This window comes from Bidens hawaiensis, unplaced genomic scaffold (assembly GCF_021521415.1).
Source record: "Bidens hawaiensis isolate Kalapana, Puna unplaced genomic scaffold, B.hawaiensis_p1.1 tig00001960_1, whole genome shotgun sequence".
Lineage (NCBI taxonomy): Eukaryota > Viridiplantae > Streptophyta > Magnoliopsida > Asterales > Asteraceae > Bidens > Bidens hawaiensis.
Genome location: NW_027491108.1, coordinates 2,383,920 through 2,456,008, shown reverse-complemented (window position 1 = coordinate 2,456,008; position 72,089 = coordinate 2,383,920). Strand labels below are relative to the sequence as shown.

Genomic DNA, 72,089 nt, shown 5'->3' with positions numbered 1-72,089 from the left:
ACGGCAAATCGGTACCCACTCCGTATAGTCTTATGTTTGTTTAAAGTTGTATTAGTATAGAACTATTTATTTATTTAGAGATTTCTTTCATAATATCATAGAGGAGTTGTTGCGAATGTTCTAAAGATCAGATTCATTTGAATTTTGTACAAAACTAATCTCGAGTAATTCAAGAACAGATCTAATTTATATAAAAATGAACTATTTATCATTAAAGTGCATGAAAGATGATTTTTATTTCTTGTTTATAAATTTTATTTAATATTATGATTATGACCGTGTATGAGATCTAAAACCAAATGACATCAAAATGACAAAGTATCAACATAAGATCTACTACATCTTAAATGTTTTAAAAACCTAAATGACCAGACCATAAGACAAAAACTTTAATCAAGCACATGGCTTCAAACTTCTAGTCTAGATAACCCAAATCAATGCTCAATAGGTCAAAAGAAAACATTATAGCATGCTATAATATAATATTTTATATTTTATTCTTAACCAAGTCAACCCTTGTTCTTGATAAAAACAAAAAACCAAAAAAAAAAACAAAAAAAAAAAAAAACAAGCGCCACCTAAATTACAAAAAAAGTTCACCAAAATTTTCTTGGGTACGTAAATCACTAGTTTTTTTTAGGGTGTAGGGGTACATCGAACACTACCCGTAGGCCCACAATCACCGGCCACAACCTCAGCCGCTGTTGTTGAACCCTTCAAAACTCGAACCCATCAACGCCACATTATCCGCCCAACCCTCTCTCTCTCCCCTACACGCACATACATTCTTCTCTCTCCTCTCCTTTCTCTAGGTTGTATCACCCGCACAAGTTATCCGGAAAGAAGAATGGAGGGAGTGGTGACGATATTGCAGACTACCTACACCACCCGCAAGCCACATCCCGCTCCCTCCCTCTCCATCCTTAACACTTCAAACTATCAACATTCATAACAAGAAAAATTAGAAATGTATCAATTTATCTAGTATAATTATGCCATTATTTTATATTGAATATTTACTGACCTCAAAAGCCATATAAGACAGTGAAAAACGTTTCAAATACTTTATTTTCACTATTTGTGATATCCTTCTCGAAATTACAACTATGACAAGGTTTTTTTTTTCACGTCTATCTATCTATATAAATGTCTACCAAAAAATCATATGTGTCGCTTTCTGTCCCCCCCCCCCCCTTCTCCTATTTCGTTTCACTAGATTGCTTGATTAGTGATTTAAGGTTTCTTATGCGTTCGACCTCAAATTTGCAGGTATGGGTCTCACCAAACCCGAATAATTCTTAAATGGGTTACAACGTCTCATTTATTTGTGAAACTCTTTCATTATTAAACAATAATTTTGGCGGGTCATTGGTCTCACCAGACCCATATAGCCCTAAAACTGGTTACAACATCTCATTTATTTGTGAAATAACACTTTAATCATCAAACAATAATTTTCACGGGTCATGGGTATCACCAAACTAGGATAGTCTTTAAACGGGTTATAACTTATCATTTATTTGTGAAACTCTTTCATTATCAAACCTTAATTTAGAGTAAAGTGCCAAAATCGTCCCTGAGGTTTGTTGATTCATGCGACTTTTGTCCAAATAGTTTATTTTTTGCATGTAAGCCATTGAGGTTTCCCATTTCTTGCCAACGTCGTCCAATTGCTAACTTCGCTTATTTTTAAACATTAAGTTAGGGGTAGAAAAGTATTTATAGTTTTATTTACTATTTTATTCATCGTATTTTTTTTTCCTTTTATCATCTTCATCTCCAACGAACAAGTTTGCCAGATCATACATTCTTCTTCCCCAAAATCCCTAAATCTGTCACATAATCCCTTACATGCTCCATCAAAGTCACACACCTTCCTCCTAATTCTCTTATTCAACTCTTGAATTTCATTAGTAGACATCACAATCTTCGTCCACAAAGGTTGTGCGAATCAAAAATGCCACAACGCCATTATCGAAAATGTTGTATAATTTGCGTACCTGGATAATAAGTTCGATCAATGATGCAAACCTGTAATTTTCATTTCAATCTTGGTTTTTCGAACAATTGCCTGGATCAATCTCTGAATCATGAATCACTTTCAGATAAACCTATTTGCAGGTTACACGCAATGATTTATCGGATAAGACAAAATTTTATAGTAGATGGAATTGGATTTTGATGATTCTATACGATGATGAAGAACCAGAGAGAAGTAACCGTCTTGTTTACAAAAAAATAAGTATTGTGCTATTACGATTAATATTTTATATATACTAAGGTCTCAAATATTTATATAATAGAGCCTTCTAAAATTTTTAATATCATATACGTTCGTCTCTAAGAAAATGTTACAGTTTTCTTATTACATAAACGAATAAGAAAACATTGTTGTGCTGCATCATTTTAGCATATAATTTTCTTTTAGTTTATTTAGTGAAAAAGGTTGTTAATAAGTAACTTATTTTCTTTGCAAAGAGTTATGTAAATATGTGCGTACTTTAGTGTTTTCAAAGGATAAATAGGTATATATAAAACTAGTTTTATCCCTCATGTTATTGGGTTGTTTTACATTATTTGTTTCTAATACTTTTATATATTTTTTTGGTTTTAATTTTATTTATTATAAAGAAAAATAATATACTTAGGGTTTGATGATGAAAGAGTTTCACAAATAAATGAGATGTGGTTATCTGGGTTTGGTGAAACTCGAACCGCTTATTTTTTTATATTATAAAATTGAATCTTAACTATAAATAATATATATTTTTTTTAAATTCGAATATTAATTTTTAGTATATCCCTATTTTATAGGATTTTCGTATCAAATATTTGATGAGATTAATTTTTAATTTAATGAGATGTTATAACCTATTTAAGAACTATCTGGGTTTGATGAGACTCATACCCGTGAATTCATGTCAAATGCAGGAGAAGCCTCTATTTACAATGGTATGTTCTCATCATAAACCCATGGAAACAAACATGATGGTAAAACAGGCGGGTAAGATTTGTTGGGTAACGGTTTGATAAACTTTTGGGTCATGTTAAAACAGGTTTGGTTAGGTTGATCCACCAACAGTTTTTACCTTAACTTATAAATAAATTAGATGGTTGTTTTGTTTTTATAAATTATAAATAATGATGTTTTTATTATTGAATAAAGGTATTTAGGAGTTTGGAAATACTTTGTATGTGTCCTAGTTGTCTTTAAAATTGTTTATAATTTCACTCCTTAATTTGCCTATAGTATATTAGCATATAATCCAATTGACCTGTTTATAAAAAATTTTAAATCCACTCATTCTACAAGCAAGTAGCATGAGGGTTTGAGTTTAACTATCAACCAATCAAATGTTGACCTCGTTTGGAACCATGCAGTCAACTTTTGTAAAATTATAGAAGCAATACTGGCAAGATCTTGGGAAACATGAAATTGATTAGTTTAATGGTTTGACATAATGCTTTGTTTTTGTTGCACATTCTTGAAATGCATGAAAAGAGGGTAGCGACGTAACTTATTACCCGTTTGCCTTCTGTTTTGATGTAATAAAAAACTTTTAATTTATTAGGTTATATAAAAAAGCTAAAGTTGACTTTAGGTTTTGTACTTGTTTTGGAGGGTAATATTCCTCAAAAACAAAATCAACCCATAAAGTCAAACCATATTTAAAATATGGTGGTGGAAATCCAAGTGAGGAAATGAAGGCCGGTAAACAAACGAATCTTGAGATGCATGTGAACAACAAACATAACATGTTTTAGGCTATACATTGATTCTTGTTCTCAAATAATTAAAGATTTCAATTTAGAGGGTATAACTCAATTTAGAGGGTACAACCCCTGAATCAGTCAGAGTTAGAGTGTGTTTGGTTCACTAAAAAAGACGCCTCTTAATGGGTAAAGTTCAAAAACATGTTGAATGATTCAGAAGCAGCCTCTTAATCACTTGGGTTTCTTAATGATTTAGCACAAGATTGCTAAACGACACCTAAATGTTTTTTTGGCTATATATTCATGAATATAAGTTTTAGGTATCATTTCCTAAAGTCTAATTAATCAACATATGGTTTTCTGTTATAATTGAAGGACTTATTAAACAAGAGATTATCTTAATATTAATCCGTTTCTGCTATAAGTTTTTTTTTTCACTGTATATTTAATTCCTAAATCTAGTGGATTAAATAAAATCTCAAGGCCTACTAAGAGAACAAGTATACAACGTTCCAGCCCACAACATTGACAGCCTACTATGTTTTGGGTTATTCAATGGGCCAATGGAGTCTGTCCATAAACGCCACTAGCGCGATGTTCACTAAAATAAGTAGGTTTGACTAGAGGTGTAAAATAACCTGGTTTGGGACCGGTTTTACGCAAACCGAACCGAACAAGTTTGATAGTAAAACCGGTTTCACCCAAACTGGTTTTCAAACCGACCCAAACCGCTGGTTATGGGATCGGTTCCTCTTCTAATCTACCAAACCAGTTTTAAAACCGAACCAGTTTGGTTAATTAAAACCGATTTTAAACCGGTTCTAAACCGAATTGGACCAGGTTGACATCTCTTGCTCCTAAACCGAAACGATTTGGGTCAAACCAGTTTTGACCAGGCTTTAACCAAACCGATTCAGTTTATAAACCGGTTTGGTTTAAGAAAAAACCGATTGTGTACACCTCTAGGTTTGACGAATATAGCCAAAACAAAGTGTAGTTATAAAAATCTAAAACTAAATTCAGCTTGAACAAAGAACAATTTGCAGATAAAAATACATGTCACAAAAGCATTTACATTATCATCCTATTTTTATCAAATCTCAAAAAATATTAAAATTTATAAAAATCTTATATTTTTACTCTACATTAGCTTCCCTATCTCTATTCTCCATCTCTAAAACCCTATATCTGAGGTTCACTATTCCTCTAATAATTATCTATTATGTTCTTTTATTAGTAGTTAGTGGAAGAAATAAAAAAAAAGTAATAAAAGTAGAATAAATACGTATTAATTAATTGAATAATAGAAAAGGATACGGGGAATGAGATATAAGAGGCTTTTTTTTTTAAATGTTCAAATTGTAAGAATGCAATAGATATGTTATTTAGTTAAACTATAGGGAAGAGATGAGAAGCTAATGTGAATTTTTTATACCTATGTGATATGTTTTTTTATGTGTGATCACTTTTTATAAAAGCTTCGATTTTAATGAAAATTTATGGTTTTTTTGTTCTAACTAGTACGGTAATTTACCAGCGTTATGGTGGGGATGCGACAGAAACCGGTTGATATTGGTTTGGATTCTAGATACAAAATAAAAGGAAGTTTAGGGTTGTTTCAAACTTTATAAAAATTGATGGGTTATTTGAGCAACCTTTGAGTAAGGGGTTGTTTGTGTAAACCTTATGAAGCTTTATAAAGGGTACCATATGAAAACCTTATAAAACTTTTGGGGGTACCATACGAAAACCAACAGTGGGCCACCCCCACCGACACTGGCTTATAACTAGACTATGTATGCATATACAAAATAAGGAAGAAACCTATGGCAAACTTGATTAGATACAACTAATAGGTTAATTAAAAGAGATGAAAGAGTGATTTAGTTTCTTGTAATATTCCATTAAAGCTGTTGAATCCAATCACAAATCCGGCGTACGTACCTACGTGGCTTGTTTCATTATAAATTAAGAGGAGCATGCAGTTCAAAAGTGAATTCACATTTCTAATTTTCTAATTAAGTTACTGAAAAAAATCGTGTCATGTGAGTATTATACGTTCAAGCAGAAGACGCCAAAATAAGACATTGCAAGTATTATGTATATATCATGTATGCATACTTTCTCACCACAAAACACATGCATGATGCATGTGTTGCAAACCCAAACTATACACGTACGTAGAATCTAAAAGTATTAAAATCCACATATTCATATATAGTTCAACTTCATTAACACATACACGTACACATCCATAATTCAAAAATATTTTACATGCATGATCGATCGATACTTGCTGGGCAGCATAAACCCCAGCTACAGCACGTACAGTCGCCACATATATATAGATATTATGTATATTATCTATCTTTAAAACTTATAAGTGCAACCATAATTATATATACTCCCTAGGGATATATCGCTAGTTTCTTTGCTAATTTCTTCAATAACACCACGAGCTGATCGATCCAGCTCTAAATCTAGTTCGGTATGAGTTTAAACGGAGGCTTGACAAACGTTGGTGCAGGATCCGGTCGTGCATAATCTTTTGTATTAGCCCTTAAAAGCCTCTCGTGAATTATATCATCCCTCTCTAAAACTTGATCATCTTCTAGATGTAAAGACTCCTATGTATACATACATATACACGCACAAACTTATATGATAAACAACCATGAAATATAATATATTATGTACAAAAATTGAACTTATAATTAATTACCTGATTTTGATCAGTTGCACCAAGTTTCACCATTGGAATGGACGAACCGCAGCGTGCTGTTTCATATGAACATGGTCAAGAATGATTCATAGACAACTCAAAAAGATGTGTTCAAAAAGATTAGTGTAAAGAAGAAAAGATAAGAAACTGTTGAATATATTATGAACCTGCGAATGATGATGATGCAAGTGAGGCTACAATGAGAAGAGTTAGGAGATAATTCTTGTAACTCATGTTTGTTTTCTTTAGCTTGATTGCTTCTCTCTCTTGAGATCTTCTTTTTGGATTAAAGGATTCAAGAAATGATGCAAACTTTGTATCTTCTATACAATAGATAAAGTTAATTAATTAATAATTAACAACAGTAGTGGTGTTGGGGATAAGACCAAATTAAGAATGATAGTTTAATGTAAATAATCCTGACATAATGCAATGCTTTATCCTATGCTTAACTTTTAGATTAAATTTAAAACCTAAAAGGTGAGAAGAAACCACTTTGCTGTTGTTGGGGCACTAAGTCCAAAGGATTAGTGGAAATTTAAATCTATAAAAGATTAATTTAATGTCTTAATGGGTAATGGACCCCTAATACAAAGTGTGAGCCAATAATATTATGTCCTTTATTATCTTTTGATTGGGTAAAGAGGTGAGACTTGAACCTAAAATTGCGTGGACTTGAAGTCTAAAGTAGCCAAATATGTTGTTGGCAAGAATTTCTTTTCATGATTTATTTATTTTGTTTGATTGATCGCACTCCATGGATCTCTAAACACCAGTAATCAATTAAGGTGTTTGTACTTTTTTCATTATTTATACAAAAACTATAGTTGCATATAGATGAGTAAAGCATATTTGCATTCGTTTTGATAATCTTAGAGAATAGAAGGTATTTATTTCAACTAATGTATGAAACAACGCTTAATTAAAAATTCGCTTTCATCTTGACCATTTTGCAATGATCGAGGGCTCAAGATAAACAATTTCGAAGCGCTCGAGATGAGTGTGCATATTTAACACGTACGTACATTTGTGTCGAATAATGAAGTTTGTAGGGTAGATATTTCGTAACAAGACGAGTCCTATTAGATGACAAGGATCCTTTTTGGTATTCAATTGTTTCGTGTGAAGCATAACACACAACATTAACAAAGTAACTGGTATGAAGTGTAGCTTTTTTTCATAGGGTGCTACTTGCTAGGGAATGTCTAGGATTTAATTGAAATCCATGTCATGTAAAAAAGTTATGATATTTGGTAATAGATAATATTGTTTATAGTATAGATTGGTATAATTGATTTGTTAATATCTCCATCCATAATACTAGGAGATGTTTATGGTATAGATTAGTATGATTGATTTGATGATATCTCCATCTATGATAGGAGATTTGTTTTGTATCTATATATTCAATGGAATGAGAATAAGGAGGCAAGCATTCATTTACCAAATAACTTACATGGTATCAACCTATTCCCGATCCTCCTAACCCTACCCCTTCCGCCGCCTCCCCTACATCATCTCCACCCTTCTCCTCTCTCGTTCCTCGGCGCTGTCCCATGGCCGATCAGAAACTGCACCCGGCTGCCACAGTTTCCAACATCCGAACATCTGTCCCCATTACCCTGGACAACGATGCTTCCGACTACAACATCTGGTCGGAGCTATTTCGGAACCATTGCACGGCTTTCCTGGTGGCCGACCACCTGGCACCACGCCCGCAACCCACCAACCCAACCTCCTCAACTTCAACAGACACGCAAGCACCACCCCCTCCCCCTGCAGCCGACTCATGGGAACGCCTCGACGCCATTGTCCTACAATGGATTTATGGCACAATTTCTCCCGGTCTCTTGAAAACCATCATCAAAAAGCGCACCTCTGCGTTTGAAGCCTGGACGGCCATCGAGAATATTTTTCAAGACAACAAAGCCACTCGGGCTCTCTTCCTCAAACAAATATAGATACAAAACAAATCTCCTATCATAGATGGAGATATCATCAAATCAATCATACTAATCTATACCATAAACATCTCCTAGTATTATGGATGGAGATATTAACAAATCAATTATACCAATCTATACTATAAACAATATTATCTATTATTTGGTTGAACGAGAATGATTAGATGAGACATAGATACTCGTGTTGTGTTTACTTGGGTTAATGATCAATATAGGAATGTGACACATTAGGATCGGGTCATATGGATGTGAGCTATATTTGGAAGTGCCCAACCGATAGTGGAATTTTTTTATGGACAAGTGTCTGTCATGTCTTCAAGTTCTAGCTCTTTGAGTATCTCTCATTATCGGACAATTGTATCCTTACCCTTATCCTCTCTCGGACATATATATAGAAGCATGATGTAGGGTACTTTAATTTTTTTTTTGTTTCATGAAACCATAGATATCTCCTTGAATCGCGTGCATAGCACGCCATATTTAAGTATATCAGTGGTTTAAGGCTTTAAGACGATAACTCAAACTCAAGCTCAAACAAGAACGGGAATGCTGTTTAGGTTTGAAAGTAAGTTGCATAAAGGTTTATATGCAAAATAGACTGAAGTTTTTCCTTATAATATAGGTAGCAACCATTAAAACATTTTGTTGAAACGCTACAACTCTTCGTGAGAGAGCATGTTAGTCGGAGGTTAGAAACATAGATGGCTCTTCGGTTATGAAAGCGATCACTCTATTAACAACTACATCCCCAACAGTAACGTAATTACTACTGATGATATATTGGCATGCTAGAAATAGCCGAGTTATTGATGATTGTCTATGTTGTTGTTAATGAACACTTACTAATGCAAACTTATGCAAGTAGTAGTTGCTACAACTTGTAGTTGTTACTAATTAAGAATATTCATAACCCGTTCCTTATATTTTGTGAAGTGGTTTTGCAAATTATATAATATGGTTGGAAGTGATTGTGAATAGAGGATAGAGAACTGTTATGTGGAAAATTTAAATTTAAGAATACACTATTTAATTCCACGGTATAATTTTTAAATATTTTATGAAAGTTGTGAGTGAATAAGAAAGAAAAAAATAATATAATAATATAAAAGTTATTATTTAATTAAAAAGATAAAAAATATGATAATTTTTAATATAATTATATAAATGTGTACAGGGAATGGGCAGGAGAGTTTTTGTATTTATTTATTTTTTTTTATCACAATTACAACTAATGAGATCGAGATAACTAGCTACTAGTAAATAACTGAAAATACAAAGCAACTACATCTGCAAATACATATATGGCCTCGAATCCTCCACTCCTTGGTCACTATGGGGATGTGCCGTCTTAAACCACCAGGTTTGTAGTGCCAGAAATCATAATAGTCACAAGCATATGGGCATTTCACATATCGTAAGTTATATTGATGTTTATTATAGTTCTATTTTTGTCATAAGTTTATAACGTTGCACTAAAATCAGAATGCTAAAACTAAAATCACAAGCTCAATATACATCATTCAAGCAAAAAGCAAAGGCATTTTCATGGTTTGCTAGATAAGTTGATAAGTTAAATTTTTTTTTTCGTGTTAATTAGAATGCAGCTAACCAACATGTTTATCAACTGTTTGATTACGATAAACCAGATTATGTTTTGTAGTTTTTTTTTTTTCTGCAACACGCCTGTGTGACATGAGTGTGATAGGGGTACTTTATTTTGATTTATTTTACCCGTACACACATTTATCTCTTTTTCTAATGTGGATTATATTTATTTTTATCGCAATTCTTTTAAATGTACCAATGTTCAAATTTAAAATGTTCATGGATTTTTAATGAGTACGTAGAAAATTATTGAATGACTTTTGTCAGTTAAAGCGAAAAATATGTATTTTTAATATATTTACTCGAAAATCAGATACATATTTGATAAAAACTAGATACTTAATAAAACCAAAAGATAATAAAAAAAAGTCTTTTGTGCATAAAACTTTCTTTGCTAAACCAAGCTTAAAAAATTTACGTGCATCATCAAAAGATAAGTAAAGAATTAGCATTATCAATTTGGTTCCAAACGAAGTTTAACTTAACCAACACAACCTAGCTTTATGAAAGATAAACAAGTAAACCATTTTTTAACAACGGTTGAAACTAGCTACGCTCGATACCCAAGGAAGCTTTTCTGAGACGGGATGTCAACCGTCCATACTGATTTTGATATTCCACGTCCGAGTCATCGATGAACACTATCAATGAGAAAGTCGATCCATCGTGGGAAAATTCCCCCCCTCCCCCCCCCCCCCCCCTGAGTCTGGTTTTGAACCTAAGACAATAAGATCCCAAGTCTTAACCATCACCCTCATGCTATTGGACCGGAAGATCAATCACACATAAAATCATTAAACCATCTTGATGAAAGATATATAGGTAAAGAATTAGCTGTTAGGTTGAATTCTTGGGATGGGTTAATTAATAAAGGTTGATATGTTCTATAATGGATGGTAGTGCAGTATTACCTTACCTGAAATATCTCAAAAGGCAACTAGTGGCCACTTTAGAAACATTAGGGTTTATGTTTTGTCTTTTAATTTATGAGCTAGGGTTCCTCACAGATTTAAAAATAATGAGTGGGATTTTCAAAGGGTTTAAAATTTGGATGGTTAGTCATTAGTGCTTTCAATTATACATATGGACAAAGACTTGGCACCAAATACCACTGAGATGACACTGATGGAGAATAAAGATGCCACCCTCTTCATTATTATTATTTTTTTCAGTCTTTTCTTTTCTATTAAAGCAGTTTTGGACAGCTCCACACCTCCCAAAAAAGAAAAGGACCGAATAAAATTTGATTTGATATAAATATAAACGAATTTGCTATCATTGGTTTTGATATTTTTAAAGTTTATGTTTCTTACATACACGTGTATCTTACGTATCTATATAAAGAAAAACATCAAACTAATATATATGTTAATATAAGTTTTAATTTTGTATTTTTCACCCGATACATGATGAGTAGATTATCTCATCGACATAATATAACGCACCGTTCTTGATGTTACAACTAAGACAATGTACACATGTGAAGGGTATATAAAGTAGTGATCTTTCAATTCATCTTTCTACTTTATATTTTAATCTCTTTCAGTATTATCATGTGATCTGATCCAATAAAAAATGGTTAAAAATATTGCAGTAAAAAACTAAAGTGAAGTGACAAAATGATCCAGAAAATGATTCACAGGCCTAATCACAAGATTTATAGTTACAAGTTACAACTTCCAAATTATAATCTTTAATCCAAAAGGATGTTTTCTTTCTTTGGGCTTTTAAAAAGGCCCGCAATTCTGTTTGTGTGAAAATCAAAGATGTTTTCTTTCTTTTTGGGTCACATGGGCTTAACTCTTAAGTATGAGCCTTCATTTTCATCACTTTGTTTTGCACCACCATGTTTACCCTTTTGCCTACCAAAACAAAGTCAAGCCGTGAAGTCAACTCTCATCCCAAAAAAAATACAATTTCATCCAACTCAAGAATCAGAGCCAATAACAACACAAATTTCGTGTATGTGTTCTTCTGTTAAGCTTTTATGTGAATGAACCAGACCGGACTGGACGAGACCTTGTTGGTGTTCGTACGTTAAGCTTTTTTCGGATAGACGGATAGTTCACGAACAATTTACTCGTATTCGTGTTCGTTTGTTAAGGAATTGAGCTTATTCATGTTTGTATGTGTTCGTTCATTAATAATTTAGGCCTTTCAGAAAAAAATGTGTCTGTTTGTTATTTTAATCGAACACTAATGGAAACGGGCGTTACGATACACTAAAGGACACGATATTAATTTGAGATTAATAATACCTGAATCAACACAAAATCATCCAAAAATAGGGAAGTACACCACATTATATCGAAAAAAGCTTAACATGATGATCATTAACATAATTATAAATTTATATCAAAATAGTATTAGTAAAATATAAATAAATATATAAATAAAAATTGCGATAGTAAAATTCTAGATTCTTATGAACGAACATATATATGTAAATGAACGTAACCGGGCGGACGTAAACGAACGTAAAGCGATGAACATAAGCAAACATTAATGAACAAACCTAAACAAACAAATACACTGGTTCGCGAACAGGTGTGATGGTTCAATAAAACCACTTTGATTCACATGTGAAACTTGCAAATAGGTGCATTGTTTCAGGAATCGTCATGATGGTTCATGAAAGGCTTCATGCTGACTATAACTAGGACCCCCTCCATTTCATATTTCTTCATCTTGTTTTCAACATAACTACACAAAAAGTTCGTTTGATAATTCATTCCATTTTAGAGAAGAGTTACAAACAATCTTGTTATAGACACAAGGTTTTAGTAAACCTAATACCTTGATTCCCATCTCGTTGTGCAAAAGTTGGTTACTTAATCCTTGGAGGTAATTTGCTATATAAGAACTGAAGTAAACAAGTCAAAAAGACTGTGGGTGGCGAAATTGCTTTAAAGACAGAGATAACCCGCCTTAACATAAGAAGTAGTAGAATCACACAAATCAAAAGCCTGAAAAAAATGCAACAGTAAGGTAAAAATTAGAGGTGGCAATTCCTATAATGTTATGTTTTCCTTATTAGTACTTTACAATATTAAACCATACATACAATTTTTCAAAGGCAAAAAGTTGTCTCCGATATATCTGTCTTCTTGATACTTGTAGGAACATTGTGTCTACTATGAATCTTGATTGCATGCTAGACCTAAAGGTGATTGCATTGAAAGCTCGTAATGTATAAAACAATCCAACTATACAAATTTTGTAATAGTATACAATTAACCCATCCTTTATAAACCTGAAATTATGTTTCTCAATTATGGAAAGTCTTCCTTTGTTATTTATATATATATATCTATTATTGTTCATGTAATTCAACGTTTCGCTACTGTAATCATGAGGATAAGAAAACCTAAAACAACAGTCTTAATTTTCACTTATCCGCATGACTACAACAGCGATCGTTGAATAACAACAAAATACTTGCTATAAATACATTAAACATCATCAACAAAAACATGATTACCACTTTATACAGGAAGAGTTTTTTTCTAGCTTGCAATCAAGATTCAAAGTCGGCAAGTGATATGAACACACACACATAATAGTTAAAAGTGCAAAACTAGTACTTATCTGATGAAGGTAATCAATCATGAATATAGAACACAGGAAATTTTGAAGTGATGCAAAAGGCCACATAAATCCACAAAAGTAACATAAAAATATAAAAGATCTAGGGGAAGCAAATCAAACAAATTCATCAAACGCCTGAACGTAGATCATCAACAGGAAACAAATCAAACACTACGATTCAATATCTAGTTCTTGAAAACAAAGACTATAGATCACTTGGGTTGACATAAAGATGATTCAAAATTAGAAAACAAAACCCAAATATGAAATCCCACTTAATTAGCCTACTATTCCGTGATATGAACATCGAGAAAAGGGGTTTAAATATGAATTTATTATAGGATAACAAGCAAATTTAAAAAAAACATATAAATAACATCGCGCGTAGCTCTCAACTGTATTTTAACGAACTTTCAAATTGAGTTGACAACATTGGCACACTTACCCCTTCTACTTTTAAAAGTTACATAACAAATCTCATACTTTCGAAAGCATATCAATACCCTTCCCTTAAACAAATCCTTGACCACAAGGATGTAAGCAAATAATTACAACTGGAAATCAGGAAAACGTAATAAGAAATCATGACAATTTTCCCATGTGCAACACCTTTGCGGCCCACTCTAACCATCCGATGATCTTACACTTTAGCCGGTTGTAGAGAGAAACTAGGAGTATTAAGAATAGGGATATTATAGTCGTTGGAGGACCTTGAGCTTGCTTCAAGAGTGACATGAAATATTGGACGAAGTTGGGACTTAGGAGGTAAATTCCGTTAGCTTCCCCAATTTTTGAATCACCAAATAACGTCCATAGTACTTAGAAGAAAAATTGTTATACCAATGCATACCATATATATGTAACGTATAGATTCTTTTTCACCAGAATTAGGTATAACTAAACTAGTTATGACATATTGCCCAACCTAACTTGCCCAATTACTATGTAAGGTTCAGTCTCATGGTGAACAAAAGTGTATATTTCGAAGTAGGATTGAAGAATGTGCAATAGCCATTCAAAACAAGAGTTTAAGAAAACTTATGAACAAGAAATATAATTAAATAAGATAACTGTAAGATAATGTCCACTCTCTAGTTTAATAAGCCCTTTAACCTAATACTGGGAAATGATATGTAGCTTAGAGTTAGACTATAGGAAAATGAAAATCAACACATTAATTTAGCTTTTTGTTGAACAAAATGAAAATCATCTTGCGTTACTACAGCAGCGATCGTTGAATAAAACAATAAAAAATGTCGGATGGGTTCTTAGAGAGATCAACTTGATCTGCCATTATATTAATCCCTTTACTGTTTTACACGAATTCAACGTTAAAATAAACGTAGGGTTCTTGATAAACAACAACAATTGATCACTTTGAATTACGTAAAACTTGGATTTATAACCCATAGAACAGATATAATTTACCTTTAATAATACCAACAGATGGTATTTATAGACGAATTTATGGGCGAAGAAGTTTATCTGGGCCTTGGGTTTTTTGAACTTGGGCTAATGATTCAGTTGGATGTATTTGTGCCGTTACATGCTCCACAAATAAAATTTACTTATTTATAAGTTTTTCATATTGAAAAGTAATACACTCACTAATAATACATAGAAACTTGGTAACTCTTTCGACTCTATTCTAAATTGCAAGTTTCGGTTACAACGACAAGATTTGAACTTACACTTTTTTGAAAAGGCAAAGTTTTATCCAACTATTTGATATTGCTATGCTACACGTCGTTTGGTGAATTTAACATATTATATGTCATATCAAAATACAACGAGCAAATAAACAGTTCTTTTTAAAGCAAATCCAAATTTGTTGTGATCATGTTAGATTTTATTAAATTATAATTTGCTACGATATCGTTAGGTTTACTGTTAAAGCACATACACAAATGTTTAAAAAAAATCATGATTTTTGTTTAATGAAGTTGATCATTTTGTTAGCATTCGCATTAGACTATCAAACTATGTGTATAGGAATCGCGTATAATGTCAAGTCACCCAAAATTAGGCACTAAATATCACCCCAATGGTGGCTTATGGGGTGTTAGCTCGTAGAGACTTGAGTGTAGCAACGGGCATTAGTATGACATGTGTTTATACGTGTGTGGAATTAATGCAGTAACCAATCCAAAATTTCCATGTGACAAGTAGTCACAGAGTCTGTCACATGCTCAATCCTTAAATTTTAAAGAATAATACATAGTTTAAAGCCTACCTAAATCATTCCTACATCTAAATTTTAAAATTGAGTAAAGAGTTGCATAGTGTATCCAAATTTAAAGACTCACTATTCAATATCCATACGTATCTCTAAAAGTGTTTGGACTAAGCCTTACCATTATTCCCATTCAATATTACCCCTCAAGACTTTTTTCACATTCGAAAAATAGTGATGTGGCATTCTTCCTTTATATCTTCCATTGATTTTTTAATTCAACGGTCTAAAATTCTTCTTCCACTTCGTATAATAAGAAGCCTTTATATTGGATAAGATACATATCCATGCTTCATGAATGATGAAGAAGTGATGGTTCTAGGTGTTGGTCCGTATAACAAGCGATTCGGGTGGTTCAATTGTGAACCATCACCATGAATTGACTTGCGGTTGGGGCGAACTAGCACGAACATATACGATGGCTCATGAGGTTTGAACAACTCTAGAAGCAAACAAACACATTGGTCCGCGAAATTGGTTCTACAAGCTAGTGGTCGCAATGTTTCACGAGCAGGTGTGATGATTCACCAAAATCGCTTTGATTAACCCCCCCCCCCCCTTTTTCATTTTTCTTCATCTTGTTTTAAACATAAGCACACAAAAACTCTACCAATAATTCCTTTCATTTTATAGAATAATTACTAACAATCTTGTTAGACACAAGTTTTTTGGTAAACATAATACCTTGATTCCCAACTCATTGTGCAAGAGTTGGTTAACAAATATAGCATCTAGATGCATTTTTCATTGTAGCTTAGGAGGAAATTTGCTAATAATCAAAGCACATAACTAAAAAAGAACAAGGGTGGCAAAATTAGTTTAAAGATAGAGATCACTCGCCATAACAGGTAGTAGAATCACACAAATCATAAACCCGGAAAAAAATATGCAACAATAAGGTAAAAATTAGAGGTGGCAAAAGGACAAGATATTTCTGGTCGAGTTCATATTTTGTTCCGTTTTCCCTAATAGTACTTATGCAACATTAAACCATACTTACAATTATAAGAGTCAAAAAATTAAGGTTGTTGTCTTCGGTATATTATTTTTCTTGAGGCTTGTAGGAACATTGTGTCTACTATTGCATGCTTGACCTAAAGGTCGCAACACATAATATAATCCAACTATACAAATTTTGTAATAGTATATAAACTAGGATAATAACCCGTGATACACACAGGTGGAAAACATATCAACAAACAATATAAAATTTAAACTACGCATTCAGTCAACACAAATATTTGACATAAGTTTTTTACCCTCAGATGTTACAAAAGATGTTAAACTATATTTATAACATAAAAAGAAAATACTTTATAAATAAACAATGCAATAAATAAGAAATAATATAACATAAATGAACCATTAGACTTGAAAAAATAAAAAACACATATTAGTAAAAGATTTTGTAATATTAATTGAAAACTAAGTTTACAAATACATACCAGCTTTAAAATGCATCAAATTAAGTTTCCGAAAATCTCTTTGTTAACAGCCTTATTTAATTTTTAAGTGTTCCTAATTGTTCTAAAGAACTTTTTTTTCTTTTTTCTTTTAGAGTGTTTTCTATAAATAATTTTCAGAGATATCTATATTTTTATAGCATTTTTCATGTCATTTCTTAATAAATAAATAAATAAAACTTAAAAAACATTCGGTTTGATCACCATTCATCGGCTCTTCTTCTTTCCTCAAGAGTAAATTAAATCATTGACAAGATGATTATTAATTGGAATAAATAGACTTAATCATGGAGTTAATTGCATTAATTTGAATAAATAGATTTAATTGTAGAATTAATTGAATTAAATTGTAATGCTTATTTTAATTTAGTGGATTAAAAATAATTGTGAATATGTGAAAATTATTGATATGGAAATGTGATTACTCGGAATCCTATGTGGATAGGATAGAATAAAAACATGTAGAGAGAATCATCTTGCTTTTAATATATTAGTAAGATAACCCTTCCTTTATAAACTAGAAATTATGTTTCTCAATCTTGGAAAGTCCTCATTTGTTATTTATGTCTATTATCATTGTTTTTCAACGGCTCACCTATAATAATGAGGATAAGAGAACATAAAATAACAGCCTTAATTTCACATATCCGCATTACTACAGCTGCTATCGTTGAATAACAACAAAATACTTAGTATAAATACATTATCAACAAACCATGATTACTCAGTCTATATAGGAAGAGTTTTTTCTAGCTTGCAATCAAGATTCAAAGCCAACAAGTGAAATGAAAATATACATATTATATATTAATATTTAAAAAGTGCAACCTGGTGGTTAACTGATTTAGGTAATCAATATTGAACACAAGAAATTTTGAATACTCTATTCAGCATCTGGTTCTTGGAAAACAAAGACTGCATCGCTTGGGTTGACACAAAGATGATTAATAAGAAAACAAAACTAGGGGTGGGTGGGGTCGGGTTTAGATAATCCCAAATCCATGCCTGATTACAAAGTCTTGCCCCAAACCCATTGGGTTCTTATCGAGTAATAATTGCCTATCAGGTAAACCCATGGGTTTCGGGTATGTCCGTTAGTTTATAAACAATATACCCGACGGATGTACCTAACCCAAACTCGTCGGGTATCTACTATCTACCTTGTCTTTTGTTATAAATAGGCTTCCTATGCATTCAAGATTACTAAGTTCAAATTTATAACCGAAGTTCTCATATAGACTGATAAATTATAACGAACCAACCACATTGAAAAACTAATCAACGTTCAAATAGTTATAGGAAGTAGGAACGAATCAACGATTAAACAGTCATTACTCATTACTCAAAATATACCACGTTTTAACATTTAATACAATGCATTGGAGCCTATTTATAGATTTTTTTGGGAAAATTTTCAAAATAGCCTTATTTTGGAAATAGATTCCAGTTTTGTCCCCCAAGTTTAAGAATTCCAAAAATGATCCTGTCTAACTCATCTTTGACCATATGTTTGGAAATCTAACACGTCTTTGACGACATGTTAGCATAACACGTCGTCAAAGACGCGTTAGATTTCCTAAGACATGGTTAAAGACGCTAACATGTCGTCAAAGACGCGTTACATTTCCTAACACATGGTTAAAGAAGAGTTAGTCCTCCAAACACGTAGTCAAAGATATGTTAGCATCAAACGCATAGTCAAAGATACGTTAGCTTTTTGTTTGTTTTTTTTAATATTATATTTTTATAACTAGTTTTACTTATATTTGTTTTTCTTTTATAACTTTTAACATATAAAAGTTTTATATTATTTCGAATATACCGACGAGAAATATTTGTTTTTATCTACTGACCAACATAAATTTTATTTAAAACCGAGCGCGGTCAAATTTTATTGAACATTTCGATATTGATTAGCACGACTCGAGTTTGAGTAAGTTTATGCCGGTCAGTAGGTAAAAGTAAGCATGTCTCGTCGGTATATTCGAAATAATATAAAACTTATATATTAAAAGTTATAAAAGAAAAACAAATATAAGTAAAACTAGTTATAAAAATATAATATTAAAAAAAACAAACAAAAAGCTAACGTATCTTTGACTATGCGTTTGATACTAACATATCTTTGACTACGTGTTTGGAGGACTAACTTATCTTTAACCATGTGTTAGGAAATCTAACGCGTCTTTGACGACATGTTAGCGTCGTTAACCATGTGTTAGGAAATCTAACGCGTCTTTGACGACGTGTTATGCTAGCATGTCGTCAAAGATGTGTTAGATTTCCTAACACATGGTCAAAGATGAGTTAGAGAGGGCCATTTTTGGAATTCTTAAGTTTGGGGGACAAAACTGGAATCTATTTCCAAAATAAGACTATTTTGGGAATTTTCCCTTTTTGGAAGAATTTTCCTAACTCGTCTAGCTTTTATCTACCTACTTCCGAATTGGTACCGATTGGGTACCGTCGGTACCGAATCGGTACAAAGGTTTTGAGTTTTCGGGACCTGTACGGTACCGGTACAGTGCGGTACCGGTATTTCCCGAATTTTATCTTAAATACCGGTACCGAACCGAATTTTTCGGTACCGGTACCAAAAATTTGCGATTTTCGAAATCGGGATTTTCGGTACCGATACGGTACTGAGTTCATCCACGGCTGGAAGTGGTGGCCTATGGCCTTGGCCACTGGTATGGATGGGTTTGGAATGAAGATGAAATTAGGCTTGTGGGTCCCACTTGATTTTAATAAACATGATTTATATTAATATTAGATTTTTTTTAATGTTAATTTGTTCATAATGAAAAGAAGACTAAACTACATTTACTTTTAACTGAAGAAATCAAAGGTGTTAATGAGGCAGGGTTAATTGCAACCAAAATGAAAGAATGGAGACTACAAAAAAGAACAAATTTTAAACTACTTGACTGAAGTATAAAATTTGACAAATCACATTGGACAAAAACCACAATTTACTCTAAAAAAAATAAGTTTAAGAAACTTATGAACATAAATAATAAATAATTAAATAAGAAAACTAGATAACAACAAGATAATCTCTTGTTTATTAGGTCCTTCAAAGTTCAAACTAAGAATGGGAAACGATATGTAACTTATACTTTAGGCAAATGATACTTTAAGATCCACACATTCAACTTTTTGTTTAACAAAATGAAAATCAACTTCAGTCTGTTTTGTTCTAGCATGGAAATGTACTTAACACCCAAATTATTAAACTTGAATGACATAAGATGTGTTATTTGATCATCGTCATCAAGAATCACTTCATAGCCAAAAAGATTAATTGGTATAACCTCTAAACTGTTTTCTTTAATTTTTTGAACAAGAATCAATGTAGTGTCAACTGCCAAGAAGATGCTATACACTTTTGTGCAGCATAAATGGTTTCTGTATATGCGGAAAAAAAATGGGATACACTAGCCTTGAATATCCACCGCCATATTTACCTTTGCCCACCGAAATGACTTTCAGCCTCAGAAATCACCATTTTATACATCTCAAGAATCTGCACCAAAAACAACACATTGTGTCACATAATGTGATGCATGGGCTATTCATCTCATGTTTCATAATGTTTTTCTGAATCATTGCTTCTATAATATTACACATATTGGTCCAAAATAAAGTCAAATTACAGAAAATGGGTTGATATGATGAGGACATACCATTGTGGGTTCTTTCAAAATTCAGTAAGGACAGGATATATGTTCTCAAATGCAGTATAAATTTCATCTCTGACCTGAAAAGGGTCAATATACAATTACTAAATAAAACACTTATTGATAACAAAAGCTTAACGGTGGTCAAAAAGTCAACAGACCCTCGCTCCCGTGAGAACAATTTTCCCTGAAACAAAAATCAGGAGAACGATCTTTGGTTGTTTCATTCGATATACAAGACCAGGGAATAATTCGGGTTCATACTGTATGAAGAAACAGAAATAGCATATCAGAAAATAATAATAATATTTCAGAGGTGGCCTTGTCAGCCTATTTATAATATTGGCTGAAAGTCAAACAAGAATGTGAACTCACGGTTGAAAAGGTGCCATGAGAACAAGCAAGGCCTTCGAGTCTAATGGGAAATTGCACGTCGCATGAGCCAACAATATTCTGAATCTTGAAATCCTACAACAAACAATAGATTGGCATAAAATGTATAAAAAAGAGAAAATATTTCAGTATGAGAGATTAGAATATATGAATAAGGTTACCTTAAACTTGGCTGGAAATCCAAGTTTTTGAATAATCCGAGCAAACTGTAGAACCAACAAACGCACAAGACAATAAGAATAACTTCCATTCTTAAATGTCATATGAAAGTAGCAAAGTTTTGAATTATGCAAAATTTGCAGCTGGAATGACCTATTTGGCTATATGCCCATTTTCATTTGTACAAAAGAAATAATGTTGACTTTGGTCAACTAGGGATTTTAAGGCACTTGACTAGGACTATGTGATATGGTGATTGGAAAGTGATAGTGGTGATGAAAATGTTGCCACGTAGGCCACCTAGACAGGAGTCTCACTATCACTAAACATATGTTGTTGTGGTAAGTAATAGTGACTGGTCTTTTAAAGTAATTTTTTAATCCATCTCATTATTTATTTTAAGCAGCTACCATTATTTAATTTCATTATTAAACAATTAAATGTTTTTAACAATGTATACTAATTATTTCTAAACAATTACTTATCATCCGAAAAGTCGATTATGAGACCAAAAATATTATTTTTTAAAACAACTAAAAGTTCAGAAATGCTTTTTAGCAAACTGCATATTTCGTTTGTCTAAAAAAACTAACCCATACAAGTTATGGGCTTGAAATAACCTTGCGTGCGGCCAGTTTGGACTGCTGTTCACTCTTGGCTCCTGTGCATACCTACAGCAATAAGGTAAAAATGGTCAAGACATATTTGTTCCGTTTTCCTTAAAGATGCTCGTACAACATTAAAACAGGCTTACCATTTTCCCAGAAGCAAAAACAAGAGCTGTTGTCTTCGGCTCTTTAATTCTCATTATAACTGCAGTGAATCGCTGAATAACAATAATAGTACAAAGAAAGAGTTTCTATGATTAGAAAACACAATATCCAGTTTAAAAAGAAAAGGCTTTCTTTATATACCTTGGGATTGTATTCGGCATTGCGAGCCTGTAACGCAATTGCCTTTGGGTCTAATTTACATTCGAGATTCACCGTAGACACGACATTCCTGCAAGTATCAAGAATACAAAATTTACAAGTGCAAAAGTATAATTAGAATACAGAAACAGAAATTATAGACTTTTGATAAATTCACTTGTTTAAATTTATGTCTTTAATATTACCACTGATAGATTAACTTACAACTACTCTGATGCATATTATGAAAATTTAAAAGTGGAAAACTAGTATTGCCACACAGAATCAAGAATTCAAAGAAAGTGATTACAACATATATAATAATAATCATTTTCTGTCTCAAAGCTAAAACACAATTTGAAGCCACAATTGAAGACTGAAAAGTAGTTGTTAACTGTAAATGCATGAAATTGTGATTGATTCAACGCTACATATTATATTATGAAAATGATTTGGAGGTACTGACTGAAGTGTAGGAACGATAATTCCAGATGGGTTACTGCTCACTGAAAGATATTCTGCCATTAATCCCCTCTTTATTAATCAAATTATTAACCAAGAACTTTAGTTAGGGTTCTTGAAAATTATAAACCACTAAAAAACTCTTTAAGAAATAATTAAAATTTAAAACTCAAATGTCTCACCTATAATTCGGCTTCAGACTTTGCAAAAACACAATCGACGATGGAAATGGAAGAATAAAGGCGGTAAAATTTTAAATTCGCTTACTTAATATGATGACCTTAGTTGCAGAAAGGCGAGACAAGAGAATTTGTGAGCGAGTGGATGATGGATGCATTTGATTTTGGTTTCTGCATATTTATAGCCTTCCAAAGATACTACGGGCTACTTTTAAATATTTTATTTCATAAATTACACGTGTCATCCTTTATATTTGGATGGTGACTTGTTTAAAAACAAAAAAATGTTTTCTGTTTGTAACGCCGTGTGTAGTAGATGAAGTCCTGTGGGGGGCGTTTTGCGTTATATGACGCAATGCCATCATAGAGATTTTTTTGACAAAAAGGGTATAGTGGACAGAGCTCGTGCCAATAGTTACATGATTATTATTAAAAACAATACAACTAAAATCAACCCATCAATAAATAATCCCCCCCCCCTTAATTCAGTGCTTTGTGGGAAGCGCTCCTCACCCCAAAACAACCCATAGCACCCTAAGGGCGGTGTACCTGACGCTATGAGGGCTTTTTGGGTGGGTATAGCGCCCCACTACACACGATCTAATAGTTATTGAGATGTTACTTTCTATACGGATGGACCAAGAGCCACGTCCAGGGCAGATAAACCAGAGACCTAATTCTATGAGGATGAGTCGTTAGATATTGGCGAGTCAAAGGGATTTTTTTTAACATTGGTGAGATGATGAGTTTTTGGAAAGTTTCCAGACAAAAAAAACGTTCGTCGTCAAAGTTAAAACACGTCGTCGAACTTGATTTCCATAACTGTTACTATGTATATTATATTAATATAATCAATTTTACTTATATTTTGTTTTTCGCTTATAACTTTTAACGTAAATACTTTTAGCGTAAATAGGTTCATAATATTTTGAATGCACCATTACAACGTGGTTGTTTTATTCTATGCGTCGCCATAAATTTTATGCAAAAGTGATCCAAGTCAAATCTATATTGAACGCTGTAGAATGCAAACTAAGGGCATCTCCTTGAGACCATCATAAGTTAGTCACCATCAAAAGCATTTTTGCAGTCGCTGTTTAGAAAGAATGGATCTACACTAATTGGATGTTAGAGCATAACCACTAGGGGATATTATTGGGGTGTTTTTAAGAAATGAGAATGTGATGTGGATGAGAGAGGGTATGATGTGGAGGAGAGACGGTGTGGTGAGATTCTTGGTGAAAAATATACTAAGGGCGTGTTCATTTCACAGAATGCGTGGGAATTCAAAGGAATTGGAATTAAAATCCCATGACATGGCATATTCGTTTCGTTGGAATTGGAATCTTAATTTCCTTTTGGTGCGTTCGGTTGTCAAGGAATTGGAATTCAATTACTTCAAATTTCTTTAAATGAAGGGATTCTAAATCCTTCCAAAATGTGGAGAATTTCAAGTGAATTCGTTGAAATCTTTTCTTGAAGTTTTTTTTTAAACGAGAACAATGAATAAAATATTTTGTTTTTTTTTACTTTTTTTGTTTTCGATTTATACTTTAAGTTATGATTTTTTTATTATTATTTTTAAATATTTTTTGAGGGCTTTTTGATCTTAATAGAAAACCTCTAAAAAAATCATAACACAAAATATAAATAAAAAAACAAAAAATCTAAAAAAACTAAAATGTTTCCGCCGTTATTCTCGTTTAAAAAAAAAGAACTCGATTCCAATTCATTTGTCAAACGAACACACCAAGAATGGAATTGGATTTCAATTCCTTCAAATTCCAATTCATATTGGAATGCTCAGATTCCAAATGTTACGCAAATTCCAATTCCAATTCTATTCCATTACGTGAAACGAACACGCCCTAAGAATGTATTTGTGAGATTAGTAGAAGGAGAGAGAATTAGAGAAGAGATGGGGTATTATTGTGGGGTCAAATGCCAAATGGCATATGAAAACATTTTCAAAAACACTTCTATTGAAGATGGTCTTAACAATGCTTTTTTGCATGGGGAATTGGGCGAAAACGTGTACAATAAGATACCCCATGGCTTCTATAAGAAAAAGAAGAAATAAGGGTGTGCAAATTAAAGAAGTTATTATTAAACTTCACGAAATTGGTACCAAAAATTCATGACTACCTAAATTGAAATTGGTTTTAAAAAGACAAAGATGGACCACTCACTTTTCATCTATGAGAATGGTGTTGTTTATGTCACGACCTTAATCTATGTTGACGATGTCATCGTAGCAAGAAATAATATGACAAAATCAACGAAGTCCTGCCTTGATGTTATGAATATTATGGGCCCAACACAATAGCCCAGTTCAAGAAGCCCAACAAAGGAATTGCACAGTTAGTGTTTAAACTTTAAACCATGGATTATCAGGACATAAGCCAGAAAGAAAAGAAACGGAGGCATAATGAATATGATGTGTGAGTGATTATATTTTCACATCTCCTTTCTTTGTTGTTCTTGATTTCTTCACTTGTAATCGTTTAACTACTTAAATATATTCGAGTTTGATTTATGAATTCGATCATAACTGGTTGTGATAAGATCTAATCACTTGATAAGAAATTTAGCATTGAGGACCTTGGAATTTCTCAAGTATTTTCTTGGCATCGTATTTGCCCGAACACGAGAAGGACTTGTATTAAGCCAAAGAAAATACATCCTTGACATCTTGGAAGATGTGGCCATCAAGGATGTCAACCAAGCACCTTTCCCGGTGGAGAATTGTAAAACGAATCGTTCACTTCCAAGCCACCAAACCTAATGTCGCCTGCTTCGTAAACATGCTAATCCAGTTTGAGGTAGATCAACGTCAGACTCATATGGACATTGCCACATGAATCTTTGCTATAAAGAAAGGGAAATCAAATATGGAGGTTGATTTCGTTTTGATACTTTTTTCCTCTAAACCAACCCATTTTAATCAGGGTTCGTTTTGACCTTAATTAAATTGATGATTTTAAAACGATTTACTTTAGCCCGGATTCCTTTTTACCAGACCTAAACCAGTCTTGACATACTATCCAGCGTGGCTCCTCAATTAATGTAATTGAGGGTTCTAGTCTTATGGCGGACAAAAATGTAGATTAAATAATATTAGAGGTGTGCTGATTGTTATAAAGAAAATAAGTTTTAAGAAACTTATGAACAGAAAAAACAATTAAATAAGAAAAATAGATAACAAATAGATAATACTCTTGTTTATTAACAAACTAAGAATGAGAAACTATATGTAGCTTGAGTGGAAATAACAAAATTTTAAGATCTACACATCCAACTTTTTGTTGAAAAAAAATGAAAATCGTCTGCAGTGTGTTTTGTTCTAGCATGGAATATACACAGCGCCCAAATTATCAAACATAAAGGACAGAAGATGTGGATCTCGTTAACAAATATCAATGCATAGCCAAAAAGATTAATTGTTATAACCTCTAAACTATAATCTTCAAAACTATTTGACCAAGAATCAATATCTATCAATGTATAGCCAAAAATATGTTTTGCATTAACCTTCGTTTCTCACGTCGATTTCCACCATCATTTCATGCACCTCAAGAATCTGCACATAAAACAACAAATTGTCACATACTTTGAGGCACGGACTAGTCATCTCATGTTTCCATGATACTTTTCTGCATCATGCTTCTCTAATTTTACACATATTGGTCAAAAATAAAGTCAGATAACAAAATATATGTTGATATGATGAGGACATGCCATTGTAATTTCTTTCTAAATCCAGTAAGGACAGGATATATGTTCTCGAATGCAGCATAAGTTTCATCTCTGGCCTGAAAATGGTCAATATAGAGTTAAAATCAGAAGAAAAAAATAGAGTATTTAATAATAAAAGCTTAAAGGAAGTCAAAAGATCAACACACCTTGGCTCCCGTGAGAACAATTTTCCCCGAAACAAATATCAGGAGAACGATTTTTGGTTGTTTCATTCGATATACAAGACCAGGGAATAATTCGGGTTCATACTGTATGAAGAAACAGAAATAACAAATCATAAAATAATAATAATAATAACAACAATATAGAGGTGGCTTTTTCAGCCTATTTATAGTCATGGGTTGTGTTTTAACGGGTCAGGCTGAAAGTCAAACGAAAGCCTATTTTTATGCAGCATTCTAAAGTCTTTTATTCTAAAATTTTAATTGTTGAACTTTTTTCCTATTTGTTTACTGAGAAATGCACAAGCATGACTGAATAATGACTGATATTGGTCATAACTAGCACAATAAGTCAATAATTATTATTTGTTATTAAAAACAGGCAAAAAGTGCTAACGAGTCAACTCAACCTTGTCTGACTCGTTTCAACACAGACCCATTTTGACGGTGTTGCTAACTCTAGTAGAAGATTGTTAACTCACAGTTGAAAAGGCACCGTGAGAATTAGCCAGTCCTTCAAGTCAATGGGAAACTTTACGTCACCTGAACCAACAATATTCTGAATTTTGAAATCCTACAAAACACAACAGATCGGGTTAAATGAATATATTATAAAGCATACATCAATAAGAATAATGACGGAATTAATGAGAGAAAAGTTACCTTAAACTTGGCTGGGAATCCAAGTTTCTGGTTTAGCATTTTGACCTTAAACTTGGCTCCTGTACATACCTGCAGCAGTAAGGTCAAAATGGTCAAGACATGTTTGTGGTTATTTCCTTAGTGATATACTCATACAATGCTAAACCAGACTTACCATTTTCCCAGTACGAAAACCTTGACCTTACTAAGAACCTTGACCTTACTGCTGCAAGTCTTGAACATTTTCACTCTTGGCTCCTGTACATACCTGCAGCAGTAAGGTCAAAATGGTCAAGACATGTTTGTTCCTATTTCCTTAGTGATATACTCATACAATGCTAAACCAGACTTACCATTTTCCCAGTACGAAAAATTAGAGCTGTTGTCTTGGGTTCTCGAATTCTCATTATTATTGCAGCAAATCGCTGAATAATAGCAATAATAAATCCATGATTTCCAGTTAATTTATAAAGGAAGCGTTTTTTATACACTATTACAGAATACCTTTGGATTGTATTCCGCATTGCGAGCATGCAATGCAATTTCCTTTAGATTAAGGGTACAATCCAGATTAACAGTAGACACAATGTTCCTACGAGTATCAAGAAAACAATCAAAATTACAAGTGCAAAACTAATATTACAGTATTGAAGAATGCAGATCAATAGATTTATATTTTTATTATAATTTTTCTTTAACTTTCTAAGCCTATTATATATATGAGTGTGTTTGTGTGTGTATTTATATTACACTTTAGTGTCTTTTTTTGTGCATGATAAAATCTCTTTTAGATCTAGCTTGCAATCAAGATTCAAAGTTGCAAGCTTTTCGTTTGTACAAAATACACCGAAATTTTACAGTGGATACTCATTAAAGCCCAAAGTAAGTTATTGCAACATATATATTTTGTTTTTTAACGATAAATTACTTTCCTCCCGAACGTCCACTAACCTTGGCCTGGGACTAATAAGGCCGCATAAATCCCCAAAAAGAACATAATAGTATAACAGATTGTTTGGTAGCCTCTTAACAGTCATTAAGATGCTGCCATTAACTCATAACCTCTTAATGGTTAAGAGGTAGCCTCTTAAGCATTCAGACTTAAGCTTGCCTCTTAGCCATTAAAAGACTATGAGTCATTAAGAGGTAGCCTCTTAATGACGGCTAAGAGGCTACCAAACAACCCCTGAGAGGAAACAAATCAAACACTCACTAAACATTGCTAAATTATTGTGAAAACATTAATGAAACAATTTGAAAAACTAGGTGTTGTATAATGTTATAGGGAATTAATATACAAGAAAACTACTTACTGAAGCGTAGGAACAATTCCGGACGGGTGCTTAGAGAGATCAACTTGATCAGCCATTAATAATACCTTTACTGTTTTACATTACACAAATTTCATTGATTTTATTCAAGAGTTGGATTTTAGCAATTTATGGTTCTTTAAAAACAAATACCAAAATCAAATTGACCTTTAATGGAGTATATTAGATGATTGAATGAAGACTAAATCGAAGAAAAGGAGTCGAATGAGAGGCGGTGAAATTACGAATATGGGGACCTTTAATACCAAGTTACCAACTGATGGTATTTATAGGGTTTTGTGGCGGTGTTTGTGTATCCCAAAATACCCTTTTTGAGATTTGCTGGTACTTGTTAAATAGTGGGTATGATTGTAAATTCGATGTTGCTTGTATGATTTATGATTTTGGGTTGCAAAACTTGGGCTGACGATCCAGTTAGATGTATTTGGCCCGTTGCATCATGCTCCGCAAAAGTAAGTTTAGCCGTTTAGGGGTTAGAATTTAGGGGGGGAAAAAAGAAAGGAAAAAAAGAAAGAAAGAAAGAAATTAACGGCCAATGATATCTTCAAATGGGCTACTGGAAAAATTCAACGCATCGGAATACGCTGGCCTCCTAACCAGGGAAAACCCTGACCTAGGGCCGACGCCCAGCGAACACTCGCACAAAGGCACGACAGTGCAGTGAGATAAAGCACATGATCGAACTAGCGATCACCGCCTACTCGCCTAGTCTCCCATTATTACCAGGTTCAATGAAACTAAATGATGGGGGCAGGAACCAAACTTGGGTCACATAAAACATCAGGTCTCTCCTTACCACTCTACCATCAACTCATTGGCAATCATAATTTAGAAATTAAACATACTAATCATATTCAGATATACTCATATAAGTATTTAGAAAATTTACAAATTTAAAATTTAAATAAAGAAAATTATATAGTTGTGAATAATATATATGTACTAGACGGGTTCTCGTGCGACGGCGCTGGTGTTTGAATGCATACCCTAGTAATCACGTAACAATTATGGGTTCATGGTTCGTTTGAAACTTTAAAATTGTTTAAACTGTTCATCGATTGGGTTTCACAGCTGATTTTTATCTTTAACTTTCGGATTCAATTTTAACATTTCAGTTTCGATTTTCGACAACAAAAATTCACTACTAACGGTTTTGCTCATAAGTTTAACTTAAAAACCATCAAAACCGAGTTGTGAGCACCCATATGAAACATGCTATTTTTTTAATTGAAAAGGCTACATCAATGTCATACTCAAACTAAAAAGAATAAAACGCTCATTTTAATAGTGCAATTTAAAAAAAAAATTAGCATATGAAAACGTTATGGCCATTTAAAAATCATAAGTTGGTTTAAATTAAAATAAAAAAAAATGTGTGTGGTGAAAAATGATGGAGCAAACTTGTAAATATTTTTTAATTTAACAAGGGCCGACTAAAGTTGACGATGAAATATTGTAAATATTACAAAAAAATTGGAAAATCACGTGGGATTTTATGTTTGGAAAACTATTTTGCCCCACTTCAATATTCTTTTTATGTTGTACCATGTGTAATAATGTTTTTATACCTCTTAAAGCCAAAGCGTCTTCATTTATCATCCTCTCATGTATTACATATAGTATAGACTAAACGTGTGTCCGCGCGATACGACGAGTATTTGAACACAGATCCAGGTAATCACGTAACAGTTATGGATGGGTGTTCATGGTTCAATTTAAACCCTTAAAACCGGTCATTGGTTTGGTTTCACTGTTTGGTTTTCAATGTCAAAATGATGTTACTAAGGGTTGGGCTCACAAGTTTAACATAAGACCGTAAACCGGCTGTGACCACCCTACGTAAAATATTAATTTTTTTCATTTATAAAAACATTGTAATACTATACTCAAATTAAAGTGAATAAAATTCTCGTTTTTACGTTGCAACTTTTTTGGGAAAGTATTAACATACGAAAAAGTTACGGCCCTTTAAAAATCCATGGCGGGGTGAAATTGAAATTTAAGTTAATATATAGTTAAAGATGATGGGGTAAATTTGCAATTATTTTTTAATTTGACAAAAGTTGACTAAAGTTGAGGGAGCAAAAATATAAATATTCTAAAAAATTGAAAATGAGTTGTATGAATTGTTTTTAAAAGATAAGTTTGTCCTTTTTTATACATGTGCCTTGTGCATAATTGTTTGTAAAACTCTTAAAACCAAGGGTCTTTATTTGTCTTTGTCTCCTACATTATATATATTATAGATATGTATAATGACGGCAACTCGAACGTTGTCAAACCTTACCCCCCCCCCCCCCGGTTTTGAAACGACAAAACATTATTCAACTGCTTGATACCGCTAGACAGAGGCGGATTCAGGCCTTGGCTAGGGTGGGTCTATGCCCGGGGTCAGCCAGAGGGTCGTGTTTGCGAGATGCATTAGTATATGTTGAGTCAGCATTCAGTCAGTGCCCCCCCCCCCCGCGCGCCCCTTGACATTCGGTCGGCCAAGTGTCACACTGAACCGAGATCAAGCTGTGGCATGAACAAAAACATAAAGCTTCTTTCCAAGCTGACACGATGGCGGTTGCAACATTCTCGGTGGGTGTTTAAAGTTTGGAAGAAAAATATGAAAGAGAAACGTGATCGTGTTAATGCACTGCTCCTTTAGGCCCTGGCCAATGCTTTCCAGTGCAAAGAACTAGTACATGGAACTCTTGCAAAACTAGAAAATCATCTCGTCACTTCGAAACTTAATCTCGCTTGCCAAATTAAAAGTGAGATCGATATGAGGGTTAATGTACATTTCTAAATTATTATGCAAGAGCAGCTAAGGGTTATTTTCCCCACTTGTTTTGCTATTGAAAACGATAAAGTTTGCCTAGTTCGATATTATATGATAGAATTGATGATATTGTAGTTTGGAAGTGTAGATGGAAAAATGCAGGTGTGTCCCAACAAGCTCCAAAGCTCTTTCTAATCGCCTCTCCTTGTTACAACAAGCTCCTTTTTCTTTTTCTCCGCAGTGGCGAAGCTTGGTCTTCGTCACGGCAGTGACCGAAGTCACGGACTCAAAAATTTTTGGGTCGACAATTCGGTTCGTGTCGGTGGTTCGGGTCGTGTCTGTGGTTCGGTTCGGGTCGGTGGTTCGGGTCGTGTCGGTGGTTCGTTCGGGTTGGTGGTTCGATTCGGGTCGGATCAAGCAATATGACATCTGTATATCTAATTTTTTACATTCATTTAAAAACGATTGTTTTTCAATTTAAAAAACTAGACCTAAAATATTCATAATAATACGAGAGTCGAGAGGTGGGGTGAGTACCTTAGAATAAGAATTACAAAGCAGCTCGGCAACCTTTAAAATTAACCGGCTCACTAGTTGAAGCTCTGTGACGTTTACTCGTTTGTTCATCATTCTTTTTTTAAAAAAATGAAAAAAATGTATCTTGCTTTTTCATGATTAACCTGATTAAGAAGATTCAATAGGCAAAGTTTGAGTAAAATTTCACCATACAATACCAATTACAAGCTTAATTGACTAATTTCCTCAAATCCTTAATTCACAATTACAAACCTTAATTTTATAATCCTTGAACTATGTTTAACAACACAAAGGTAAAGCAAATAAACCATTACCTTGCGGTGGACCGGGATTGTGGAAGAGCCACGAGCGGCGGAGGTGGATGAGTGGCGGACGGCGGTGGGCCGGTGGCGAACTCAGAAGGCAGGCAGAAGGGAAGCAGCCAAGCAGCAGGGCGATTGTTTTTTAAAAATTCCCATTTCATTTTTTTAAAGTTATGTTACGTAACAATTTACAACAAGCTCCTCCAAATTTGAATTCTATTAAAAACTAAGTTTTTTACAATTTTTATAACTTTTGTTTATAAAAACCGTGAGGTTTTATAAAAAAAAATCAAACGATTGGGTATTATATTTATAAAAAAAAAAATTGGTGGTGACTGGCAGCTTTTTGGAAAAATAAATTGGCAGTGACCGCGCTTAAAACCTAAAAAAAAATTCGGGAAAAACCGTGAAATTTACCCTATTAACGGAGAAAACGGCAGTGACCGAGGCCACCCAGGTCCCTTCATAGCTTCGCCCTTGTTTCTCCGGATGAGTGGGGCTTGGTCTTGCAATTCGTTCGATAATGTCTCAGTGTTTTCTAGGAAACGGCTCTTGTTCGACTCCTCAAATGTAACTGTTCCATTTGTTATGAGGCAGATTAATTGGATTCCTAAGAAAATAAACTTTTTTTTATGGAAAAGCGGAAATGAATTGGTTATCTATGCCTGTGACGAGCATTTGTTAACTTCATGTTTGTTCGGAAGTTTACTTTTGCAAATTGTGAGTAATTGGTGTAAGATCCCCCTTCCCCCATGGCGGGATCATCTGTTTATTCACAATTCTTGCAACTCCAGGCATCATAAGGGCAAGGTGATTCATAGTATTATTCACGCCGTCATGTTGGTGTATTTGGTAAAGGATAAATGATTTGGTCCATTCCCCGGAAAGTCATTGGGGGGTATGTGTGGATTTAAAATAGATCAAAGTTTAAAATTTTATTGTGAGACAATTGGTGTAACTCTTTATTGTAACTTGGTTGTTGGTTTTGGTTCCTAGTGTCTTGCTAGTGGGCTTTAATGAATTTGTTGTTAATAAGATAAAATAAAAAAGTTAGGCTAGAGTCTATTGTTGCAAATTTTATAAAACAGAAGGTATATATTCTTTTAATTTTTGTTAAAATAAAGCCCTAAATAAAGTGTATATGTATATATTCTCTAAAGCATATAATCCATGTCTAACATCATCGGGACAACTTTAACTACATTAAGATTACATTAAAAACACAATTAATCGCCCACTAATCCGAACCAAGAAAAGGACACCTTTTCCTAGATCTCATGTGAACCATTCAAACTAGCATAGCTGGCCACATGTTCTTAAAACATTCGATAAATAAGAAAAAGGTTTGAAAAGTGATTTCATCATCTTTGTTCCCTCTTGTTTATGCTCACTTTCCTTCCCAAAAAAAAATAGCTAAACTCTTTCGATTAATCAACCTGAATGCAAAATTCATTGGTTGTTCTATCTTTTTAATTAAATACTTTTATCTTATCATTTTTTTAGTTATTTAAGTTTTTGTGGTTCACATGAAGAGGTGAGGTCAAGGATATGCGAATTTTCTAGATGAAAAATTGACTGACAATCAAATCTATAATAATCTTTTTGGTGTAATTTAACTCGTTCAATAAATGAGAAGGAGCGCAGAGGCCCTTTATTTACAGGAAAGTGGGTTCCAATCAGCTTATATAGGGCGGTTTGCGGACAACCCACATGGTCTGCTTGACAAACGTTAGCGACGGAGACATCATAAATTGGTCCAACGGCATTGCGGACCAATTTACGATGTCCCCGTTGCTAACATTTGTCAAGCAGACCACATGGATTGTCCTTAGCAAACCGCCCTATATAAGCTCCTAATAGGTTGCTTCTAACTATCTTTATAACAAAAGCTCTTAAGTTTAATTTTTGCTTTTATAAATGAATTCAAACTAGAATTAACAAATTGACTCAAATTCAAGTTCATTAAAATAAACTGAATTATAAGTAAAATATTTAAACCATGAAACAAACTGGTGAGATGCCTTTTGGTCTTGGTCCTTTTAAGCGACAATCTACAGCCCTACATGCATCACAAGTGATACGTGCATGTTTGAGATTGAGTTTGAAAAATAATTATTGACTTATTAGTGTTTTCAAAAGTTAATAAGTTAAAATTTATTTGACAATTACAAAAATCTTTTTTATTATAGCTTTTTGAAAAGGTTAAAAGCAATTTTTCAAAAGCTTCAAATTCTGACTTTTCAAAAAAACCAATAAACCAATAACTATTTTTCAAACTCAATTCCAAACATGCTAGTAGTTGAAGCTTCACGTACATCAATACAAGGTGAAATTGTTTCCACAAACAATACGACTTTAGCAATTAATAGAAACACACTCGGGATACTAGGTGAAAGCGCTATTATACAATATTTGGGATAATAATAATAATAATAATAATAATAATAATAATTTCCATAACAACCTTAATTATTTGAAAAGTGACAATTTCAGTACATAATCATGTCAGCAGAAGCCAAAATAGGTTGGCAAGCGTAGACATAACTCAGTGAGTTGTTCATAAACTCGTCGCCATCTCCGCCGTACTGCTCGCCGGAAAACCCACCTCCGGCATGTACAGCTTGTTCAGTTAAGGCCATGATCTCGTTGATAGACTGCAGCCGGTGACTGAGCTCCGCCACCTGAGCTCTCAGCACCGAGTTCTCAGCCTCCATGTTCATACAATGCTGTGTGGTTATGCTGATACTAGCCATGACTCGGTTATTCTCGTTCCTGAGTTGGCTCAGCTGAGTCATGAGATCGTTCAGGTGCTTTTGCTTCCTCATTCTTGACCGCCTTGCGGATTCTCTGTTCGATATCATTCTTCTTCTTTTTTTCATATTCAGTTCTTCTTGAAGATCTGAATCACCAGACGACGTCGTTGTGCCACTAGTGGAACCCATGAAAGTACAAAAAAACTTGAAATTGAGAGAAATTAGCGGAAGCCCAGATGGTAATTAAGGTTAAATTTTATTGTTTAATCGATTACAAGATCTGCTATTTTTTAAAAATAAAGATCTAGAGAGATTTATTTATAGATGCAAAAACAGAAGAACAACCATTAATTTGAAATTGATGATTTTGAGTGTAAAATTGGAAAAATTAACGAGATCCCAGATGGTAATTAAGGTTTAATTTGATTATTTAATCGATTACAAGATCTGATATTGTGTATAATTATGGATCGAGAGAGATTTATTTATTGATGCGAAAACAGGGGAAGAACTAATAATTTGAAATTGATGATTTTGAGAAAGAGATTGGAGAAACTAAGAGGAACCCGGATGGTAATTAAGGTTTAATTAGATTATTTGAATGATTGATATGATAATTTATAGATGGGAAAAACAGAGGAAGAATCATGAGATGTAATAAAACCAGTAGAGGAAGACAACTGAGAAAGATTGAACTAAATGAGTACAGCGCCAATAAGTGGAATTAATGATCCACCCAGAAACAAGCAATTCACTAAGAATTGGAGACATTTGTTTGAAACATTAAAGACCTTAAATTGAACATGAATGTTAGCTAAGAGAAGTTAAAAATGGGGGTTGGGTGTAGAAGGTTGAATTTGAAGAGTTGATGAATAACATAGAACGGAGATGGAGAGAAGAACACAAGGTTTTAGGTCTTATTTATAGGAAATTAGGAATTTAAAAGGGAGAAAAAAAAGGACCAAATATATTCCACTATGTTTAATATTTCAATATGGTTTTTGGGTTAAACTTAGGGTATGCTTAGGGATGGCAATGGGTCGGGTTTAGCCATTTTCAAACCCATACCCGATTATTAAAGCTTGTCCCAAACCCGTCCCAAACCCGTCGGGTTTTAATCGGGTAATTACCCGTCGGGTTTCGGGTTTTCCCATCAGGTTTCGGGTTTTCATTCGGGTTTTTGTCAAAATACCCACTGGGTATACCCGGCCCAAAATCCATCGAATTTCTATCGAATTTTGACAAAATATAAATAATAGATTACAAATAATGATTACCATAAAATAAAATGTCTCAAATAATTGCTATAATAATTTTCAACAAATAATATATTTAAAATATTTAAGTATACTATATATAAATATAGAAAAAGTTATGTCGGGTACATCGGGTATATAATCGGGTAAATTGGTTAATGTTATCGGGTAATCGGGTATATTGCAAATCCCAAACCCGTCCCAAGCCCATGAAAAATTTCAAAACTAATCCCAAACCCTAATGGGTCGGGTATTACCCGTCCCATTTATGTCGGGTTTCGGGTCTTCCCATCGGGTTCGGGTTTCATTGCCATCCCTAGGTATGCTTGGTTTGAGGTAATTGAATGAAAAGGGAATGAAAAGGGAGAAGGAATGGAATGGACCATTACCATTCCTTTGTCTTATGTGGTTAACCTATGAAAATGAAGTAAATTATTACTTTATATTTTTTGGTATCCAAAAAAATGTATGAATGAAATAGAAATATTAAAAACACTACTATCTCAAAAAAAAAAATTTACCAAAAAAAAAACTACAATGGTGATGGGGTGGTGTCAGCTCCGGTGACTAAAATAGTGGTGGCAGTGGTGGGGGTGGGGGTGGCGGTGGTAGCATTGGTAGTGATGGCGATGGTAAGGTGGCGGAGACGGTGGTGGTGGTCAGGCAACGACAGTGGTGGCGGCGGTGATGGTCAGGCAGCAACGATGACAATGTTTGCGGTGGTTACGGTGATGGCGGTAGTTGCGCTGGTGGTAAGGTGGCGGTGGCAGAGGCGATAGTGGTGGCAACGGTGGTGATCAGATGTTGGTGGTGGCGACGGTAGTGGTGGTTATTGTTGTTAGGTAGTGATGGTGTTGAGAAAGGAGGGTGAAGAAGGAAGTGAATGAAAAAAAAGAAGGGGGTAGGAATGAATGGTTTTGATGGAATGGGATTCCATGTGTAATGAATGATTCTATTTCATTGAGCAACCAAACACCATCTTTTTCATTCTCACACAATGAATCATTCCATTTTCCCTATCATGGCTGCATACCAAACGCTACCTTAGAGATACGGGGAATACTCTGACCTAAAGGTGCACAAAAAACCCGAATCTGGAACCGGACCCGAAGAAAATACCCGGAACCGTTTTTTTTAATACACGGGTTTTTAATATCTGAATCCGTATCCAATCCTACCCGTAGGGTACGGATAGGGTATGCATTTTAGTACCAAAACCAGTACCCGGAACCGGGCCCGGTTTATACCCGGTAATACCCGAAACCCGGAACCAGTTCCCTACCCGGAACCGGGTTTTTCCAATAGTCAATCTATACCCGGAATTACCTGAAAAATACTCCTAAAAATTGTAACCCCTTAAAAAATCAATTATATACCCGAAAAAACTTCGGAAAACCCCCCAAAAAAACCCAGAAATAGGGTTTTTCCAATACCCGGAAATAGGGTATTCAAATACTCGGTTTTAGAATACCCGGTTCTATACCCAACCCTAACCCGTTGCACAGGGTTTTTAGAGACAATACCCGAACCTAAACCCGACTCGGGTATTACCAACACCCGATTTTCCAATACCTGATCATATCCGAACCCAGGTATTTGAAAAACCCGATTTATGCACCTCTACTCTGACCTCTCTTAATTTCACATAAACATTACATCACTTATTTTTCTTTGTTTCACTCCATCTCACCCAAAGGAAATTGTTTAATCCATAATTAATAACAAATCAATTGGTAATTAATACATAATTAATACATATTGTTCCTTTTAACCTGTGAAAGCCTAATCCATGGGCTTTTTTAACAAACTTAACACTAGTGGGGAGTGGTTTAACGCATACTTAAATTGCTATGTCGTCTTAACTTATGTTGGGCGTTAGAGTATACCACATCGCCTTAGGTAAAGGAAATCTTAACACCTAATATTTAACCACACAATATCATAAATGAGGATCTCGACACACACAAGGAAACTCGTGAAACTAACAATTAATGGTAGAAAGAGATTTCAAGTTTGGCCCCCCAAATTAAAGTTCTCAGTTTCGTCTCTTACGTATCTCATTGTTGGATGATGTGTTATGGAATACCACCGATAAGTTAGTAAACCAATCGGATAACGACGTGTGGCTGGAATACGTATGGTTGACAATGCGCTAAGTATTAATTTATGGTTGATAATGCGTTAAGTATTAATTTATGGTTAACGATGTGTTAAGTATTAATTCTTAACACATCATCAACCATAAATTAATACTTAATGCATCGTCAACCATGCGTATTCCGGTCACGCATCGTTATCCAACTGGTTTACTAACTCATCGGGTGTATTCCCTAACACATCATCCAACGATGAGATACGTAAGGGACAAAACTAAAAACTTTAATTTGGAGGAACAAGCTTGAAATCTCTCTTTCTATATAAAGGGGATATTTTGAAAATTTTCCGAGAGTAATTAGTAATTGGGTTACCAAGAAGTATCAATTATGGTTTTATAGGCTGCATATGACTAGGGTTATCAAAACGTGTCTAATGCACATATGCTACCATGCCTATAAAAACTCGTAACTATATAAAAGAAAAAAGTAACGGGCTACATCTTAGATTTAAATGATTACAATGTGGAGGGAACCCTTAATATTTATGAAATAAACTAGATACAAACCTTAAAGAAACCTAACTCAAGTATGTGGGCTATGCACAATAATACTTTCTAATTTGTGCAATAACTTTGAAAAGCCTGATCACCCATTTTTCTTTTGTCAAATCGGAGAAATAAGGTCATATATGGGTCCAAAGGTCCAATAGCATCATAGGCATATGAAGAAACTTTATCAAATCGAGATATTTTTGATCGACCATATTTCGAGTGTTAATAAGGACTGCAAATGTATACTTGACAACTCTCCTCAAGTTATAGCATAGATGTTGATAATACCCAACTTGCTCATGTCGCATATTGAACTGTTGTATCTGGAAAATAAGAGCATGAAACCAAGTCAGGAATGAACAACAGCTTTTGGAACAAGAACATGGACAAATGGTACTTCTGCAACAAACAAAGGTACTTCAACATTGGAATCTAGAACACTAAAGAATTGAGTTGTTAACAAGTCTAGGACAAAACGATCGCAGCAGTTGACTAGAACAGTGAACAGAAACATGCAACAGTTCTGAAATAGGCTAAAGGAGGTAATGGTGATTGTTGGGTAGTCGACAGATGGTGGACGACAACGATATTCCAATGACGTATTACAGGCAGCGGAAGCATGGGTTAAATCGAAATTTAACAAATCCACCACAACTAAAACTAAATGAAGATTCATCTAACTATGTGCTAACGAGTGGGTGGTAGTGGTGGATAAAGGGATCATTCTAATTTTACGGTATCAAACATGATGAGGGGCGTGGTGAGATACAAAGATCACTAAAAAAGGACTTTTGGGCGATTAGATGTAACGTCTTAGTTTCGATAATAATTACATAAATAAATAAATGTCGCGAATTTTATTTTAGTTATCGAACCGTGAGGCGTCGTTTGAATAAATTAAATAATGAGATAGGATTAGAGGTGCACAAATCGGGTTCAACTGGAAAACCCGAACCGGTTCGAAACCGGTTTTTTCACACCGGGTTGTAAAATGGCACCGGTTCCAATCAAGAACCGGTTCGGTTCCCGACCCGAACCGATGCCCAGATATGCTAACTTCTAAGAACCGGGTAGGGTATGAACCGGAACCGGTTTTTACGTAAAAACCGGTTCCACCGGTTTTTTTTGAAATTTAAATATCATAGCCGTTAGGAACCGGTTCCAACGGCTATATAGCCGTTTTTGACCGTTGGAACCGGTTTTTTAACTATAAATAGGTTATTTTTTTACTCTAAATAGCAAGGTTTGTTTGTGTACTTGTTAAACCACTTCCAAAACTATAAAACACACTCCAAACCACAATTAACCTTAAACCGACAACAAATGACAACTAATGATGACGTTGTTATGGTGATCGAAACAACAAGATGCCCCGATGTTTGGGTTCATTATGATTTGTGTCTCATGACCGACTCACATGAGTTGGCACGTTGCAAATATTGCTCGAAGTTTCTTAAAGCAGGGTCCAACTCGACATTACGAAAACATACGAATAAGTATTGTCGAGAGAAAAGAAGTTTGGAAGCTAAAAAAACGGAAGTGGGAGAGTCGTCCGGCTCTACAACCCAAAAATAAGTATTCCCGGATTAAAACGACGGACTTTGTTTTTTATGTTTTAGTTGTTATGTTTAGTATCGTTTATGTTTTAATAATGTTTGTAATAGTTATTTTTTAAATAAATAAAATGTTCGTCGTTATTAAAAAATTAACAAAAATTAATCATGAGTAACAAAAGTAATTATAATAAAACAAATCAAAACTAAATATTAGTTGAACAAGTTACAAATAATTTTACCAAAACAAATAATTACAACTCTTCTTCGTCTTCATTCTCGTCTTCACCCTCGTCTTCGTTATCGGAAGAAACCCCGTCCTCCGCCTCCTCATCATGAATATGACGCTCTATTGGTATTTCGTCTTCAAAGTTCGCCTTGTGTTGTACACGATCCACCGCATCCAAGTGGTCCTTTAGGCAAATGCAAACCTCTAGAGACTCGGGAGTTAGTTTTGTTCTTCGCATAGATAACACCCTCCCACTAAGAGAAAAAACCGATTCGGAAGCAACCGTTGAGGCTTGTACGGCAAGCAAATCACGAGCCATGGCGGATAGAATGGGAAATTCGTTTTGTTTACCTTTCCACCAAGCCAACAAATCAATATTGCGAATTTCGTCGACCGTTGCGCCCTCAACATAGTTTGCTCCACTATATCGACCAAGTTCGCTACTTGGTGTGTTTCCTCTTTGCCTCTTAGATGCTGATTCACGAATCCCATTCATCAAGTTTATAAGTGGGTCATTGCACGGCCTACTAGTTGTTGTTTTTTTCACAAAAGACGATCTCGTGCTTGGACCATACATTTGAAAATAATGGTCATAAAGGTCTTGAAGGTTTTTGTTGAACTTGTCATTCGCTTCCGTCGACAACTTCGGGTCAATCTCGTGCATACCTAAGTTGTCGAATATTTCCTCAATCGTTGTTTCAACCCCATTAACATTCCAATAGGGGTTTAATGCGGCGGCACAAGTAAAGACCGGCGGTATGTTTTCAAAATATTTTATGAACTTTTCGTTCATCACCGCAACAATATTTTCGAAGAGTTTGTTCTTCTCCGCAAAGCTTTTAAAAACACAAGACATATAGTACAATTCTTGCAAAACCCAACAACTAGTAGGGTAATAGACTCCCGATAATTTTGTTGTTGACTTTTTGAACACGTCAAGATACTCCAACAAATAACCGACTTGGACCCAAACACTTTCCGGAAACATATCGGCCTCGCGTTCTTCAACAAGATTGTTATGAAAAGCTTGTAAAGTTTGGCGTTGGGAAAAAGCACACTTTAACATATGACAAGTTGAGTTCCAACGGGTTGGAACGTCCCAATTCGGCCCCAAATACTTTCTTTCAACCGACTTGCAATAGTTCTTATATTCAAGATGTCTTCTTTTACCACTTTTGAATACATCTTGTAACATAAGTCTAAAGTATTTTAAATCATCACAAATGTTTTCATTGTCAAGACCTATTTGAACAACCAAGTTGATGATATGTGCAACACATCGGACATGAAAAAAATCCCCGAAACAATGTGGTGAATATTTAATGATAAATTTTTCAGCCGCCTTAGTATTGTTTGAAGCGTTGTCAAACGAAATCGAAAATATTTTATTTCTCAAGTTGTAAGTCGTTATAACTTCATCAAGTAATTCAAACAATTTTTCGGCGGTATGTGGGAACGGGAAGTTTTCAAAAGCGATGGTGCGTTTCATCAATTGCCATGTCACCGGATCAACCCAATGAGCGGTGACACATATGTATGATTCGGGCAACCCGTGTGGTGCCGACCAAACATCGGTAGTTAAACTAACCATGGCTTCTAAAGAATGAAAAGACTCGATTAACTCTTTTTTAGCACACTCCCACAACCTGATACAATGACGTCTTAAGGTACTACGACTTACATGTGTGTATCTCGGTTGTAGAGTTTCGCGAATCAACGACGTCAACTCCGGGTCACCAAAGTGGTTAAACGGCAAACCTCGTTGAATAACGAACTTTGCCATTCTATCTTGAACTTGAGTCGTGTTGTAACGAAATAGTGTACCATCTTTATCCAAGTCAATTTGATCGGTCGCGCCAATCCCTTTCAACGCCTTGCAATATGGCTTCTCGATGTGCTTTCTCAAAGTAGAGTTGGAATCGTGCTTTAATATTGAACCACATAGTTTGCAACGAGCCTTTTGATAACCTTCGTCATCCACAATCAAATCTCAATTCTTCCATATGTCTTGGTTGCGGTTATGGTTGACTACCGTAACAACCCTTGGGTCCTCCGTAACAGGAACGGGGGCAACAAAAACACTCTTCTTAGCCTTCTTGTTAGTTTTTTTGATGGGTGCCATAATAATATTTAGTTGGATGGTCGGGTAACGGAACGGGTTTGCTAAAGGAGTAGTATTTTAGTTTGTTTTTGAGTTTGGTGGTGAAATTAGTGGTGGAAAACAAGTTATATATAGGTTTGGGCATCAAAAACCGGTTCCAACGGCTATATTACCGTTGGAACCGGTTCCAACGGATCTATTGTCTCTCGAAAACCGATTCCAACGGCTATATTACCGTTGGAACCGGTTCCAACGGCTAATTGGTGGCTAAAAAACTGGTTCCAACGGCTATATTACCGTTGGAACCGGTTCCAACGGCTACTTTGACTTTTGTTTGACTCTTCAAAAAACACCCGCCGGAACCGGTTTTTCCGGGTACGAACCGAACCGGTTACAATTAAGAACCGGGTTGGAACTGATACTAACATACAAATATGAGAACCGGGTACGATTTTCGGATACAAAAATACCCAAACCGGGTATTGTACCAACCGGGTTGGAACTGGAACCGGTTCCGGTTCGGTTCCACCAGTTAGGTTCCGGAACCGGTTTTTTTGTGCACGTCTAGATAGAATAAGATTGTATGGTTAATGGACTTAAACATGTTTTGGGCCTAAAAGCCTTTGGGCTTTGCCTATTTAAACCCTAAAACCCTAAATCACCCTAATCCTTATCATTCCACCATCATTCTCCAATCATTTTCACACCTCCATACACCCACACAAGGTTCCTGTACCAAACATTCCTAATATCCAATTCCATCCATTCAAGTTTAATCAAATCCAAGAGGTAAGACAAGGGGGGTAAGAGAATTGTCTACTTGATAGGTTATTTCCGATGTCTACATCAGTCATTACAACTTGGGCAGCGAGGGGGGACTGATGAACTAATCAAACAGTGCTAGTCGGGCAGCAGAATGGAGGCCGGCATGGTACCAACGAAAAGAGGATCGGCTAGTAGTTGGAATGGAGAGCTCGGGCAGCAGAACAGAGGAATAGGACAGAGGCCCGGGCAGAAGAGGTAAACGGATGGGTCCCAAGCTTGCACGGTGGTACCTGACGCCCTCAAACGGAAGAGAGCAGAACAGGATGGTAGCCCTTATAGCATATAAAGGCATGGCAACCTACGACTAATAGGATGGCGCCCTACGATCAAATAGGATGGTTGGCTACGCCATTCTAGAGATAAACTGGAAGGCCGTATGTATTTCGGATGCTTGAAGGCCCCGCTGACCCGAAGTGATTTAGAAAGATCCTTCTTTGTCGATGGTGATCGGTCATGGTATCCATAACGTTGCTTCTTTTTCGGCCAAATCCTGATTTCGTTTTGCTTCTCCCGGTCGTCGAGCCTGATCGACTCGACTCTTTTCCCTGCCCCCCGGCCTCTCACTTCGTTTCGTTCTTCTTCTGTACCGTCGCTTGAATGAAGACACCCGATCGGCCCGACTTTACCAAATGCCCACCACTGGCCCTTCCCCTTGATACCTTATAGCTTCACAATTACAAGTCATTTTCTCATTACTTTAGGTCTCTCATTTTCTATTTTTATTGGCATTACTATAGTGGGATTTCAAATAAATGGGCTTCATTTTTTAAGCTTCTTATTACCCGCAGGAGTCCCACTGCCATTAGCACCTTTTTTAGTACTCCTTGAGCTAATTTCTTATTGTTTTCGCGCATTAAGCTTAGGAATACGTTTATTTGCTAATATGATGGCCGGTCATAGTTTAGTAAAGATTTTAAGTGGGTTCGCTTGGACTATGCTATGTATGAATGATATTTTATATTACTCGTTAAGATTTTTAATATGAAACCGAGCCAAACCGACACAACAATAACAATAAACAAATGAACCTTTGAAAGACGAACATAAACGAACCAGCTGTCAATGACCCCTTTTTGGAAACCTTTATGCGAACCATTGATAAGCTCGTGCAAAAAAGGAGAAGTTCGCATCCCGTGAAGCGAAACCTGGTATGCGAAATGTCTGATGCGAAGAACCAATGCAAAAAACCCCATGCGAGAAACCCGATGCGAAGCGAAACGGTGAGTTAGCATCGCATGGCGTCACTTGCGATATGCGAAAACCCGATGCGAAGAAGCCTATGCGAAACCCTATGCGAAGACCCATGCGAACCTCTTTGTATGCGAATCGTGGCTGTACGAATCTCTGTTACGCGACTCATAGCCGGAGAATGAAGGTAAGCGACGGCGGCGGTGGGTGGCCGTGATTAAGAGAAAGAGAAGAAGTGGGAGATGAAGGTAGGGTAGGTGAGAGTGGATGGTGGCGGCGGATAGAGGTGAAGGAGGGGGAGGTTGGCCGGCGTAGGGTGTAACCGGAATATTGAAGGTGATGGCCGCGGTGGTTGTGGCTGGAAAGAAGTAGGAAAGAAGGAAGAAGATGGCGTGAGGGTGGGGTTATATATATGTATATATATATCTAAGGTTAATATTATAATAATAATAATAATAATAATAGTAATAATAATAATAAATCTTTAATAATAATATAATAAATAGATAAGTGTTAATAATAATAATATAATATAATATTAATGTATAATAATAATAAAAGAACAAGATGGATTCCAAGACTTGAACGAAACCCGGACCCGAGACCCGACTCGTCTAACGACCCGTGACCCACCTCAAACAAAGGAATGAAAGTTGAAAGTGAACCAAACACAATAACCCACTCGTTAAAGAAATGAAATTAATAATGGAGTTAAGTATAGACCCGACACGATCCGAACTCGCTTAAGGATGTTAACTCATAAACGCATTAAGAGCATGAATTATTAATAAAGAAGCGAATATAATATAAATATACAATACTAACAAATGAGGATTAAAGTATATTAAATTAACATGAACGGGTAAAAATGAATACATGTCGGTTCGGTTAACTTAAAAGTTAACCCCGTTATTTTTAGAGAATAAAGATAAAACAAATATAGAGTGTAATACGTGAATGTTATTAACAGTTAGTCGGACACAGTTGAAGAAAGGAATTACTATTAACGGTGAACGCAACAGGATCCAGGTGAGTTCTAGCCCCTTTCTCCGTGACGTTTTTCGGAGCTGTGTGCATACTCCTATGTGATAGTTAATACATTTATCCTAAGTGATAAGTGTATAATATGTGTATGATTTATTTAATGTTAGTATTAATTGTTGTACGAATGTGCGTATATAAATGTAATTATTATATATGCAATTGAAATAAGTGTAAAGTATGCATGTATGATAGGAAATATAGGAAGTAATGTATGGACGATTGGCGGGACATGTATGGTTGTATGGTTAAACGAGACAAAGGGACCAGACCCTAATAATATCTGAGATCGTGATAGAAGGGACCAAACCCTAATAATATCTGAGATTGCGATAGAATGGACCAGACCCTAATAATATCTAAGATAGTAGGGACCAGACCCTCATAATATCTGAGATTAGAGGGACCGGACCCTATTAATATCTGAGAGGAGGGATAAGACCCTGAAAATATCTGAGATAGAGGGACCAGACCCTAATAAAATCCGAGATAGTAGAAGTAGAGTAGCTTACGGTATACCTTAGGAAAGTAGGAAAGGAAGTGTGTAAATACGTATGTATGAACGTAAAGTGTATATGAATGAGTATTAGCAATTAAAGTACGAAATACGTATCTCCGGACGCGTATAAGTATGGATGTGAACGTATTGTATGTTAACTGATTAACTAGAACAACGTAGCTGACTTTTAGTATGCACGCAGGTGAGTAGGATGAGACAGGTTGCTTAGAGTGGGACACGTGGCAATAAGAGGAAGACTGACATCGTTATGAAGAAGACACCCGTGTCATTTATATTTTATGTTTAAGACTTATGTTATGATATTTTAAGGCAAGATGTTTATGTTGTGTATGAATGAACGACTTTTATTTTCGCGAAATATTTTAATTAACTCTGATTTTACGAATTATGTGAATGAGTAAATCCAACCAGCGAGAAAGTAGGAACGGGTTCCCGGGTCGGGGGCCTTACATTAGATATGGAATAAGAACGGGAATACGAACGAGGAACTTGGAACCAAATCAAGGACAAGTTAGTGACTCGGTACTTGGAACCGGATCAAGACAAGTTGGCAACTCGCCCCCATGTCTAGAGTTTGTGTCAAGTGACGACGTCTAGTGTTTGTATCTGTGACATTCGTCAATTTCGGGTCTTGTTTGTATTCGTTTTTGTATTTGTTTATTATGTAAACCGACCCGATTTGTAAACCGAAGCTTATGTTATAATCAAAATGATGGATTTATGTTACAATATTGTTTCACACTTGTTGGGTCTTGAAAACATCCTATTTTTATTTATTTATTTATTTATTTTTTTGTTGTTTTGTGTTTTTGTCTTGATCTATTTTGCATGAAAACTCTTGTGTCTCACACCCATATTTGACCACCAACATTACCCTATATATACACCACCTTTCCTCTTCATTTTCCCTTGCTACAACTCCAAAAAAAAAAAAACTCTCTCAAACATCAAAGATTCAAGGTTATCTTCTTAAGTGTTCTTGAAGGATTTTGGTCTTTCATCTTAATTAGTTTATGTAGCCTTATTAATATTTGTTTATGGTTGTGCAACATATATATAATACACACCCCTTGTTTACCTTTGGTAGTTACTTCTCCGATTCCGGTCGGTGAGGTTTCGGACCCCATAAGGCAAGGCTTCATGGAGGACTTCGTGTCCTTGATATATATACATCTATATAACTTGTTCATACATATTAATCTTGCTTTTTTTAGTTTGTTGGTCATGTTTACAAGTTCCATGGTTATGGGTTTTTAAAAGTCTATGCTTCGGTTTAACCGTAAATAGCTCTAAACCGTAAACCGAACTTTGTTACTAGTTTTGTTTGTTTAAACATACTTAGTGTTAGATCTAAGTTTCTAAAATTATTTTTACAAATTCTATGGTTATGGGTTTGTAGAATCTTACCTCGGTCTTAACCCGAAACACGATCCGAACAGAAAACCGAACTTTTTTTTAAAGACTTTATTGTTAACTTTTGGTATTTTTTTATTTGTACATTATTATACAAGTTCTTTAGTGTTTGGACATGTGGAAACCATCTATGAACTTGTTGTGAGATGGAAACCGAACCAAACCGATTCTTGCTCGCTTAAGACACACAAGTGTGTTTTTTTAGCCATCAAGACTTGTATATTTCTTTAAAAATAGTTACAAACTGATTTTTAAATATTTTCTTAAGTACTTGGAAATGTTGGATCCAACTTGATCTCATAACAAAGTTTGGACCGACAAAACCGAACACTCGCTTAACGTGCGTTGTTAGTTCTAAAACAATGGAACTACATACTTGGTTAAGTCTTATTAAATTTTATTGAGTTATCTCATAACATTCAATATTTTGGAAAGTTGACTTTGGGTTTGACCAATTATCAAGACCCGAACCGACAACCCGAACACTCGATAAAAAAACCCGTTTTAGTATCTTTATTCCAAAGGGATTTGCATTCTTGCATTTTACCCACCTTATTACTTAACATAGTTTAAGTAAATATTAAGGTTAGATACTTTAACCCGGTTTCGAGCAAACTTACATTTTTAAAGGGTTATTATTATAAATTCTTAAATAGTCACATTTTAAACCTTGAACTTTAATTATTTACATTTCTCAACATTTATTTTGTTTAAAGACCTTCAAGACAACCTTTCTAAATTCAAGACTTCTTTTCTTTTTAGGCATTGTGCGTTAAACTCGTCGTTCTGACAAATCTCCAAATTATCATCTTTCAAGTTTTCCACTTGAAGGTGAGTACTTCATACCCCATTTTCCATCTTTTATTTTGGGGGTGACATTTCATACTTATTCAACAAAATGCTTTATATTTGAATCTTAAACCACAAACGTAGTTGTATACTTTACCTAAATAATTGCTCGATTTGGTGTTCTATGCTTATATGCCTATGTGTTTATCGCTTTTGGTTGGTGGAACTATAAAATCCTAGACTATTTGGCATCCCCTTATAGCAAGGTGTCGTTAACGTAATGCAATTAACGATAATTATAAAATCCTAGACTATTTGGCATCCCCTTATAGCTAGGTGTCGCTAATGTGTTTAGCGATATCTATTTATCCAAATTACCACTTTTATTTATCGTTTCGTATGCAAGTTTTGTGGCTATCTTTATTATATAATAATATGATTAAACTTATGATTGCTCACCGACCTTTGTGTTGACAAACTTTATTTTATGAAATGTTGCAGGTTTGCATCTTGGTTGATTTATGATTGTGAAGAAAACGACATAAAAGACCTTAGGATATTAGTAAAAATGAACAATATCAATTTGCCATATTTTGTGATATCTTGTTTATGGTTATTTTATGGATAATTGTTATGTGACATTTTCGATGTTGTGAAATGAAATGAGTTTATTAAATACTGTCACTTTAATTAGTGTCATGTGCTTATGGACAATCGTTACACCTCGGCATGTTCCGCCGCCTTTGGTCGGGGTGTGACAGTATCATACTTAGAGCATTAGCTCTATTACCATGTAAAAGTCATTCACTACGTCTTAACTAAATTACGTAATTATAGTGGAGGGGCAGCTTTCAATATATTATAAACATCAACAAACTAAACTTAATTCTAGTATATAGGCTACATCTTAACTAAATTACGTAATTATAGTGGAGGGGCAGCTTTCAATGTATTATAAACATCAACAACCTAAACTTAGTTCTAGTATATAGGCTATACGATTAAACCTTAAACCAATTATTTAATACATATTTAACAATAACGAGTAAGCGATACACTAGTTACGTGGTTTTTTTTTTCTAAAGCATGAGAATAAGATTAGCGTTTGGTATGCAAAATGGCAAATGTAATTAAATAGATCATTACGAGTGAATAAAAACATGTGTTTTGTTAATCAATATAATAGAATCACCTATTACAAAAGAAACCGCATTCCATCAAAAATCATTTTTCGGCACCCTCCCTATTTTTCTTTTCATTCCATTAACCATTTCACCCTAGTTTCTTGACACCACCACCAACCGGCCACTGCCTTACTACCATTACCACCACCATCGTCCATGTTGTCTCTACCACCACCACCACCATCATCACCGTCGTCGCAACCACCACCACCTTCACCACAATCACTGTCGCCACACCATCTCCGTCACCATAGTCGCCACCATATCCACCACAACCATCTTCACTGTCACCACGGCCGACACCATCACCATCATAACAAAGAAAAAAAACTATTTTGATCATATTTCTTTATATTGAGGTTGGTGTATTTTTATTAATTTTATTTTATTTATTTATTTTTGTTATCAAACAATACAAAGTAACGATCTATTCCATTCTAACAGGTTAACTAAACAAGACAATAAAATTGTTATGATCTCTCACTACTTCATACTAAACAAACCATTAGGTCAATGTAAATGCATGAAGTATAAACCATTATATGTGGTTGTAGTAAATTCAAATTTTGCATTTGCAAGATCAAGCTATGTTTACAAATTCCTAGATAAAATTAGTAGACAAAATATGGAGAAAATAATAATTATATGATAACCTTTATTCTCTGTCTAGCATATCTTTAGAGAAAAAAAAAGAAACAAATTAGATATATTCACACGTTTTCTCTAGTTATGTTTTCTTTTTAACCTTTTAATATGTTACAAACATCTTTTTGATAAAAAAAATAATAAATTGTAAAGTTAAAACATACGTAATTACTGGTGGAAAAACATTTAGAATCTTGGAATTTATAATAAAAGTAAAAATGTAGATCGGACAAGTGGTGTTTGGAAGGAATAGCATCCCAACGGTACAACCATGTAGATCTAGCTAGGTATTTCAAATTTTTATTGATTTTAGTCATAGAAAACAAATTATATTTTTCTAAAGGGTGAAGTGATCATCCTTTCCCGATCCATCAAAATATCTCTCTCCCTCCCTCCCTCTTTCTCACATACGTACATTCGGGAGCTTTGGCGTGATAGTCTCAATATAAAAGAAATGTTTTTGGTACCGAGATTGGTAGGGCGGCATTATCATAGTTATCGAACCCACACCAATCTCACTCTAAACATATTCCATCCCAATCCATCAAAATCTCTCTCCCCCCATCTCTCTCTCTCACACACACACGTATGTGCATTCAGGAGCTTTGACGTGACCGTCCCAATATGAAAGCAATACTTTTGATACCGAGATGGGTGGGGTGGTATTCTCATCTTTATTGAACCCACCACGCCAATCCCATTCCAAAAAATAAATGGTAACTTTTTAAGACATGCTTTGATTTATTGATCATTTAAACTTACATTTTGATGTAATCGATTTATAAAAATTATTAAGACTTCATATTTGTGTCACTTTATGTATTTAAATTATGATAAGTGTATATTTATGTCACGTTACAACTTCATATTTGTGTCATGTTAGCATTACTAAAACAAAACACAACCAACATTTATCATCTCCTTTTGGTTTCATTTTTTGACTTTATTCCCTTAGCCATACCTTGCAATCATCCTTGATTACATATTTTTGCCGACTACCATCACGCCATCTTTCAGCCACTAAGAAAACACAATTTCGCATACTAAAATTTAAAACACCAATACACTCCAAGGTTAACTCGATTGTAAAAAAAATAAGATGAAAATTGAAAGTCATTTTTTGTAACATTCAACTTTTGTTAAATAATAAATGACGGAGAGTTTTATTATTAAGTTAGTCGTGTGTTAAGTGTTTGGATAATATTTGGATTTGGAATTGTGAATGGGTTGTGGGGCCCATGGCCCCCTATATAAAGCCTAACCCCTCCACCCTTTCACCATTTTGTTACCTTTCACCACACACACACACACTCAAGAATACACACACTTTCTCTCTACATTCCGGAGCAAAATCCGTGTAAAAAGAGGAAGACTCTCGTGTGTAGACATCATCAAATAACAAGAATCACGTCCAGATCTACGTATTGTCCGGATCTGAACTCGAACCCAAAGCAAAAGGTAGGTTTTGGTTTAAACGGTTCAGTTTTATGGTTAGAATCGGCATGCAAGCAGATATAATGATAGATCGGGTTGTGAAATGTAAGAAAAATATAAACTTGGTAAGTTATAACCTCTTGGGTGCACTTTAAGATAAAAGGTGACGTTTGGACTATGAGAGATATGGGTTCAGGATCAGGTGCATGGGGTCAGAATGTGTCGAAAGTCGAGAAAAAGTAAAAATCAGGTCCTGAGGAAGAGTCACGAAGTAAAATGGCTTTAAAAATGGTAAAAACGAAGAAAGGAAGAAATTTCGTTTCGCTCAGCCATGAGAAGCGAAATACCCCGCTCAGCCATGAGAAGCGAAACGGGTATTTCGCTTCGCTCAGCCATGAGAAGCGAAACGGGTATTTCGCTTCGCTCATCTATGAGAAGCGAAACGGGTATTTCGCTTCGCTCAGCCGTGAGAAGCGAAAAGGTTATGCGAAGCGAAATTCTATGTGAAATTCCTCCCATGCGAAATTGTTTAAGTTATTATTAAAATGTGACCCGATTCATTTTCTGATGCGTTTTTGTCAAAGGACCTATTAACGAAAATAAAATTTTTTCGAGCTGACCTGGCAGCTCAACCCCCAGCCAAGGGCTGCCGCCCCTAGAACCCGCTACCAGGGGCGCTGCCCCCGGACCCTCGTTAGCTGAAAGTTTCATTAACTTAGATGTAGGAAGTAGTAGTAATGGATAATTGACACGCGTAATGTATTGTACAGTTAGCCGTGCACAACTAAGGAAGGACATTACCATTAACGGCGAGAGAAACCGTCTCCAGGTGAGTTCTAGCCCCATTTCCTTGTTATGTTTTCGGGGCTGTGTGCATACTCCTATGTGGCAGTTAAAATGCTTATCTTAAGTGATAGGTATATGATACGTGTATGATCGTGCATTGAATGTTATTACTATATGATGGTTATGTGAATGAATGTGTATGTAAGTATTATATGCATAAGACAAGTGAAGTATGCGCTTATGATAGGGACCAGACCCTCATAATATTTGAGATGATAGGGACCAGACCCTTATAATATCTGAGATGATAGGGACCACACCCTTATAATATCTGAAATGTTAGGGATCAGACCTTTTAATATCTGAGATGTTTAAGATAGAATAGCTTATGGTATACCATAGGGTTTTATGAAAGAAAGTATGTAAGTACGTATGCATGAATATAAAGTATGTGTGAAAGAAGTAATAGCAAAGTAAGGTATGAATACGTATCTTCGGACGCGTATGAGTAAGGATAGGAATGTATTGTATGTTAATTGATTAACTAGAACTCACTCAGCGTAGCTGACTTTTAGTATGCACGCAGGCAAATAGGTTGAGGCAGCTGGCTTGAGGAGGGACACATGGCACGAGCTAAAGATACTGGCATCTATGAAGAAGTGTTATGACTATTTTATGTTATGTTATGTTATGAAAAGACAATTTGTATGTTAAGACAAAAGTGAATGTTTGTAATGTGATGTTTGAAGTTTTAAATTATTCCGCGAAAGTTTAAATTAACTTTGATTTTAAAACTGTGTTTATGAGTAAATTCAACACCAAAGTAGGGTTACTGGGAACGGGGCCTTACATTTTTAATAGGCCTTAAATTTTGAAGACTTGATTATGTTTGACCAGTACTTGTGAAACAACATCGTCATACTTTTTCTTTAGAAATTCTGAAATACAAACTTTAAAATTTCAAACTTTAAAGCACTTTGTATTAAAAAAATTACAAATTTTATGATCTTGAAAACAATTAGACTAATACTATACTTTAAAAATAAAAATCATGAAAAGATCAATAATTAAAAAAATTTAAGGATGCCATCACTAGAGATACATTCTTTTTAATGAATAAATGTTACATGCTATAGCGATTGAACCATTGATCTCATATTCTACACCCAAATCATCTTACTAAAACGGAAATGGGTACATATATTTTTATTTAATCAATTACTAAGGTGGTGTTTGGCTAAACTTTTAAAAGTTGCTTATTTGTTTTTTGTAAAGCAAAAACAATTTTGAAAATCTCAAATATGAAGCTTTTGAAGCTTTTAAATGAACCTTACCAAACAACTTTTGTTTAAAATGCAAATAAATAAATAAGCAATCTATAAAAGCTCAGCCAAACACCCACTAAATATAAGGGAAAATTCGCAAAATATTCTATTAATAGAGAGAGATTCTAAATATGTCCCTCTAAAATTCAAATTCACTCTTTGTCCCTTTGCTAACTCGTCGTACTCTCTACGTTAGAAGTTCGAGATACCATATTTCTTAATTCGTCGCCTCCCCCCAATATTAGCTCAAAACCCATCATCTCCCCGCCATGTTAGCTCAAAACTCATCGCCTCCCCACCATTTTAGCTCAAAACCCATCGCCTCCCCGCCGTTTTAGCTCAAAACTTGTCGCCTCTCCGCTACGTTAGCTTAAAAATTAAATATAATAAATCTTGTTATTTAAAAATTACATCTAAACAAGGTACAGATAAAATGATTTTGATGGTATGTATGAGTTTTCTTAATCATATTATTATCCAAAATCCAATATACAAGAACTTAAAAACCAATAAAATTTAAAATATTTAAATATTTTTTAAATTAGTTTGGGATTTATGTTTTTAGTAAAGATAAGGTAGAATTTTTTTAGCTAACGTAGAGGGAGGCGATGAGTTTGAGCTTACAAGAAGGGGAATTTATGGGTTTTGAGTTAACACGGCGGGAGTACGACGGCTTTTGAGCTAATATGGTGAGGAGACAATGAGTTAAAAAACATGTCGTTTCGAACTTCTAACGTAGAGACAGGTTCGAGACGACGGCAAGTTAGTAAAGAGACAAAGAGATAATTTGAATTTTGAAGAGAAATATTTAGAATCTCTCCAAAAATAAAATATTTTAATAATTTTCTCTAAATATAATGAGATTTATAATATTTGATTTTAAACTTTTATCAAACAAAACAAAGAAACAAACAACAATTGATGAATGGTAGATGAAAAAAGTAAATGAATAGAGGGTATATTTACTAAAGGCTCTGGTTATCCACGCACCCTTTAACTTATATACACACTCACTTTCAAGTGAGTTTCATACGATCGTGTAACCCCTATACCATTGTATGTACAATGTGTGAATAACCAAATGGTGTATGAATAGCATATCCCTTTATAGGCACGAGATTCGGGGGCCCTGATTTGTATGTGTTGATGCAGAGATTAGGCGGTGGTCTCCATTCCAACGTGGGGGTCCGAGCTCAAAAGTACGGACTGTCCACCCCACCTTTCCTGCATGTGCAAACTGTAAACTTTATGCACAAAAAAATGTTAAAATATATATTTTTTCTTTTCTATCTTTTGGTATTTTCTAACAAAGATTAAAGAGAGAGCAAATGACATGACGTAGAGAGAGACCGAGGAGAAAGAGAGTGTGTGTTTGTAGGCGTTCTTTTAAGTCGGTTTTGACTATAAGACCACTTGCTATGGGACGTCGTGGAGGAGTGAGAAAGGCGCCTAGGAGTAGGGAACACTACCGGGGGGAGCGGCCATTCAGACGACCGACGCCATTGTAGAGCTCTCTCTCTCCTCTCTCACATACACACATACATATATATGCTTATATATATATATATATAGGGACGCCCAAGTGGCATTAAACCATAGCGGGATGGGCTTTGATGACCCGTTTTTTTACGAAGCGATGAAGTGGCGTTGACGTGGCACTGTTGAGGGGCTTCGAAGCCCCTCACCATAACGGATAGCCTAAGACCATTAGTTGTGGGCTTCAATGGGGTGGCAAATGATGACGTGGTCTGATCTTAAAGTCACACATACCGTGTTGGGACGTTAAGCCCCGAGCGACAAGGGTGGAGCTTTAGCACGTTAACAATCTAACAGGCGCAAGGAATGATGGGGCTTTTTTGTGTGCATTAGTTAAAACCTCATTGTCTACGTGATAGTGACGTGACGTTTTAACTTAAGGTTTAAGGCCCTACCACAACAAATAGCCTGAGATGGACAAATATTGGATGACATGAAAATTCACTGTCGGCCCTAGCTTATTAGCAAGTAAAGCCACTGCTTACGTCCACCAAATATCTAGAGCCCACATTTTTCACAAAAAGTATCCTATAATTATATGGTTATTAAGCATATGGTTTTGCTTGTTTTAGTTTACGACCAAAATTTGCGTGCGATTTAATGATAAGATTGCCAATTTGTTTTTGTGAACCTGGGTTTGATTTGATGTCACTGTCTTTTATTTCTTAAGATTTTAGATAGTAATATAGCCAAATTAATTATTTAGTTTTTGAATGATTGAAAAGATTACCTGATATGTTATCAATATTATATTTTACGGTTCTCGTTCCTAAAGAAAAATAATAAAAGCATATAAAATGTATCTATTGTTAGAGAATACTTGTGTGTAGTCTGTTAAATTATATAATCCTCAAGAACTATAATATATTTATGTTAGGTGATTTTAGTTAAAAAAAAAGAAGTAAAAGTCCTTAAATACCAAGTTTCCTCGCACATGATAATATTAAGCGAATAAATATTCCTAATTCATATTTTGTAAATCTGATAATATCGTATTTTGGTTTTATTTTTTTATTGGGTATCCCAAGTATGTCTACTTTGTATTTCAGTATTTCTCTCTATATATGTGGCCGGTCTTCATTACCTCTTTTTATGCATGTTTTTTTTTAATTCTTTTGACACGATATAGCCGCGAAGACATTGACAAATGCACTTGACCAACGTTGTTTTGATTTATTTTGAGATAACCAACTTTATCCGAATAGAAACAACCATTTAATTTATAATTATTAGGTGTTGTAGAAGTTCCATCATGCTATATAAAATGTGAAAGTACGAGCCGCTTTTTTATCATTGCAAAGGGCCCCGGAGGCTTAGTTTGCTTTGAGCCTCCAAAATGACTGTGCCGACCCTATAATGATTAGAGGTGACATAGAATTGGTTTTAACGACTTTCCAAAATGACTGTGCCGACCCTATAATGATTAGAGGTGACATAGAATTGGTTTTAACGACTTTTATAATGGATGCTCTATTATTTAGAATAGTTACAAAACTAGCTCTTTTAAAAGTTCAAACAAAATGTCTCTTTCATGTTATGGACTCGAGTGTGTACTGAAGTTTCTATGTTTGTGAAGTCATGATTGCACACCATTTTTGCGATTAGTAAAGATATGTATCGTAAAATCTTGTTCGTGAAACACAAAAAGAAAAGAAAGAAAATAAATGATAATATATAAGTGGTGTCCAGCACTATATACAATAATAATTCTGTAACCCTCATCGAGGGACGATGAGTCTAAAAGAGGGGTGCTTGTAACACCTTAGGCAAATCCCACATCGGTCGTGGATATGAGAGATCCTTGGTTCATAAGTAAATGTTCCGCCTCTTAAATCACCAACACATTTTGGGCTTAATGGTAGTGGACGAGATGGGAGCTCCACAGTTAAGTATGCTCAGGTGGAGTAGTAGCAGGATTGGTGACCTCCTGGGAAGTCTCAACCTGGGCAACCAAAAACAAATTCGTGAGCTCTTCATGGGCAAAGCGAACAATAGCAGGATAGGTGACCTCCTGGGAAGTCTCCACCTGGGCAACCAAAAACATATCCGTGAGCTCTTCGTGGGCAAAGCAGACAATATTGATGGTGCGAGGGGCCGGATGTTGCAAATTATATATATATACTAGATTTTGTCCCTCGTATTATGGGGGTTGTTTACATTATTCTTTTTTAATATATATATATATTTGGATTTTAATTTTATTTATTGTAAGAAAGTTAATAATTAATTTACTTGAAGTTTGATGATAAAATGGTTTTACAAATAAATGATATGTTATAATCTGGCTTAAAAGTTATCTGGGTTTGGTGATACCCATTACCCGTTTATTTTCTTTATTATAAAATTGTTTATTAATTATAAATAATATCTTTTTTTAAATAAAATAGGGTATTAATTTTTACTATATCCCTATTTTATAGGATTTTCATATCAAATATTTGATAAGGTTAATTTTTAATATAATGAGATGTTATAACCCATTTAAAAGCTATCTGAGTTTAGTGAGACCTTTACCCGTGAATTCAGGTCAAATGCGTGAGAAACCTTCATTTACAAATAAAGCAATCTGATGGCTTGAGAGAATGGTTGTTTTACATTTTTCGTTTTCTAATATTTATTTTTTGGATTTTAATTTTCTTTATTGTAAGAAATTTAATAATATACTTAGGGTTTGATGATGAAAGGGTTTCATAAATAAATGATATGTTATAACCCGTTTAAAAGCTATCTGGATTTGGTGACCCATGACCCGCTTATGTTTTTTACTATAAAATTGTTTATTAATTATAAATAATATCTTTTTCTTTTTAAATTGGATATTAAATTCTAGTATATCCCTATTTTATAGGATTTTCATATCAAATAATTGGTAAGATTAATTTTTAATTTAATGAGATGTTATAACCCGTTAAGAGCTAGTTGGTTTTGGTAAGACCCATACCCATGAATTTGGGTTAAATCAATGAGAGACCTCTATTTAAAAATCAAGCAATCTGGTGGATTCCATAAAAGGGGGATCGGCCACATCGCGACACATAGGATTTTAGGGTCTTCATTTATATATATTGTAGATTGTTCCCGGATTATGTAACCAACTATTGGATCAAGCTGAGGTGAAATCTGGATCGTTTAAACTCCATAAATTCCTTCTAGAAGGGGAAGTTACAAGAAGTTATTTGTTTTCTTCAACTTCCTACACACGTCTATGATAACCGCTGTTACTCCCGGTAAGATAGGGAACGACACCTATATCACCCCACTCTCCGTTCAAGCCTTCTACCAAAAAAAACATCTTCTGTAACTATTTGTTTCTCCATCATCTTCAGTTGTTGTTCCTCCAGCATCGCCTACTTCAACGGTATTGAAAGTTTGTTCCTTTGCCCAATGCATCGTTGCCCGTGAGTAATCATTTCCTTATTTGCGTATCAAACTAAACTTTATCTCTAATTGTGACTTTTACTCCCAACTCCTTTATTTTAGCTCAACTCAAACCCAAATTGTTTGAATTTATAATTTCAAATATGAGGTCCGGGCCGACCTTATTGTTAGTTGATTTCGTATTTGAGGCGTGATGGCAGGGCATATGAACTCCATCGATCAATCTCTCGTATTCAATGGTTTTTGCTATTATATTTTTCTTCTTAAACTATTTTTCTATTTTTATTTTTTTTTCAGTTGGCAATGTTTATGAGTAGGAATTGGTTGTTGACGGATTTTTATATGATATGATATTGGATCGAGTGAAACCATAGAAGGATTACTCTAATTTGTGTTTTTCATTCTTTTGGATTAAGTTTATTATGTTGCTGTCTTTGATATGCTAATTTCAAGATCATAAGATCATGGGGTTATCCTATATGTTTGTTGATTCTTTGCGACTGTAAATCCATTAATTAAGTGTAACTTCGTTTTTTATTTCATCAGGAAGAAGTGATCGTTGATCCGTCTGTAGTAATGAGTTGAAGGAACTTGACAGTTGTTGTCATAATGTTCAAGCTAAAGGATTTACAAAATACTAAACTATTTATGTTGTATCTTCTGTAACATACCGGCCTGTTATGAGCTTATGAGGCAGCCAGATAGTTAGCGTGCAATGGTTCATAAAATATATACATCTTCATTCATGTTCCAATCTTGATGAACAAAATTGTTATTTCAAATGTTAGATTATCATTGTAAGTGTGCAACTTTATAGTTTCTTAATCATACTTAAAGTATCATATTACTTGTAAATATCTTTTGAATGTATGGAACAGGATGCAATGAATTACACTTGGAATGTTGGAGATTGGATGAATAATTTTCATCGCTTTGTGTTTTATATCAATGAATTCGGTCACCGGACGGGTATAAAACTAGTTCCTATAGACCTAGATATCTCATGTGGATCTTGTATAGATATAGATCATTTTCAAATTGAAAGATTTCGTTGATATGCATGAATGATAAAATCAGACAATTTATAGAGTGTAACAAGAGCTCACGTGGTAAAAATTGGTCTGAAACATGGTACTAGAAATAGACTATTTCTTCCTTATGGAGTTAGACATTCACATCAACGGGAACCAATCACTAAAAAACTTAAGTGTTGAAGTTACCACTATCACTGATGACCATTTGCTTCCAATGGACTAAATTGCCACTAATTAGTACTTTAGTAGTGCCTTGCTACTATGGTTACCGTTGATAATTAGTTACGAATAACGATCTGTTTTCATGCATTAATACTTCAACTCCAAAGCAACTTCGGTACCATTCAATAAGGCAAAATAATTTGTGTTTCATTATGGGCACCATTTGGTGACCGGCCAGCGAGATCCTCACCACGAGCTCTGCCCCTTGGACCCTACCTTAAGAGTTGGCCTGAACCCCCACCATGGGAATGTTGCCCCCTTAAACCTCTGCCTCACTGGTGTTTGAAATAAGATTAATCATGAACAAACATGTACTCGACGCCTCAAAACTAGTATTAATCTATGTTCTTGTTTCCTTTGGCCTTAAGTGAATCCGGATTAACCAAAATGACTTACGACACTAAAATCACCAACATTCTAGTTATAAAAAACAGCACGCAACATATGACATTATAGGCAAGTCAAGTCAAACCGGCAATACAACTATTCGACTATTTTACCCTAAGGAATAAGTAGTAACCATAAATCATATAAAGCACGAGTCTCGATCTTACTTTCAGTTTATTTGCTCAATTCACATTCTTCTTATTAGAGAGAACACGCTAGTTAGATAATGTAGCTATGTTTTATACGGTTAAGCACTTAAACTTATTAATACAATTTACAAAAATGAAAGATTTCAATGAATAGTGTAACTTTAATATATGCCATGGTTTACATGTTTTATTTAACAAAAGTATTAGTTAAATAGCATAGCTTTTATTTAAAATGAGGTTGTTCTGTCACTACATAGTATTATTCGTTGAAAAGAGTAACAATGTTACATTCTTTATTTAACGATAAAAATTCGACTTACGAGTGGTTTAAAGTTCAGCCTAAACACGCATAACCAAACCGAACTAGGCTTTTCATGTCAACTCGACTGAACCACCACCAGCCTTGCTCGGGACCTCAATATCATTATAGTTTGAATACCTCGAGTTCTCTAGCCTTTCACCTTGACCCCAAATTGCATAGGCCTCCTCCCCGTGAGCCGCCTCGTCTCCAATCTCCATATCTTCATCGGACATCCTCAATGGCACGAATAGTTGCACAAACAGACACACTAAACTTGTCATCACAACGTTAAGAACAATCACAAACAAAATTCCAAGTAGTTGAACGCCCATTTGTCTAACTCCGTATCTGACGCTTAGATGGGTACCATGGTGCAAACCTGGGAACAAACCCATGTATTTGTGTGGAGCTCCATAGAATATCTCGCATAAATGTGGCTCCGAGAATAGGCCGGTGAGGATGCCACCTAGAGAACCGGCTATCGCATGCGTGTGTAGGACTGCCATTGTGTCGTCGATTTGTTGGAGGAGTTTGGATCGCTTGTGCACCACCATCATAGTGAACCATGGTATCGAACCCGAAAGTAGTCCCATTATTATGGATGAGTATCCTTGTACCACCCCTGGAAATTTTTATAGTAAGTAAATTGTGATGCTATCATGATTAAATGTGTGATTTAAATAATGATATGGGTCAAGATACAAAGCCCTGAACTAGATGGGCCTACCAATTTACAGTAAATTATATAGACAACATAATGGGCTTAATAAACTGTACTATTGATTATTGAAGTACCAAATCTCGAGTTAGTGTTTTAACGGGTTAAGTTATTATACACAATCTTCTAAATCTAGGGTTAAGTTATTATACACAATCTTCTAAATCTAGGAAAGATACAAAACCACAATAAATCGCAAAATATAATATATTGCTAATTAAAATAACACAATACCGAGGAAAAAACACACAATGTCAAGAAAAAAAACCAGTGATAAATAAAAAGGCACACAATGATCTAAATAAAAGTTCTATAATCTACAGGCTAGGAATCCAAAATCGAAAACCTAAAATCTAATATCGTAGATTTCAATGAGATTGTTCAAATGCCGCTAGTTTGAGTTCAATCGGAGCTCGTTTGATACCCTTCCTACAATTTCCTGTTTTTAAAAGGCTATGTATTTTAATCCAATGGTTACTACTTATAACGAGTTTACGAATGTTATTCAGGAATTTTTTTGAAACTAAATTAAAATTTAATTAGAAGTTCGAAAAAACCAACCCGACCTTGAAAATATGAATTCGGTTTGAATTCTGGTTTGATTCAAATAACAGAATTATCAGAAAGAAATTAAATAAATAATAGACATAAAAATAAATGTATTAAATGATATATATAGACACACATATGCACACATTTTTGTGTGTTTTATAAGTGCTAGGCATATCATTCGAACTCATATATTCGGATTGAACCAGATTGTAAATAACAATTTCCATTTAAAAATTGGATTCCGTATCAAAAAAGGGATGGCGACATAGCTTTTCGCCCAGTTGACTTCTATATCGATGTAAACAATGTCTTTTAGTTTAATGAAAGATTTCGCACCCACAAAAAATTCAAAACTAACACGATATGAAAATTCAAAAACTGAATTCGAATTTCAATCTTTTCAAGTACAGCAATAAACACCTCCAATTTGAATAGCTATGGGAACTAGAAGTACCTGCAGCCGGAGTGATGCAAACTAGACCGGTGATCATGCCTTGAACCGCACCGATCACAGACGCTTTTTTGAAGAACACAACATCAAGGATGAGCCATGTCAATAGGCTTGTGGCAGCACAAACGTGCGTGTTCAAGACGGCTAAGGAAGCATCTGAGCTGGCCTCATAAGGATCACCACCATTGAACCCGGTCCAGCCCATCCATAATAGGCCAGCCCCGGCTAACATAAGAATAATGTTGTTTGGAGGAAATCGTTCCCTATCCTTGGTCAATCTTGGACCAACCTGAGTCAAACACAAAAGTCAAACCACAAAAATAAAAGAAATAAAGTAGATATTTTGCGGTATCCATTAGTAATCTCTCAGTGATCAACGATGGTGTCAGCTATTTACGATCATGGGCGGATCTTTAGAAGGGGTGAGGAGGGGTTCTGGCCCCTCCTGATATGGGATCATAATTCTAGATATAGGCCCATATATTTTTGGTAAATATAGCGTGTATGTTTCCAATAGTATTTTTGGGCTCACAAGTGGTAATTTATGGTTTTTATAGTTCAAAACAAACAAACTAAAAGAACTTGTAATTTTTTTAGGATTTATGATCTTTATTTGGTGAAAAAACTATGATAGAGCCCGTGTGACATACGGGTGGTTAAAAAAAATAAAAAAGTTAAATTTAATAACATATATAATAGCATATCTTTTGGATTCATAAGACATAAATAATTTTCTAAAATACATATATTAGTAAGAATAATTGTATTTGTATTTTAAAAGAAATTAAAATGAAAAGTTGTTAATCAATACCAATTAAGAAAAAGAGAATGCTAACATCATTTCATCCTAGTTGAGTTGGTAACGCGCAAACGTTTTTAAAAGTATGGTAGTGAGTTTGATTCCCCCAACAACATATTTTTCATTTTATCATTAATGAAGGAAAATTGAAAAAATGGAAACTTATACACATAGGGTCTAATTGAATGACATGTGAAACAATTATATTGCTTTAATAATATAAGGTGGACTAGCTTTTGAACCCGTGTATTACACGGGTTTTGTAAAATGATAAAGATAAATAAGGTCTGTTATTTCAGTTGTGATTCTCAAATACTTGTGAATTAATTTAATGTGACTTAATGAAAAAAACAAACAGGGTTAACGAAAAGTGCTAAAATAGCATGATTTTGGAAATACCAGGTGTTGATTTGCAAGAAATTTAAAAAAAAATGTACTAAAGTTGTGTAGTTGGTCAAACCTTATGTATGAAAATTACACTTGATTCAATAATGAATATAATTCATACCATGTTATAACTCATTTGACAAAATGGTTTTGACCAATGACCCATAAATAGCTAGAATGAATGAGATAATAGATTAGAAATTGAGTTAAGTCTCATTTTAGTACCTATGGCTTGTCCAACTACACAACTTTAGTACCATTTTTGAATTTTTCGCAACTCGCTACTCAATGTTTCAAAAACTGGCCATTTTAGTACCTTTTTTTTAACCTCGTTTAATTTGTCCGTTAATCAGAGACATAATGGTAACTTTAAGTTATTTTATTTATTTTCTTTTTTTTTACACCAATGCGGATCCGACAACGACTTCTCCAATCCGTGAATCGCATCAAACACCTTCAACTGCCGGCCGCTTTATTAATATGCCCACCGACCGCATCAAGCGCGTCCCGTTGCGCCCGAATCGATCAAACCGCAGCTTCCAAACACGGTAACCTTTGATTAATCTCATCTAACCTCGACCCGGCTTGTTGTAAACTTAACCCTAAGGTTTTCGACTTTTCGAAATTAACCTTCAATAACTTACTTGTAGACATCAAATTCATAATACCCTCCTCACCTACCGACTCCATAGTATCCAATTTCACCATAACCAACAAACTCAACAGGAAATATGGTCGGAGACGACAATCACAGCCACCACGGCATGATGGTCTATGAACCTCCATGGACCAACCACATGGACGACACCACCCTTTCCCCCTTCTCTCCACACAGTCCCAATGCCACCATCTTCGAAGACTACGCTTATTTCCTCCGAAACGACGCCGCTTTACGCCACTACCTCGAAGACGACCTCGACCCCAACGGATCTGACTTCGACATCACGGCTGAACCCTTCTCGTCCGACAGCTTCCGGATGTACGCCTTCAAGGTCCGTAAGTGCGCACGTGCTCGCTCACATGACTGGACCGACTGTCCGTACGCTCACCCCGGTGAGAAAGCCCGCGGCCGTAATCCCTGTTAGTTTGTTGGTTATGGTGAAAGCGAGTGTTTGGGATAATATAGTAGGGGGGGGGGGGGTGTTAAAAGAGAAAAGAAAATAAATAAAATAACTTAAGTTACCATTATGCCCCCGACTTAATGGACAAATTAAACGAGATTAAAAAAAAGTACTAAAATGGCCAGTTTTTGAAACATTTAAAAATTGTACTAAAATTACGTAGTTGGACAAACCACAGACACTAAAATGACACTTAACTGAAATTGGGTGAGATGTGGGTTTAACACCTAAGCTTTAACATTTTCTTTTATTAGTATTGTAAGATATTGATTTAATATCTAAGAACTTAATATTAATTTCTAATATTTTTGGCCCCTCTTATTTAAAAAGTTCAAGTTCCGCTACTGTTTACGATCATTATATTCACATGCATACCCAATAAGCGGCGGTGAAACCAGCAACCCCTGAAGAAAGATGGATAACATAACCACCCGAGTAGTCAATTATTCCCATAAGAGCTAACCAACCATTAACGGACCATATTGTGAACGCGCCAACAGTGTATGAAAAAGTTAACCAAAGCGGGACAAACAACATCCACGCATAAAAGTTCATCCGTCCCAAAACCGCCCCAGCAATCAAAATCAAAGTGATGGCCGCGAAAACAAACTGAAAAAAAATCATCGTCGCATTTGGAAAAAGTCCAACAAACGCCTTTTCCAAAAGATATTTTTGCATAACCGCACCGTTGGGTTTCCCCCAAATCGGGACGAGTTTGTCCCCGAAAGAAAGTCTATAACCCCATAACACCCAACATACAAGAACCATAGCAAAAGCATATAGAGCCATAAAAGCCGAGTTAACTGCCCATTTCTTCTTGACGGCTCCTCCGTACAAGATTATAAGTCCTGGGACACTTTGAAGGCCGACAAGCGTAGCTGCTGTGAGCTGCCACGCGTTGTCGGCCTTGTTCATCCAGTCAGGACTCCCGAGAGTAGGCAACAAGTTTGAGGGGATAGGGACTGGGGCGGCTGGGGTCGTGGGGGGCGCAGGAGGTGAACTCATGTCTACTTTGTGTGTTGAACCAAAATCTTGAATGGTTTCTCAAATGCCATTAGATAATGAAAATGTATATATACTGCATGAAAATGGGTTCTATGGTTGATTCTCACGATAAATTGTTAATCTCTATGTGAGATTCTGTTTTTTTTTTCCTATCATTTGTGGAAAATGCGTGTTACTTTCAAAGAGGTTATTTCAAGTTTCTATAACGCAAAGCAATTGGTGTCATGGAGTTGTTATTACTTACTAGTAGGTTTGTTTTAATCCAAAATTTTGTAAATATTAATTTATTAGGAGAGGCTATAAGCACATCACTTACATAAGTTGCATTACTAATCAACCTTCTATTTATCGGATGCCATAAGGTCGTATATGTTATGTGTGTACCCGACAAAGAGTTTCTTTACGTTTGTATTGGGCATCTATATGCTACATGTATGTGTCCGTATAGAGCTTTGTATGATATGATATTGTATGGTATACGTCTGTTTGGGGCAACCAACGTAATAAAGAGGTATACGGTTATTAATCAATTAATATATTCAGATAAATGTTAAGATACATAAGGAACTTTTAAGTAGGCAGCTATTGGATGTCCCGCTATGGTGCCATGGCATGTAATGTAATTAGCTGTCTAAAGGTATCGATGATTCCAAGGCACAAGCCCTTGTTGCAACAACATAGTGTCCCAACACCAACAAGAAAACAAGAGTTACTATAATCTATTCATTTATTAAATCAAACTTGTAATTTGATAAAGCAAGAACATACGTTTAAAAATGGTTTTTTCTTTAGATTTTTCTTAATGAATCACTTTCTGTTTATTAATTATCGAACATAGAGTAAACGAATATTCAATTTATGTCACGCATGCATGTAAACTGATTGAACTATGATACCATCTGAAATAATTCTATATGTATTGATTGATACTTTCAGGGCATTTTCTATGCAATTAATATCAAGTAAACAGCTAGCATAATTAACCGTATGGTCCGTATAAACACCGGGGGGGGGGGGGGGGTGCTTATGTTGAACACTGAAACTAGCTGGTAACAGTTCTTGAAAATGCTTCTACTAAGTATGCAACTTCACCTATATCGAATCATTGATGATGTACCTCCTAATCCCTTTGCATCGCCACCAGACTTCTAAGGCATTATAGTCTACAAACATTAATTAAACAACATGATTAGTATCATGTTGACGATAAAATATAATTGCATCATATAAAGCCATATGTTCATAGAAGGACTAGGAGTGTAAAATCACCCGATGTTGGAACTACTGGGGTAATTGGTAATGGCATGGCGGTAAGGTTCGTGAATGGTCATAAAGCCAACGATGCGCCCTTCTAGCGGCCAACACTTCGCTCCCACGCTTGTGGTCATAAGTAGGCCGACCACTAGGGTCGATGTCAACATATTTTTCTTTATAGCTTAGTATATATCTCCTACTTTTTACCAAAACAATGTGAAATGGATTCGTGTGACAATCCTCGATTTCGGGTCAAATTGTATTTATTTTGTATTTGTTTTTATGTTGTAAACCGACCCGATTTATATCCCGAACATTTCAAATATATAAAATATTGGATTTTATGTTACTAAAACATTCCCGCTTGTCTAATTTGAAAAACCCCTTTTACGGATTCGAAAACGGACTTAAAACGCTCAAGATACATCAAAAACGAACTTCCGGACGCGAACCGACGTGCTGACCAGCAGCAGACCAGCAGCCCATTTTTTTATTTATTATTTTTTTTTTTGTTTTGTGACTTGTCTTGACCCCTCTTGCATGCAAACCTTGATATCACACCCCATGCTTGACCCTTTCAACCCACTCTATATATACACCCATATCCCCTTCATTAATCCTTGCTCATTCATGTCTTTCTCTTCCAATTCTCAAGCATTCAAAGGTGTTCTTCATATTTTTTGTGGCAAAGTCAAACTGACCATAGTCTTACATTATAATCAACTTGTTAACACTTATTTATACTTGAAGATTGTTATACAACATATATATAATAGCACCCTTTGTACCTTCGGTGGGCATTTCTCCGGTCTCGGTCGGTTAAGTGTCCGGCCCATAAGACAAAGCTACATGGAGGACTCGTAGTAATCCTTGATTATATATATTTTCCGCATCTAACTATCAAACTAGTTATACTTGTTTAACTTCTGCTCATCTTAGTTTTATTTTACATTTTGAGTTCCATGGTTATGGGTTTGTAGAGACTAGCCTCGGTTATTCCGTAAATAACTCCAAACCGGAAGCCGAACTCTTGTTTTCTAGTTTGTTTAAATAGTTGTATAAACATGTTTTATGTAAGATTTGAGTTTCTAAAATCATTTTAATTAGTTCCATAGTTATGGGTTTGTAGAATCTAACCTCGGTCTTATCCCGAAACAAGATCCGAACCGGAAACCGAACTTTCGTTTAAAGACTTTGTTGTTGACTTTTTGTATGTAAAACTTTGGTATTATTATTTATAAATTATTTTACAAGTTCTATGATGTTTGGACATGTGGTAACCATTCTTGGCCTTATTCCAAGATAAAAAAAACCGAACCAAACCGAACTAAACCAAGTTTACTCGCTTAAGACACACAAGTGTGTTTTTAACCATTAAAGCTTATATATTTCTTTAAAAATACTTTATAAACTGATTTTAATTATTTTCACAAAGTACTCGGAATGTTGAATCCAACTTGATCCTATAACAAAGTTTGGATCGACTAAACCGAACACTCGATTAACGGACGTGTGTTAGTTCTAAAACAATAGAACTACATACTTGGTTAAGTCTCTTTAAGATTTATTGAGTTATCTCATACATTTATTATTTTGGGAAAGTTGACTTTGGGTTTGGTCAAGTCACCAAGACCCAAACCGACCACCCAAACACTCGTTAAAACCCGTTTTAGTATCTATATTATAAAGGGACTTGTTTTCTTGCATTTTTACCCACATTATTACTTAACATAGGTTGAGTAAAATTAATGGCTAGATACTTTAACCCGGTTTCGAGCAAACTTACATTTTTAAAGGACTATTATTATAATTTCTTAAATATTTACATTTTAAACCTTAAACTTTAAATTGTTTATATTTCTTATCATTTATTTTCATTTAAAGACTTCCAAGACAACTTTTATAATACAAGACTTCTTCTTCTTTAGGCTTCGTTCGTTAAACTCATCGTTCCGGTTAATCTCCAAATCATCAAATCTTTCAAGTTTATTACTTGAATGTGAGTACTTTCATCCCCCGTTTTCACTCTTTTATATTTTGGGGGTGACATTGCAAACTTATTCAAATCCAAATGATTTATACTTGAGTCTTAAACCACAAACTTTATTGTATACTTCACTTAAATAAATGCTCGATTTGGTGATTATATGCTTATATGCTTAAGTGCTAATGTGTTTATCGCTTTTGGATGGTTGATTCATAAATCCGAGTATATCTGGTATCCCCTTATAGAAATGTGTCGTTAATGTATTCTTATTAACGATTTCATACAAAATCCGAGTATATTTGGCATCCCCTTATAGAAAGGTGTCGTTAATGTATTCTTATTAACGATTTCATTTATCTAAATTGTTGCTATTATTTATTGTTTTGTATACAAGTTGTGGAATTTCATATTATATATCTATTGTTCAAAAACTATGAAATTGCTCACCAACCTTTGTGTTGACAAAATCTATTTATGCAATGTTACAGGTTTGACTTTAGGTTGACTCGAGGACTTGAAGAAAAAAAAAACGTTATCGAGACTATTAGGATATTAGCAAAACGAACAATATATTATTTACTATGATTTGAATTCGGTTATTGTATGAACAAGTTATGTGACTCTTTGTGTTTTTATGAATTTAAATGAGTTGATTAAATATTGTCACTTAATAGTGTTGTGTGCGATGAACAATCGGTTGCGCCCCGACGTTTCCGTCATGGTCGGGGTGTGACAATTTGTTACTAAAAATTTCAAAAGCTTAACTGCTATAAATCAAGCATTTTCATTACATGTGTTCTAAAATCTGCCCAAGAGGAGCATCACATGACTAATTAATAACATAAGTGTATATTAATCAAGAAAAGAAGAAAACTTACGGTCAATTTAGTTACCTTTGAATTAACGTACTTCAGATGACTAGTAGGCGGCGGTGTGGACGATGAATCCTCTCCCTTCAGGCCTCATGTATTTATAATGTGTCCACTAAAAAAGCAAGACACTAGTGGTGGGCGTCATAACAACTGGGTTTACAACAAAAGGGTTAAATGATTAGTTGAATACAAATGTATAACCATGTTGTAAAAAAAACTATCAAATTATGTCGATGATGTATGACATTGATATACCCGTGAAACTATAATAAGCGCTTTTCTTGTAAAGCTCGTAAATGGTGTTATTTCGTGCTTTAGTCAAGAGTATATTAGAAAGCCCAATGCTAATGGGGGAGAACATGGATTCCTCAGGCAACATTGACTATATGTAATTGGAATGAAAAAAATGTCCCACCGTTTGGGGTGGGTAATATGCATATAGAAGCGGTGAACCAACAATCATTTTAGAAGGCGCTGCATCATATGCCTTATAGATTAGGCATACATTCTTTGAAATATTATGTTCATGCAATTAATGACGTTCACATCCTTCAGTGATCTCCTCGTTTTGATTTGTATTATCAAGTCAAGCACCAAACGTGAGTTACGTTATGAATGGTCGGGAGTATAATAGAATATATTATCCACTGATGGCATGCATCCTTCATGGGCTACCTTTGTCAAGTCAATAACTTTTCCATAGCTCAGGAAATACAAATTGTTTGCGCAACACCAAGAGGCCGTTAGAAAAGATGCTGCATGAGCCTTCAGAGTACTACAAGCTTGTTTTGTGTTTTTTTCAATACCCATGTCTTGTGTGAAAACTTATGATTGCTTGTATAATCATTCTTAATATGACTATTGAGGATCAACAAGACACATCCTTCACTATTATGATCCGTTGAAATTTCTAAATGACATTTCTACAAAGCTGTATTGAAGGTGATGAACAACCCTTTCAATACTCTTATCAAATTATATGACCAATAGGGTAAAACTTCTTGGTAGAGAAGCTTGTAATGCTCTAAAAAAAATTTGATTGAGCATCTATGATAAAAATTTTCCGTTGATAAATAGCTATCCAATTTTTATATCATGTATCTTAAACTTTACATTCCACGTGATCATTGTGACTGATTTATCAATAAGTATGTTTTATTAATATATATATTTTTTGTTTTTTATATTTAACATACTTAGCTTTAAAATAAAACCTATTTTTTTAATATCTCTAATAAAACATATAAAGTAAATAATAATTATAAAGCATATCTAAAAAAGGTTAGTATAAATTGGGTTGCTAGTAGAGGTGGCAATATGAGCGAGTTGGGTTGTATTTGGATGATGGGTTAGGATGGGTATGAGTCAGGATGGGTTTTTAAAATTAGTGGTGGCAAATGGGTTGGGTTGGGTCGAACGAGTCATGGTTCGAAATGGGTTGGGGTCGAAACGGGTTTGGGTCAGAATGGGTTAGGGTCAAAATGAGTCAACTAAAAAAGGGTTGTTTTGGTTTGAGTCAGAATAAGTTAGGGTCGGAATGAGTCAGAACAGTTTTTTTTTTCAACGAGAATAACGGTGGAAACATTTTAGTATTGTTAGATTTTTTGTTTTTTATTTATATTTTGAGTTATGGTTTTTTAATTTTTTTTTTGAATTTTTTTCTAAGAGGTTTCCTATT

The 72,089-nt window shown here is 34.7% G+C and overlaps 4 protein-coding genes and 2 pseudogenes across 4 annotated transcripts; 1 reads left to right on the top strand and 5 right to left on the bottom strand.

Annotated features, from left to right (window-relative positions):
- Positions 1-6,125: 6,125 nt before the first annotated feature.
- Positions 6,126-6,761, bottom strand: LOC143600828 (protein CASPARIAN STRIP INTEGRITY FACTOR 2-like). The gene is made up of 3 exons (XM_077078402.1): positions 6,604-6,761; positions 6,437-6,492; positions 6,126-6,341 (listed from the first exon to the last, which is right to left on the bottom strand). The coding sequence occupies exons 1-3, from the start codon at positions 6,668-6,670 to the stop codon at positions 6,195-6,197; spliced, it is 270 nt and encodes an 89-aa protein (XP_076934517.1). The 5' UTR covers positions 6,671-6,761; the 3' UTR covers positions 6,126-6,194.
- Positions 6,762-7,992: 1,231 nt separating this feature from the next.
- Positions 7,993-8,397, top strand: LOC143602185 (uncharacterized). The gene has a single exon (XM_077079388.1). It carries the CDS (start codon positions 7,993-7,995, stop codon positions 8,395-8,397), a length of 405 nt encoding a protein of 134 aa, XP_076935503.1.
- A 12,592-nt stretch (positions 8,398-20,989) lies between these two features.
- LOC143600820 (TATA-binding protein 2-like) lies at positions 20,990-22,957 on the bottom strand. The gene is made up of 8 exons (XM_077078395.1): positions 22,899-22,957; positions 22,436-22,523; positions 22,276-22,347; positions 22,142-22,192; positions 21,524-21,568; positions 21,345-21,437; positions 21,131-21,232; positions 20,990-21,049 (listed from the first exon to the last, which is right to left on the bottom strand). The coding sequence occupies exons 1-8, from the start codon at positions 22,955-22,957 to the stop codon at positions 20,990-20,992; spliced, it is 570 nt and encodes a 189-aa protein (XP_076934510.1).
- A 3,642-nt stretch (positions 22,958-26,599) lies between these two features.
- On the bottom strand, positions 26,600-30,562 carry LOC143602177 (TATA-box-binding protein-like; annotated as a pseudogene).
- Positions 30,563-35,058: 4,496 nt separating this feature from the next.
- On the bottom strand, positions 35,059-35,512 carry LOC143600810 (bZIP transcription factor 44 pseudogene; annotated as a pseudogene).
- A 25,701-nt stretch (positions 35,513-61,213) lies between these two features.
- Positions 61,214-66,298, bottom strand: LOC143600802 (ammonium transporter 2 member 5-like). The gene is made up of 3 exons (XM_077078381.1): positions 65,669-66,298; positions 62,990-63,275; positions 61,214-61,887 (listed from the first exon to the last, which is right to left on the bottom strand). Exons 1-3 carry the CDS (start codon positions 66,296-66,298, stop codon positions 61,337-61,339), a joined length of 1,467 nt encoding a protein of 488 aa, XP_076934496.1. The 3' UTR covers positions 61,214-61,336.
- Between the last annotated feature and the right edge of the window lie 5,791 nt (positions 66,299-72,089).

Coding starts and splice junctions, on each gene's coding strand:
- LOC143600828 (XM_077078402.1), bottom strand. CDS start 6,670: ATGAGTTACAAGAATTATCTCCTAACTCTTCTCATTGTAGCCTCACTT. Junction 6,493..6,603: donor TGCATCATCATCATTCGCAG/GTTCATAATATA, acceptor CATATGAAACAG/CACGCTGCGGTTCGTCCATT. Junction 6,342..6,436: donor GTGCAACTGATCAAAATCAG/GTAATTAATTAT, acceptor ATGTATACATAG/GAGTCTTTACATCTAGAAGA.
- LOC143602185 (XM_077079388.1), top strand. CDS start 7,993: ATGGCCGATCAGAAACTGCACCCGGCTGCCACAGTTTCCAACATCCGA.
- LOC143600820 (XM_077078395.1), bottom strand. CDS start 22,957: ATGGCAGAATATCTTTCAGTGAGCAGTAACCCATCTGGAATTATCGTT. Junction 22,193..22,275: donor TTTTTGCTTCTGGGAAAATG/GTAAGCCTGTTT, acceptor TTATTGCTGTAG/GTATGCACAGGAGCCAAGAG. Junction 21,569..22,141: donor CCAAACTGGCCGCACGCAAG/GTTATTTCAAGC, acceptor TTGGTTCTACAG/TTTGCTCGGATTATTCAAAA.
- LOC143600802 (XM_077078381.1), bottom strand. CDS start 66,298: ATGAGTTCACCTCCTGCGCCCCCCACGACCCCAGCCGCCCCAGTCCCT. Junction 63,276..65,668: donor GTTTCACCGCCGCTTATTGG/GTATGCATGTGA, acceptor TGTTTGACTCAG/GTTGGTCCAAGATTGACCAA. Junction 61,888..62,989: donor TTGCATCACTCCGGCTGCAG/GTACTTCTAGTT, acceptor AAAAATTTCCAG/GGGTGGTACAAGGATACTCA.